The sequence below is a fragment of the Aquarana catesbeiana genome, linkage group LG02 (genome assembly GCF_042186555.1).
Source record: "Aquarana catesbeiana isolate 2022-GZ linkage group LG02, ASM4218655v1, whole genome shotgun sequence".
In the NCBI taxonomy this organism is placed as follows: domain Eukaryota; kingdom Metazoa; phylum Chordata; class Amphibia; order Anura; family Ranidae; genus Aquarana; species Aquarana catesbeiana.
Window position 1 is genome coordinate 548177205 of NC_133325.1, and position 72089 is coordinate 548249293.

Genomic DNA, 72089 nt, shown 5'->3' on the forward strand with positions numbered 1-72089 from the left:
TAATATCGGTAAGTTTCTGGCTGATACTGATTATTTGAAAATGTGCTAATATCGGCCCTAATAATCGTACCAATAAGATAAAATGCCATTGTCACCTGTTTTGCTGCGATTCTGGAATTGTGTGATTCCGTCAACGATTCCAGTACACTCAGGTGTGACCAGAGCCTAAAACCTCGTACACACATTGGCAGGGGATTGTATGTTCACAGACTGTTGTCCTAAAATCTTACTTGTAGTACGCTTCTTTTGACAATTGTCCAATTTTCGGCCAATAAATGTTGGACGACAGGCTGGTAAATTTTCGGCAGACAACGGCTTGACGTAAGATTTTCGTATGGTCAGTACACAAATCCGTCACACAAAAGTCGAAAATACAAACATGCATGCTCAGAATCAATGCTCGCCAAACACGAAATTAGCAGAAGGGGCCCAAAGGGTGGCGCTCAAGAGCTGAAATTCCTCGTAGTACGTCACTGCGTTTGTGTTTGTGGCACGACAATTATGTACCGTTAGTATGCAAGACAAGATCCTGGCACACGCCCTTTTGAATCAGAAGCTCGGTTTGCCAACAATCGTACCGTGTGTACGAGGCTTTAAACAACCCCTAGCGGTTTGAGAGTTACTAAGTTGAAGTGTTTCTTGGAAAAAAGATCAGGGAGTTTAATGGTTAAAGGCATTTACAAAATGTACTGTTGGGTTAATGGATTCAATCATGGAACAATGAAAGTGCGTGCTATCAATATGTGAGTTGGAAATATAGGAAATCATCTTACAACTAAATCACTTCAAAAACATATTAACTAAAGGCAAAACTTTTTTTTTTTTGTTAGTTTTGGATAGAGTGCAGAGTGGCTAGAATGCTTGTCAGTTTGTATTGCTGTCTGTGCCCCTGTTAATAAGATTTATCCTCTCTATTTGCCCTGTTTACTATTATCATTGAAAGTGAAAGTAAAAGAAAAAACAAAATTTGGGTTGTCCCCAGGAACGTAATAGAAGGGAAATCTTCCAATGGGGACACTAGTTCTGGTGACCTGGGGGTGCCCGAGAAATTCACTTAATTTGCAGAGATTTCATCTCACTTCCTGTTTGGCTATGGGACAGGAAGTGAAAGGAAATCTCTGCAATGGGACACAGAAGGCAGAAAAAAATCTAACAGGGGTTATAACCCTCTCTTGCTCTAGCCAAAATGAAGAAAAAAAGTTTTCCCTATAGTTCTATTTTAAGTTTGATGATCTTGAATGTGAAATAAAAAAAAAACACTTGTGGGATAGCGAGGATTAAATTATCAATAAAAAAATAAGAAATGTCTACAGATATTGACAGAATAAAGGTGAATAAAGCATCTGGACCAGATGGTATCCACCCATTGATCCTAATAGAATTGCGCTCTGTCATTTCAAAGCCATTGTCTCTAATTTCTAGGGACTCTTATGCCGTGTACACACGGGTGGACTTTTCGACCGGACTGATCCGACGGGACCAATTCGTCGGACGACCGTGTGTGGGCTTCATCAGATCTGCAGCTGACTTTTTCGGTCAAAAATCAGACAGACTTTAAATTTGGAACATGTTTCAAATCTTTCCAATGGACTCGAGTCCGGTCAAAATCAGCTCGTCTGTATGCTAGTCCGACGGACTAAAACCGACGCTAGGGCAGCTATTGGCTACTGGCTATCAACTTCCTTATTTTAGTCCGATCGTACGTCATCACGTACGAATCCGTCGGACTTTGGTGTGATCGTGTGTAGGCAAGTCCGTTCGTTCGAAAGTCCGACGGAAAGACCGTTGGACCTTTGATGCCGAAAACTCCGCCCGTGTGTACACGGCATTAGACCCATTTCACACTGAGGTGTTTTTCAGGCGCTACAGAGCTAAAAATAGTGCCTGCATAGCGCCTGAAAAAAGCCTCAGCTGCAAACACAGTGTGAAAGCCCGAGTGCTTTCACACTGGGGCGCTGCGCTGGCAGGGCTTCACAAAAAGTCCTGCCAGCAGCTTATTTGCAGCAGTGGAGGAGCGGTGAATACACTGCTCCTGCCCATTGAAAACAATAGGGCAGCGCTGCTATACTGCTGGCAAAGCGCCACAGCAGCCACGTTTTGCGGGCAGTTTTAACCCCTTTTCTGCCACTAGCGGGGGTTAAAACCGCCCGCTAGCGGCTGAATAGCGCCGCTAAAATGATGGTATAGTGCCATTTTACCGCTGACACCCGGGGCGGCTCAGTGTGAAAGGGGTCTAAATCCAGTGAATAGCACCATTGGATTGGCATAAGGCCATTGTGGTGCCCATATTTTAAAAGTGATCAAAGTCTTTACCAGATAACTATAGATCTGTTAGTTTAACTTCTATAGTCGGGAAGACACTGGAGAGTTTAATAAAAGACCACATAGACGAGTTCTTGCTGGAAAAAATATTTTAAGCAACAGACAGCATGGATTCATGAACGACAGAAGTTGTGTAACAAACTTGATTTCTTTTTATGAGGAGGTAATAAAAACCTTGGACAGAGGGGTGGCTGTGGATGTGGTATACTTGGATTTAGAAAAAGCGTTTGACACAGTTCTCCACACACGGCTAATGTGAAAGGTAAAGTCTACGGGCTTGGAAAGATCAGTTTGTAAATGGATAGAAAACTGGTTCAAGACTGAATTCAAAGAGTAGTGGTTAATGATTCTTACTCTCATTGGTATAAAGTTATTAGTGGTGTACCCCAAGGTTCAGTGTTGGGACCCCTACTTTTTAACGTATTTATAAATGATATAAGGTCTGGGATTAAAAGTACCATTTCATTCTTTTCAGATGACACTAAGCTATGCAGTGGAATAATGTCCACGGTCCTTACATTGTGTCGCCAACTTACAAGTCGTCCTCAATGCACGGTTTAATTGGGCAACTACAGTGAATCTGGAAAGCATTCACAGCACTTTACTTTTTTCCACATTTTGTTATTTTATAGCCTTATTTCAAAATTGAATAAATTCATTATTTTCCTCAAAATTCTACAAACAATTCCCCATAATGACAACGTGAAAGAAGTTTGTTTAAAACTTTTGAAAATGTATTAAAAACAAAAAAGGAAAAATTACATGTACAAAAGTATTCACAGTCTTTGCTCAATACTTTGTTGAAGCACCTTTGGCACCAATTACAGCCTTGAGTCTTTTTGAGTATGATGCTACAAGCTTGGCACACCTATTTTTAGGCAGTTTCTCTCTTTCTTCTTTGCAGGACCTCTCAAGCTCCATCAGGCTGAATGGGGAGAGTCAGTGTACAGCAATTTTCAGATCTCTCGAGAGATGTTCAATCGGGTTCAAGTCTGGGCTCTGGCTGGGCCACTTAAGGACATTCACAGAGTTGTCCTGTAGCCACCCCTTTGTTATCTTGGCTGTGTGCTTAGGGTCGTTGTCCTGTTGGAATATAAACCTTTGCCCCAGTCTGAGGTCCAGAGCGCTCTGGAGCAGATTTTTATCAAGGATGTCTCTGTACATCAATCCGTAAATGAACTCCGCGCTAAAGAGATAAAGCAATTTCACATTTTTTTGTGTGTCTTAAGAATTTTCCAATATGACTTAAAATAATTACTAATCACTACTGCTACTTTGTAACATAGCAGAAAAAAATTAAAAGATCAAAGTGTAAATATTATTCACTCTAACAGTAGTGCTGTGATATGAAAAATACGCGTGTACATTAAAGCAATCATAAATCAAAATAAATTGAACAAAATAACTCAAATGAAACCTCAAAATAAAATTAAAATAGCAATGACAAAGATGGCAAAAAAAAAGTCCACCCAGTGTCACTTGTGTAAAAACTTTTCTTTTGTTATCTTGGCTGTGTGCTTAGGGTTGTTGTCCTGTTTAAAGATGAACCTTCGTCCCAGTCTGAGGTCCAGAGCGCTCTGGAGCAGGTTATCATCAAGGATGTCTCTGCACATTGCTGCATTCATCTTTCCCTCGACCCTGACTAATCTCTCAGGTCCTGCCGCTGAAAAACATCCCCACAGCATGATGCTGCCACCACCATGCCTCACTGTAGGGATGGTATTGGCCAGGTGATGAACGGTAGCTGGTTTCCTCCAGACATGACACTTGCCATTCAGGCAAAGAGTTCAATCTTTGTTTCTCATGGTCTGAGAATCATTCAGGTTCCTTTTGGCAAACTCCAGGTGGGCTATCATGTGCCTTTTACTGAGAAGTGGCTTCCGTCTGGCCACTCTACCATGCAGGCCTGATTGGTAGAGTGCTGCAGAGATGGTTATTCTTCTGAAAGTTTCTCCTCTCTCCACAAAGAAATGCTGGAGTAAGTCAGAGTAACCATCGGGTTCCTGGTCACCTCCCTGACTAGAGCTTTTCTCCCCCGATCGCTCAGTTTGGCCGGGCGACCCACTCTAGGAAGAGTCCTGGTGGTTCCAAACGTCTTCCATTTATGGATGATGGAGGCCACTGTGCTCATTGGGGTCTTCTATGCGGCAAAAAATAATTTTTGTTCCCTTCCCCAGATCTGTGCCTCCATACAATCCTGTCTCAGGGGTCTACAGACAATTTCTTGGGCTTCATGGCTTGGTTTGTGCTCTGACATGCACTGTTAACTGTGGGACCTTATATAGACAGGTGTGTGTGCCTTTCCAAAACATGTCTAATTTTACCACAGATGGACTCCAGTCAATTTATAGAAACATTTCAAGGATGATCAGTGGAAACAGGATGCACCTGAGCTCAATTTTGAGTGTCATGGCAAAGGCTGTGACTACTTATGTACAGTAGATATAAAACGTCTATACCCCCCTGTTAAAATGTCAGGTTTCTGTGATGTAAAAAAAATGAGACAAAGATAAATAATTTCAGAACTTTTTCCACCTTTAATGTGACCTATAAACTGTACAACTCAGAACAGCAAACTAAATTTTTTTAGGTGGAGCAAAGTAAAAATAAAAAAACGAAAATAATATGGTTGCATAAGTGTGCACATCCTTAAAGTAATACTTTGTTGAAGCACATTTTTATTTTATTACAGCACTCAGTCTTTTTGGGCATGAGTCTATCAGCATGGCACATCTTGACTTGTCAATATTTGCCCATTCTTCTTTGCGAAAACACTGTGCACAGCGCTCTTCAGATTACCCCACAGATTTTCAATTGGATTCAGGTCTGGGCTCTGGCTGGGCCATTCCAAAACTTGAATCTTCTGGTGAAGCCATTCCTTTGTTGATTTGGATGTATGCTTTTGGTTGTTGTCATGCTGAAAGATGAAGTTCCTCTTCATGTTCAGCTTTCTAGCAGAAGCCTGAAGGTTTTGTGCCAATATTGACTGGTATTTGGAACTTTCATAATTCTCTCTACCTTGATTAATGCCCCTGTTCCAGCTGAAGAAAAACAGCCCCAAAGCATGATGCTGCCACCACCATGCTTCCCTGTGGGTATGGTTTTCTTTTGGTGATGTGCAGTGTTGTTTTTGCGCCAAACATTTCTTTTGGAATTATGGCCAAAAAGTTCAACCCTGGTTTCATCAGACCATAACACATTTTCCCACATGATTTTGGGAGACTTCAGATGCGTTTTTGCAAAATTTACTCGGGCTTGGATGTTTTTAAGAAAAGAAGAAAAGGCTTCTGTCTTGCCACTCTATCCCATAGCCCAGACACATGAAGAATACGGGAGATTGTTGTCACATGTACCACACAACCAGTACTTGTGAGCTATTCCTGCAGCTCCTTTAATGTTTCTGTTGGCCTCTTGGCAGCCTCCCTGACCAGTTTTCTTCTTGTCTTTTTATCAATTTTGGAGGGACATCCAGTTTTTGGTAATGTAACTGTTGTGCCATATTTTCTCCACTTGATGATGACTGTCTTCACTGTGTTCCATGGTATATCCAATTCCTTGGAAATTCTTTTGTACCCTTCTCCTAACTGATTTCTTTTAACAATGAGATCCCTCTGATGCGTTGGAAGCTCTCTGCGGACCATGGCTTTTGCTGTAGGATGCGGCTATGAAAATGTCAGGTAAGACCTACTAGAACAGCTGAACTTTATTTGGGGTTAATCAGAGGCAATTTAAATGATGGCAGGTGTGTACTGACTCTAATTTAAGGCCAGGTTCACACAGGTACGACATACGCTCTGACTTTGGGAGCACCTGTCGCATGACGTGTATAAATCAATGGTTCCCTGTGACAGCCATCTTAACTGGTCCAACACAAGTCGGTCCGACTTTGAAAAAGGTTCCTGTACTACTTTGGTCCTACTTAAACCCATTGAATATCATTGAAGTCAGATCAAAGTCGGATCATCATCTTAACTGATCCGACTTTGGCATGCGACTTGTGCTCTGAGTATCTTGAAGTGGAACCCCACACCAAAATAAAAAAAACAGCGTGCCCCCCCCAAAATTCATACCAGACTCTTATCCGAGCACACAGCCCAGCAGGTCGTGTAAGGGGGGGGGCGAGCAAGCGCCCCCGCCCCCTCCTGGACCATACCAGGCCACATGCACTCAACATGGGGTGGTGGGTGCTTTGGGGCAGGGGGGCTCTGTGCCCCCCACCCCAGAGCACCTTGTCCCAATGTTGATGGGGAAAAGTGCCTCTTCCCTACAACTCTGTGTGGTGGTTGTCGGGGTCTGCGGGCGGGGGGGTTTATCGACATCTGGAAGCCCCCTTTAACAAGGGGGCCCCCAGGGCTCGGCCCCCCACACCCTATGTGAATGAGTATGGGGTACATTGTACCCCTACCCATTCACCCAAAAAAAAGTGTCAAAAAAAAAAAAAGCACGTTCTTTATTAAAGCAGCTCCAGCGTCTGTTCATCCTCCGGTTCTTCTCACTGCACTGATGTCTTCTTCCTCTGGTCCTTCTCACTGTGATGATGTCTTCTTACTCTGGTCCTTACTTTGGTTCTTCTCGCTGCACTGATGTCTTCTTCTGCTGCTTATTCTTCTCTCTCTGCTGTCTTCTTCCTCTGCCAGTTCTTCTCCTGATGCTAGTTCCCACTGTAAATGTTAGCTGCGGCATGTGCCATTACATATAGCCATTGGGGGCCTGGTCACCCGTTGACGTCAATGGAGATCCCACCCCCTTGTGATGTCATCGTCTGGCGCATGATGGGGCATTGACGGAACAAGGGGGCAGGGTCTCCAGATGACATCACTGGGGTGGCCACACCCCTTGGCTATATAAGTAATGGCACATGCCACAGCTAACATTTACAGCGGGAGCTAGCATCGGGAGAATCTTGGAGGAAGGACCGGCAGAGGAAGACAGCGGAAAGAGAATAACCAGTAGAGGAAGAAGACATCAGCACAGCAAGAAGAACCGGAGGATGAAGACCTCACCGGAGGGAGAAGAGACACTGGAGCTGCTTTAATAAAGGACTTTGTCAAAAACCTGAGTGCTGGTTTTTTTTGGGGTGACAAGGTAGCGGTACAATGTACCCCATACTCTTTCACACAGGGTGGGGGGCTGGGATCTGGGGGCCCCCTTGTTAAATTGGGCTTCCAGATTTTGAAAAACTCCCCCCGCCCGCAGACTCGACAACCACCACCCAAGGTTGTTGGGAAAAGGCCCTCGTCCCCATCAACATAGGGACAAGGTGCTTTGGGGGGGCGCAGAACCTCCCCTGCCCCAAAGCACTCACACCCCCATGTTGAGGGCAAGTGGCCTGGTATGGTCCAGGAGGTCCTTTCCTGACCTCCTTCTGGGCTGCGTGCATGGATAAGGGTCTGGTATGGATTTTGGGGGGGACCCCACACGGTTTTTTATTTTTTTTTCTATTTGGCAAGGGGTTCCTCCTCAAGTTTCATACCAGACTCAAAGAGCCTGGTATTTGTTGGGATCAAAGTCGGATCCTGTTCATTGACGTCGGATAGAAGTCGGACATGAAGTCACAGGGCAAAGTCGGATCCACAGTCGTACGACTGTCATGTCGTACCAGTGTGAACCCTGCCTAACATGAGTTTGAGGCCCGGTTCACACTGAGCGCATGTCACAGGACTGTACAAATCAATGGTTCCCTATGAGAGCAGTCTTAACTGGTCCAACAGAAGTAGGTCCGTCCTTAGAAAAGGTTCCTACACTACTTTTGGTCCGAGTTTGGTCCGTTTTCAGCCCATTCAATTCTATTAAGTCGGATCAAAGTTGGATCCTTGTCTTAATCATCTTGCAATCAAAAAAACATCTTTTTTTTTTTTTTACCAAAAATATGTAGAAGAATACATATTGGCCTAAACTGATGAAGAAATTAGTTTTTTTTTTTTTTTTTATATTTATTATAGCAAAAGAGTAAAAAATTTTTTTTTTTTCAAAATTGACGACCTTTTTTTGTTTATAACGCAAATAAAAACCGCAGAGGTGATCAAATACCACCAAAAGAAAGCCCTATTTGTGGGAAAAAAAGGACATCAATTTTGTTTGGGTACAACAGCGCACAACCGCACAATTGTCAGTCAAAGCGACGCAGTGCTGTATTGCAAAAAATGGCCTGATCATTGAGGGGGTAAATCCTTCTGGGGCTGAAGTGGTTAAAGGTGGAAAAAGTTCTGAAATGATTTGTCTTTGTCTCATTTTTGTACATCACAGAAACCTGACATTTTAACATGGGTGTGTAGACTTTTTATATCCACTGTACATTTGATTTTTTGATTTTTATTAAATTTGAAAAGGTTTCAAACAAACTTCTTTCATGTTGTCATTATGGGGTATTGTTTGTAGAATTTGGGGGAAAATAATTAATTTAATCCATATTGGAATAAGGCTGTAACATAAAATGTGGAAAAAGTGATACGCTGTGAATACTTTACAGACGCACTGTATGTGGCAAATGAGGTTTAATGTTGAAAAAAGTAAAGTCATGCACTTGGGGCCTAAGAATATGCATGCATCATATATACTAGGAGGAGTATACAACTGGGGGAATGGTGAGGAAGGATCTTGGTGTTCTTGTAGATCATAAGAGTAATAATAGCATGCAATGCCAAACTGCTGTTCCCAAAGTGAGCAAAGTCCTTTCTTGTATTAAGAGAGGTATATATTCCATAGAAAGATATAATTTTGCCCCTGTACAAATCATTAGTAAGACCTCATCTGGAATATGCAGTTCAGTTTTGGACCGCAGTTCACAAAAATGATATTGAGAAACTGGAGAGTGCAGAGAAGGGCAACCAAACTGATAAGAGGCATGGAGGAGCTCAGATATGAGGAAAGATCAGAGGAACTAAATGTATTCTCCCTTGAGAAGAGGAGATTAAGGCCCCTTTCACACTGGGGCAGTGGGGGCGTCGGCGGTACAACAGCGCTATTTTTAGCGCTGCTGTACCGTTGTTCTTGCAGCGGTATTCGGCCGCTAGCGGTGCGGTTTTAACCCCCGCTGGCGGCCGAAAAAGGGTTAAAATCCCTCGTACAGCGTGGCTATAGCCGCGGTATTGCCGCGGTATAGCCGCGCTGTCCCATTGACCGCTCCTTCACCGCTCCAAAAAAGCGGTTTGCAGGACTTTTTTCACCGTCCTGCCTGCGCACCGCTTCAGTGTGAAAGCCCTCGGGCTTTCACACTGAACAAACAGCGGAGGCTGTTTAGGGGCGGTTTGCAGGCGGTATTTTTAGCGCAATACCGCCTGCAAACCGCCCCAGTGTGAAAGGGGTCTTAGGGGGCATATGATCAACATGTACAAATACATACGTGGTCCATATAGTGAACTTTGTTTTGAGTTATTCACTTTAAGGTCATCACAGAGGACAAGGGGGCACTCTTTGGGCTAGAGGAAAGAAATTGCACCCCAAAGTCCCCAAAAGTAGTACAGAAACTACTTTTGGGAATTGGTGCAGCGACGCAAAGTCGGCGTCGCACCGATACAGGAAAGTGCTATTTCAAATCGCATGCCAAATTGCATCAATGTGAACCTAGGCTTAATCTCCAAATACAGAAAGGTTTTGTCACAGTAAGAGCTGTGAAAATGTGGAATAGATTCCCTCAAGAGCTTGTTCTGGCCAGCTCAGTATATTTCTTTAAAAAAGGCCTGGATTATTTCCTAAATGTACATAATGTAACTGGCTACTAACATTTATAGGTAAAGTTGATCCAGGGAATATCTGATTGCCTCTCAGTGGATCAGGAAGGAATTGTTTCCCCTGCTGGAGCAAATTGGTTAGTGCTTTGCTGTTTGTTTGTTTTTTGCCTTCCTCTGGATCATCTGGGTATTGGGATTGTGTAAATAGGATTGTATGATTTTTTTTCTTCTTTTTTTTTTCTAGGATACTTTTTTTTTAATTTATTTTTTTTCCCTTTTATTGGTTGAGCTAGATGGACTTGTGTTTTTTTTTTAACCAGACTAACTATGTAACTATGATATTCTGGACTTTTATACAGGCAAAGTTTTCAGTTGGGCATTTCTGATTAGCCCAAATCGATTTTGTTCTGGGAGTGGGACAGAAAATTCCTATTCCACTGTTGGAACAAAGCGCTGTATATTGTATGTAGTTGATGGTACAAACCAGGGACGTGTGGTGAGGTCAGTGGCTGGTGATGCACTGGCTAGTATCTGAGCCAGATACACACAGGTTACATACGCTGCGATCGTTAGAGCGAGAGCAATAATTTTAGCACTAGACCTCCTCTGTAACTCTAAACATGTAATCTGTTAAAAAAATGTAAAGCGTCGCCTGTGGAGATTTTTAAGTACTGTAGTTTTGCGCCATTCCACGAGTGTGCGCAATTTTAAAGTGTGACATGTTAGGTATCTATTTACTCAGCATAACATCATATTTCACATTATACAAAAAAAATGGGTTATCTTTAGTGTTTTTTTTTTTTTTTTTTTTTTTTAATATATATTCATGAAACTATTTTTTTACCAATAAAATGCATTTGGAAATTGCTGCGCAAATACTGTGTAACATAAAAAGTTGCAACAACCACCATTTAATTCCCTAGGGTGTCTGCTAAAACAATATATATAATATTTGGGGATTATGAGTAATTTTCTATCAAAAAAAATAATTATTACATGTAGGAGAGAAGTGTCAGAATTGACCTGGGTGGCAAAGGGTTAATTACCATAAGTAATATACAAATAATTATTATATATTGTTTTTAAGATAATTTACTATATTTTCCAAAACTGTACTCAAGCAGGTGGCATAATGGACAAATTACTGAAGTTTGAAGTTATAACTTCAAACCAGTAATTTCACAGTAAATAGATAAATAATAAATGATCTACACCTCCTCCCTTGGTCACTTGATAACTGCCCGCGGCTTCCAATATCACTTATACGCCGATGACACCCAAATCTATCTGTCTACTCCTCACCTCACTCCCTCAGTCTCCTCTCGCATTACTAACTTACTAACTGACATATCAGCATGGATGTCGCACCACTTCCTTAAACTAAATCTCTCTAAAACTGAGCTATTAATATTCCCCCCTGCACATGCCCCCTTCCATGACTTTTCCATCAAAATCAACAATGCAACCATCAGGCCCTCCCCTCACGCCAGGGTACTGGGTGTAATCCTAGACTCTGACTTGTCATTTCAGCCCCAAGTCCAATCGTTGTCAAAAGTTTGTAGAATTCACCTCCATAACATCTCTAAAATTCATTTTCTTTTTAACAAATGAAACCACCAAGCTCCTCATTCACTCCCTTGTTATCTCTCGCCTTGACTATTGCAACTCCCTTCTCATTGGCCTGCCTCTCCATAGGCTATCCCCTCTTCAGTCTATCATGAATGCTGCTGCCAGACTTATCCACCTTACCAACCACTTAGTGTCTGCCAACCCTCTCCTCCAATCCCTGCACTGGCTCCCAATCACCCAGCGAATTAAATTCAAGATACTAACCACAACATACAAAGCCATTCACAACTCTGCCCCGAGCTACATCACCAATCTTGTTTCCAAATATCACCTAAATCGTCCCCTCCGCTCTTCTCAAGACCTCCTACTCTCAAGCTCTCTCGTCTCCTCCTCCCATGCTCGTCTCCAGGATTTCTCCAGAGCCTCTGCCATCCTCGAACTTGCTACCTCCACCAGTCCGGCTATCCCCTACTCTTGCTACCTTCAGGCGATCCCTGAAAACTCATCTCTTCAGGGAAGCCTATCATGTCTCTAATCTCCTACCACTTCCATCAGCTCATTCCCCACAGTTGCAACCTTTTGTACCACCTGCCCCACCCTATTAGATTGTAAGCTCTTTAGGGCCCTCTTAATCCTCTTGTATTTTATTGTATTGTAACTGTATTGTCTCCTTTTATATTGTAAAGCGCTGCGTAAACTGTTGGCGCTATATAAATCCTGTATAATAATAATAATAATAACATATAGCATATAATGTTATTTAGCTTGATTACAACAGTACCTTTTCAACAGCAGCAGATTCTCATTCTCCCTCTTAATTGTGTGAAAAAAACATGGGATTGTGGGTAAATCTTATACCCATAAACCTACTGTATGTTATTTCCTTCTAGTTTAGAGGGCTGGGCTGGAAGGGAGCATTTGTCTTTTAGACACATGCCCCTTCTATGACACTGCAGTGAGAGGCGTGCCTCCACTGCAGGATTTTTATTGGACAGCTGGGGCTAATGGTACTTTACCATTGGTTCAAGACTCCAAGCTGTTCATTGAGCTCAGTGCCTCTGACAAGAAGTCAGAGGCACTGTGAGCTCAACCTCTCAGTCTGCTGCAAACAGAGTGTGCCAGCTTGTATGTAAACTGGCCGCTCTGTATGTAGCTTCTGACATGCTGCGCAAGGAGCCCCGTATCTCCGGAACCATAGGTCATAGGAGCCTCAAATTTTACCAGTGGTGGGGTAGGACTTAGGCTACCTACCTCTGTCTTTTTTTTTAATGTTCGTGGCTCTTCCTCACCTCCCTCCCCTGACTGCATGCCCCTGCTTAAGCAATTTATAGAGCACGCACAGCTGCTGCATCTCTTAGTGAGGGAAATAGTTTGTTTGAACGAGGTTGGATCAAATGAATTATTTAAACTTCACAAAAAATGGAGATCAGCTTTAATATTGTATTTGTTATCAATTGAAAAATCTATAACCGTGTTTGCTTATGTGGTGCATTGAAATGCTGTTTATATGGATGGCCTTTTTCTGACATATTATACATCCACTTATAAGTTATTCAGGTTTGTTTTTATTCATTATTATTTTTTGATTGTGTTCTCACAAAAAGTTTCTAATGGTAAGAGTTAGTTTGTTGAGCAAGCTGATGAAGGGGAGGTCTTATCCCTGAAATATGTTCCTGCAATTCCATAAGATTTCTTGTTAGGGTTTGTCCAGTGTTCTAAAGGATTCCATCTCTGCTGTCTCTGCTGTACAGGTTCCATGTACTGATAAGATAACATAGAGGAGTGTTCAGGGGCAGCTGAAAAAATTGCCCAACTGCTCCTAAATGTCCGTTTACCAGCAGCAGTGTACATGAGGCCTTACCGTTCCCCTTTGATTTCACTTTATTGATAAAATAATAAAAGATTGTATTCACGAAACACTTTCAAACCTTCTACACTATGAATGTGCTCTATTTTGTTTTCTATTAGTCTACGGCTACTGCTGGAGCTCCCATTCCAGTCTCTCAAAATTGGCTGCATGCTTTATCTTTAGTTCTGTAGTGCTAATTGTTGCTTATTTATCTGGACTGTCTCTGTCAACTAAGGGTGTACATTACATATAATCTATCTCTGCTGACTATTATTATTATACAGGATTTAAATAGCTCCAACAGTGTGTGCAGCATTTTACATAAGTAATTTCCAGTTGTATTTTTGTTTTTAAATCTTGATCACCGTAGAATTAATTTGCTTCTGCATTGTGTCCTGTAATGATGGAGGAGTGGTGGGAATAACCACTGAGCTCTGCAAAGTGTTGGTTTCAGAAAACAGTTCAGTGGTGCAGGCAACAGTAGAAGTAAGTATTCACTTTGTTCTTTTACCTTTCTTCATATTTATTCTCTTGACTGCTGGCTTTTTTGTAGAAGCGATTCAGATCACTGCTAATTGTTGAGGAAGTTTCCCCTTGGGTAGGGTGAACCTGGAAGCTGAGCTCTGAGCACTTCTGGGTTCACAGCTGTCGGTTTCCTACCACTATGGCTATTATGATCTGTGCTCAATCAGCTTCATCAGCTTAAAAAGAATGTGAAGTTGACATTAGAGTGGACCTGTCACCACACTATGTTATCACATAAGAGGGCTTACCAAAACCTTGTGATAACAAAAATGTTAAAGCGGAGTTCCACCCAAAAATGGAACTTCTGCTGTTCGTACTCCTCCCCCCTCCGGTGTCACATTTGGCAAATTTCAGGGGGGAGGGGGGAGCAGATACCTGTCTAATACAGGTATTTGCTCCCACTTTTGGCAAAAAGCTTGTCGCAGTATCAGCTGCGATCTACGCCATGTCCGGCTCCTCCCCCCCCGCTGTCTTCTGGGAGACACACAGGTTCCAGAAGACAGCAGGGACAATTTAGAATGCGCAGCGCGACTCGCGCATGCGCAGTAGAGAACCAGGCTGTTCCCCTTACTAGCAATGCCTGCGCCTCGACCCGGAGCTGAGGGACGGGTCGGCTTCGGGTGAGGACATCATGGGTGCCCTGGACAGGTAAGTGTCCTTATTTTAAAAGTCAGCAGCTGCAGTATTTGTAGCTGCTGATTGTAATTTATTTTTTTAGGTGAAACTCCACTTTAAGGTAATGAAAAGAAAAAATGTTTAAAAAATAAGTTTAATGGAATAAAAAAAAAAAATTCAAAGAAATTTTAAAAGTTACATTATACACACATGCGAACACAAACACATACACTGTGTGCACACGTGTACGATAACCACAAATGCAAAACACACAATAGATTTCCAAATGCATACCGGAGTGAAAGCAATAATTCTAGGGCTGTCATTTACGCTTGACTTTGAACTGATGAGATGTAAAGGCTTTTCAAAGCATTGTCTAATGTACAATTTTGGGTGCCATTGTTTTTTGTTGTTTCACAAGCATGTGCACTTTTGAGGCTTGATGTAATTAACAGAATGCTTTCAGAGCCATGCATCAGTCCCGCACAGATGTACACTCAGGTGTGCAAGAAGATCCGTGAACATCTGCTCATCATTGATTTTAAGACTGGCTGCATGAACAACCTGTGCCTATGAGAGGAATATCACAGCCCTCTGGACAGTTGTATTAATCAGTGTGCCCATGTGAATGAGCCCTGAAGCTAATATCTTTTACTCCTGTATCTAAAAAAAATGAAAAATGTATTTTTTATCTGCTAATTTTTTACATCATACATTAATAGGTAACATCTATATATTCTGTATTTTAAAGTAATTAGTTCATATGCTATTTACATGGCATACCAGGTGACTGTTATGACATAGTCATGTGAAAAAGGAAGTACACCCAAGAAAACTTGTTGACTTTTTGAACAGGCAAACATTAGATCTTGATTTAATTAGTGTTTTGATATAAACAAATGACACACAAAATTGTCATGGCATATTCATTTTCATGCTCTTGATGCAGATTTGGCATATAGAAAATCTGTGCACATCCCTACATTTACCACCACTTTACCACCACCTCAATCCAATGGAAAATCTGTGGTCAGACTTAAAGATTGCTGCTCACAAGTGCAAACTATCCAACTTGAAGGAGCTGGAACAGTTTTGTAAGGTGGAATGGGCAAAAATTGCAGTGGTAAGATGTGGCAAGCTCATAGAGACTTATCCAAAGCCACTTGGATCTGTGATAGCCGTAAAAGGTGGCTCTACAAAGTATTGACTTTAGGGGGGTGAATAGGTATGCACATTGACTTTTTCTGTTATTTTGTCCTATTTTTTGTTTGCTTCACAATAAAAAAAACATCTTCAAAGTTGTGGGCATGTTCTGTAAATTAAATGATGCAAATCCTCAAACAATCCATGTTAATTCCAGGTTGTGAGGCAACAAAACACGAAAAATGCCAAAGGGGTGAATACTTTTGCAAGGCACTGTATGTTATTTAAAGTGTTACTAAAGCAATAATGCAATAATGCAAAAATGAAATGCAATAGTTTTAGTATATATAAACTACTAAATACCTTTTTTCATCAGCAGCTAAAGCAGTCTTGTGACTTGTATCAGTGTCTGGTTAAAGCTTGTAGGAGGAGTTTTCATTTTCTCCTGATTGTCCTATAAGGCTGCAGGACCCCTGACCCTCTGTCTAGACAGAGCTGATTGGCCCTGTGCTGATCACATGCACTCCCCCCCCCCAAAAAAAAAACCTCTTTAGCAATACACACCAAACTGAGCACATGAAGCTTGTCCCCTAATGCTCTGTTCTATCAGGAGATGGATTGGAGTCAGTGGAAAAAGAAGAGGATCAGAGGGACAGGATCACACAGCCTTTATACACAATGCAGAGGATTAGTCCCTTCCACAGTGAGTATAACAAATTTGCTTTACTACATATACAGACAGATTTAAATTTTGTGGGTTTAGTAACACTTTGAGATATCTAGGGTTTGGTGTTCTCTTTGCAATGGACATGTGGTGCCTACATGCCAGGAACAACAGAGCTCTCTCTAAGGCACTCAGAAAAATGTATAGTTGAGTCAACTATACATTCTGCATCGTATCCATGTGTGATTGATGAGACTGTGAGGCAATCTGTCTAATCAAAAGAAAGTGGAAATGGGTCTTTCACGAGGATACTGATCTAAAGCACAGAAGCAAAACCACATAGAAATTGTTCAAAAAGAAATAGGTTATAGACTCCCCTAGTCCAGGCCCTGATTTGATTCTCATAGAATGCCTACAAGAAATAATTTAGTCTAAAATGGGCAGTACTAGCTTCTAATGCCAAGGGAGTTCTTAGAGTTCTTACTTTTTTACAGTACACTATTACATCCGGGGCTTTTTTTCAGGGGGAACTTGGTGGAACTCAGTTCCACCACCTCTGGCTCAGACCCATTCGGTGCCTGCTCACCACAATCACTTGTAAACACAGAGGTCTGGTTTCTGTGTTTACAAGTGACATCTCTGCACTCTGTATGTAATGCAATCCTGGTATTTAATGCCCCTTTAAGACCCTCCTACTGTTCGTGAAATTTGACTGAACACACCCACTATTTGATGTGATTTGGAGGTTGTGTGTAGGGGGAGGGGTTTTGTGGGGCCGTGGTTAAGTTCCAGCACCTGTTGTTTTTTTTTAAAAATCCCTGATTACATCTATTGATATTTTTTTTAAATAAATGATTGAAAAGGCAAAATGTTCTTATATTTTTATTCAAGTGCATCACGTTTACCTGTAGGCACGGTTTGAGTAAAGATCTAAAGTCAACAATTTTCATGGGGTGCTTAAACTTTCACATGACTATTTCTTTTATTGCCCCATCATATCATGCTATTCAAATTTGTATAGCCTGGTAGGTCATTCCTGCCAGTGTGGTTGTTCAAGGTGTCCCCTGTAAACATAATTTATATAGTGTGGACCACTATCTGGCTCTTCATGTCTGTCTTCAGTGCGCAATAGTTGCTCAGCTGATAAAAAAGTAAAAGATTCATGTTTCACTCTGCAAGAAAACAGATTAAGTAATACATATCAGTAAAAACAGATTAAGTAATACATATCAGTACATGTGGCAGATATAGCACACTACAAAAATATATGATATGCAAATTGGTGTATTTTCATACTTAAAACACATTTTAATGCACCATTAAATATAGCTAGCTGGAACCTCTAAAACATTGCAAGAGCAGCATTTCTTCTTAATCAGAAGTATTTATTATTTATAACTTTTAATGAGCTGTAACCGCACCTGTAGCATTTACAGCGTGTTGGTGAAGCATTTATAAAGTGTTAGTTGGGCACTAGGGGAGAGACAGTGGAGGTTCCTTAATCCCAGAATTCACTGGAAAATAGAGAATAGAGTGAATAAATAGTCAAGTAATTTCAAGAAGGGAATTAAACATGGACATAATCAAGGAATGTTTGGAGGTATCCATGTACAGTAATTTGTGGTAAAGAGTATGGAAATGCTCCTTGGAAATTCTCTGTGAGACGATGGGATTCACCCAATACCAGCAAAACACCCTCCTCTTATTTTGCTGGGCCATTCTTTCCATGAGCATCTTGAGCTGGACCAAGCCATGTGTCAAAGAGATCAACTATATGAATTCATCTTGCAGAGAATTCACAAAAATGTCTGCTGTCACAACCTCAGCACTCCTCAAAGCAGATAATTTTCTCTACATCACTTCCCACTAGAAAAACAACACTTCCATTGGCATTTAACTACTTGCCGCCCACACTATAGCCGAAAAGACAACTTGCCACTGATTGCATCACACCAGATGGCCAGGCCTCGCTCCCATTCAAGAGAAAGGAAAGGAAGAAAAAAACTAACCTCGTTTGGAGATTGACATGGCCGCGATGTTGGCCATGTCAATCTCCAAACGAGGTTTGTTTTTTTACTAGTTTCTCTTTACTAGGAGTGAGGCTTGGCTGTCTGGTGTGGTGCAATCAGTGGCCATTTCCTTTTTCACAAAAGAGGCTTGGATTTTACACAGGCGGGCCACCCCCCTTTTTTTTATTCAAATAAGGTTGGTTTATCCACCTAATGCTATCGGCGGTTACAATTAGCAATAATTGCTGCACTAGATCAGCTGTGCTCTTTCCGCCCTGGACCCCATATTAAGCGTGGTTCTCGACATAGAATCCACACTCCCGATGACGTCATGTATGACAAAACTAGTAGCGTGGAGTCTATGCCCAACATACCACGCTAGTTTGTGATCTGCAGATCCTTTTAACCTGGGACATTTTTATCTTTGTTGGAGTTGCGGATTAATTCAATAAATACCACCATGCTTTCTCTGCAATCATCAGGGAGTAGCAGAATTTTTTTTGCAGTTTTTTTTTTGGTGGTGGGTTTTTGGTACTGCTATAACAATATATAGCTTAAACAATATTATTATACTATTTTGGACCCGTTTTCCTTCCAAAATAAAACAAAATCAGGAGATATCCATTAACATTTAACACCAGATGAAAGCCCAATCTTTCCTGACAAAACATGGTAAATCCACCTGTATACACTTACATAGTTGGTGAGGTAGAATAAAGACATCAGTCCACCCAGTTCAACCTGTGTGGGTGTGTGTATGCATTTATGTCTCTAACACTTCCCATATCCCTGTATATTGGTTACACTAAGATGCCTAGCTAAACGTTTTTACATTGTCAGCTCTTCTGACACCACCGATTTGTGGAAGAGAGTTCCACATCCCTACCTGTTCTAACAGCAAAGAACCCCTTACGCAGTGTAAGGTTAAACTGCCTCTCATCCAACTTCATTGAGTGACTATGTGTCCTCCTGAGCAACCTGAGACTGAACAGTTTTCTTCCTATACTAGAATCACCATTTAGACATTTATATATTGAGATCATATCTCCTCTAAAGCCTCTCGTCTCCAGGATCAAGCTAAATGTGTGTAGCTTTTCCTCATAACTGAGATCCTCCAGCCCCCTTTTTAGTTTAGTTGCCCTTCTCTGGACCTCCCTCCAATTCCAGCACATCCTTCCTGAGGACTGGCGACCAGAACTGGACAGCATACTCATGATGCAGCCAAACCAGAGTTTTGTAAAGTGGTAGAATTATTGATCTATCTCTTGAGTATATCCCCTTTTCAATGCATTCCAATAGTCTGCTGGCCTTGCTTGCTACAGCTTGGCATTGCATGCTATTGCTGAATCTGGCATCAACTAGGACCCCCATATTCTTTTCCATCCTTGATTCCCCCAGGGGTTCTCTTCCAGTGTGTAACCTGCATTCATATTTTAGCCCCAAGTGCATCACTTTACATTTCCCTACATCAAACCTCATTTGCAATGTAATTGCTCACCCCTCTATTTTATTGAGGTCTTCTTGTAAAGTTTCAATATCCTATATGAAGTTATTGCCCTGCTTAATTTTGTATCATCTGCAGATTCCGAACTATTTATACCAACCTCTATATTGTTTACGAACAAGTTAAACAGGACCTGGGGCACCCCACTCACAACTCCAGACCATTCATAAGCTACGCTATTTATCACTACCCTTTGGACGCGCCCCTGTAACTGATTCACTATTGGCGATGAAAACAGACCTCAACTTGTACATTAGGCATTTTTTGGGCTACCATGTCAAATCCTTTGGCGAAATCAAGCTACTCTACATCTACAGGCCATCCTCTATCCAGATTACAGCTCACTTCCTCATAGAATGTTAACAGGTTGGTTTAGCAAGAACAATCTTTCATACACCCGTACTGGTTACTACTAATAATACTATTTTCATCAGCAAATTCTTGGATGTGGTCCCTTGTCATCCCCTCCAATAGTTTACATACTATTGATGTAAGGCTGACTGGCCTGTAGTTTCCTGGTATGTATCTCAGCCCTTTTTTTGAATATTGGCACCATGTTAGCTCTCCCATCAGTCCGCTGGTACCATTCCGGTCAGTAAGCTGTCCTTAAAGATTGGGAATAACTGTCTAGCAGTGACCTGGCTAAGTTACTTGAGGACTCTTGGGTGTAATCCATCTGTCCCTGGTGATTTGTTCACATTAAGTTTTCAAGTCTTTTAAGAACACTAGCGTCTGTTAGCCACAAGGGTGCACTCCTTGCTGTGTTTCTAATTCTATTGTTTTGTCTATTATACCCCTTCTTTTCCATAGTGAATACAGAGGAAAAGAAAATATTTAATACATTTGCCTTCTCCCTGTCACTTGAAACCAACTGTCCATGGCTATCCTTTATGAGGCCAATATGTTCTGACTTTGCTTTTTTACTATTTATATATTTAGGACATTTTTGGGGATTCTTTTTACTCTCCTTCACTATGTGTCTTTCTTGAGCTATTTTCACTGCCCTGATCGCTCTCTTACATTTATTTCTTCACCTTCTATCTTCTTTGGAATATTAGAATGCTGAAGGTGTCCTCTCGGCCCTATATTTTGTTAAAGGACAGTTTTTTTTTTTCTCTGTAAAAAGTGCGTTTTTATGTTTAAATCTAGCCACTCAGCACTTAGTTCTTTTATATTTGTTGCCCATTGAAATACATTGGCTAATGCCATTAGTTAAAATGTTTTTAAAGCACTATCACTTTTCCTCCGTGTTTTTTGTTTCTAGAATATCTTCCCACTAAATGTCAACTACATATGTAGTTGCAATTATTTGTACAGTTTTACTAAAGCATGCAAACTTTGCAAAATTAGGTTGGAGCAATAAGGTTTGTGAAGGGGTTAAATTATTTTTCCACATTTGCAGTCAAATTTGAGAAAATCTAACGTGTTCCCATTTAAACAGTATACCTAAAAAAAAATGTAAAAAATAAAAAAGTTTAAATATTCCTTTCCTTTTTAGGTGTTTTTAAGTAGGGGTTTTCATGGCTGAACAGTCTCACAGTGGCTCTGTCCCCACACAGACTGAGCTATACTTCATTGCCATACAGTGCAGGGGGGCAGGTTCTACATTTTAAACACTTTGTTAGGGTAGACCGCGTTCAAATCTAGTTTACAGCCGGTAATGAAATAATAGTGAACAGATAGAGTTAATTATGTTAAGCATTACTGCATAGCCCCCTCCTAAAAATTACAAAGCTGAGGGAGCATGTAAGGATTTTTAAGCATGTGAAAAGCACCTAAAAAGGTTAACTATTTTCCAATCAGCCACTGCACATAAACGGCCGGGTGGTCCTTTCCTCGTTCTGAGTGGACGTTCAGGAATGTCCCTCAGAACGAGTGCTTGCAGCGTGGCCACGAGGCGCGCTGCGACTTGATCCTGTGATCATTCTGATCACATGATCCAGCTGAGCAGAGATCGGGATATGGGCGCTGTGATTGGCCCTCCCGATCACCTGACGGCTGTGTCCAATCACAGCCATCACAATGTAAACAGAGACGCGTGTCTCTGTGACAGGTCTCCCCGCCGAGCTCAGTGCAGGAGGGGGGGAAGAGGGTGAATCTGCAGATCTGTGACAGCTCTCTGTGTGAGGATGATTTTACACAGAGAGCTGTTACAGATCACCCCACAAAGTACACCAAGCACCACTGATATACCCCTGTCCCTATACACATTTCAGTGTCCCAATAAAAAATCTGTCTGTCCCCCATCACTGCCAACACCAAATAAACACTGATGTGGGTTATTTTTACCAAAGAAATGTAGCAGCTTCATCTTTGGTCAAAATTTATCAAGAGAAATTACTTATTTGCAAAATTTTATAACCGAAACTAAGAAAAATGCAATTTTTTGGAAAATTTTCTGTCTTTTTTTATTTGTAGCGTAAAAAATAAAAACCCCAGCGGTGATTAAATACCACCAAAAAAAGCTCTATTTGTGATAAAAATATCATTTGGGTACAGTGTTACTTGATCGCGCAATTGTCATTCAAAGTGTGACAGCGCTGAAAGTTGAAAATTGGTCTGGGAAGGAAGGGGGTGAAAGTGCCCAGTATTGAAGTGGTTAACAATTAAAAAAATTCTTTTTTTTCTAAGTTATGCTTTTTTAATGGGAACATGTAACAAATATAAAGTTGAACTTCACCCTTCTCTTTCGTCTTGAAAAGTTGTAGAAGCAGCAAGTCAGATAAAGCCTGCCTCCTTCTTTTTTTTTCTTTTGAATGGAAAACCTCTACCACCATCCAGTTCTTTCCTCCTATGCCTTACTTTCCCTGGCTGCCCCTTGCATTTATTAGGCTTAATTTTTTTTAAACCATGAAGACTCAGCATCACATGTGGCCATTACAGTACCCAGGACAGTCTGCATGCAAATGTAGCCTGCATAGAAAAGCAGACTTCTCCAAACTGACACCCATCCATGAGGCATTTTGATGTCATTCCACTCCCTGTATCGGAGCTGAGGGGTCTTGAGAGGAGTAAGATACAGTAAGGCAGGGTTTTTTTTTTTTGAGGCAGCAAACTTCTATTGGTTGTAGGGGATATCACTATGTCCAAATACTTAAATGATGTTACTACAGGTACCAGGCAGTAAACTCCTAATTGGGGGTGGACCCCTTGCTCAAGTGGCGTAAGCCCAAAAAATTGCCCAAAGTCCGTTGACCTGACATTTTTTAGTGAGGTGTCTGTTTGCTAGTAGCAGGAGCATGTCCTCTGCATAGAGCAGCATTTTCTCCTGTAATCTACCATACCTGAACCCCACTATATTGTTATGAGCCCTGATGCATGATGCCAGTGGCTCTATTGCTAGAGCAAATAAAAGAAGCAAAATGAGGCAGTCCTTCCTGGTTCCCCTTCCTAAATAGAAGCAGTCAGATATTTTGCCTCCCTCTCTGATGAATGCCTAGAGTGGATTGTATAATAGGCGCACCCAGGATATAAAAGTGGCACCAAATCCAAGCTTCTCCAAAACTGCCCATTGATATGTCATTAGATACCTTATTGTCATCTAATGACAGCAGGGCCCTATTGCCCTCATTGCCTGCTGGAATTTGTATATTAACGTACAACCTTCTACGGTTATTATCGACTTACTAGGCATGACTCCTACCTGGTCATCATGAATAATATCAGTTGTTACAGTGTTTAATCTCCTTGCAAGGACCTTTGCTAAGATTTTAATGTCAGATGGGAGAAGTGAGATGGGCCTATAGGAATTGGACTCTATGACTGGCTTTTCTGGTTTCAACAATGAGATTAAACTGGATCTCGACATGGAAAGAGGAAATTGTCTGGACCGTGCTTTACTAAAAACTTCTAATAACCCGGGTAGCAATAAATCTGAGTACGTATGATAGATTTCCATTGGCAGTGCATTGTCCCTGGGAGCTTTAGACGTGGGGAACAGACTTGACTGCCTCCTGTAACTCTTACAGAGTGAGGGGAGTATCCAGGCTAAGCCTTTGAGAATCCGAAAACTGTGATGGTTTCAAGAAGCCATTTACATCACCTTGCTAGACCCTGCCACCAGCCAAGATTTGGCTGAATTGCACAGAGAAGCACAAAGATCCATTGATGATGTTTCTAGGTCTAAAATGATGTATGTACTGAAAATGGAAAATTAAAATACCATTAGCATGTTGAGGGGGTTAGAGGAGGAACCAGGGAAGGCAAAATATAAGCAGGCTGAACTTCTCCTTTAACAATGCAGTATAAAACACAAGGGTGATACCATGGTCAGATGCCTTGCAATATGAAAAGCCCTAACCCTTTCATACGTAACATGCCTTGCCACTGTTCTTACCTTTCTGTCTGGATTTTCCACCAGCTGTAGACCAGTCCCATCACTAGTACTTTGCAAAGCAGAAGGCTGCTTCCAAGAATGAATATCATCAAATAGAGTTGATTGTCAGACTGTGACCTTTAAAATATGAAACACATATAATGACTTAGGTTACTAAATGCATTTTATTAATTAACTCAAAGGGGTTGTAAACCCTCGTGGTTTTTCTATAGTGCAGCACCCTCCCTTTTACTCACCTGAGCCTGGTCTTTTCAGTGCCGAGAACGATCACACCAGCTGCAGCTGGTGTCTCAGGTCCTGATTGGATAGATTGATAGCAGAGCAGCAATTGGCTCCCACTGCTGTCAATTCCAATGATGCGGGGGGCGGGGCTGAGTCTTGCTGTCTGTGTCAATAGACGCAGCAGCAGGACATGGGAGCATGCCCGCACGAGTGCCCCGAGGGAGAGAGCTTTTCCAACGGGGCACTCGAGAAGAGAAGGAACCAGGAGCACCGCTGAGGAACACCAAAAGAGGAGGATAGGGGCCACTCTGTGCAAAACCAATTGCACAGAGGAGGTAAGTATGACATTTTTTTTTGTTTTTGTTTTTTAAACAAAGGTTTAGTTATCCTTCAACTCACTTTTTGAGCTCTGTCCCACTCAAGAATAGTGATTACTTCAATACGCATGGTACCTGAGGGTATGTGCATTGCAGTGTGCTTTTTTTCATTTTACAAAGCCCCAATGCATATATTCAGTAAGTCAATAGAACATGACAATGCACAGATGTGAGTACTCTGTTGCTTGCAGTACACTACTTTTCCAAAAATAGTGCAGATATATTTTGTTTGTGCATGCCTTAAAGTTTTTTCACCTTAATGCATTCTATGCGTAAGGGGGAAAAACCTTCTGTGCTACAGCTCCCCTCAGACCCCCCCTTCTATTTACCTGAGCCTGATCCAATCCAGCTATGTACATGAGCACAGTGGCTGTAGCCGCTGTCTGTCTCCTCATTGGACAGATTGATAGCAGGGGGAGCCATTGGCTCCCCCTGCTGTCAATCAAATCAAGTGACATGGGAGTGGGGGGCAGGGCCGAGTCCAGCTTTCTGTGTCAATGGACGCAGCAGCGGGACTCAGACGCAAACCCGCACGGGTGCTCCCAGGGAAATCTGCTTTCCGTGGGGGCACCCGATGAAGAGGATGGGCCTGGAGCGCCGGCGCAGCATCTAAGAAGAAAAGATTGTGGCTGCTCTGTGTAATCGTAAGTATAAGTATAGACATGTTTGATATTTTTATTAAAAAAAAACAAAACAAGGGTTTGCAAACCCTTTGAGCCCTGGTTCACATAGAAGAGATTTGGCATGCGATTTGACATGTCAAATCGCATGCCAAATCGGCGGCTATTGCCGGCAATGGCACAGTCCAAATCACTGCGATGCCGACTTTGTGGCGCCACACCGATTCCCAAAAGTAGTTTCTGTATTACTTTTGGTGACTTCGGGGTGCGATTTCGATAGACATCTGTGCAGGAACCCACACAGATGTCTCTGATATCGGCCTCGAAGTCGGGACTGACATGTGGGTAAGAAATTGTGCGAGTTCAGCTGAACTCGCATGATTTCAATCCCGCATGTCAGTGTGAACCTAGGCTTAATGCAACATTGTTTAACACATGAAAGCGCATGGTTTGCCCATTAAGTAGATTTTCTTTCACTTCCTATTCTGTGTGTCCCTTGGAAAGGAAGAGAGAAATTTCCTTAATTGAGAGTGCACATAGCCATTAAAATCCTGATAGAGGCACTAAACATTCCTCACTCACAGAAAAAGGTTTTTTTTTTCTATGTCCCCATTGGGGGTATTTCCTCTACTTTCCTATTCTGTATGACCTCCCTAATAAATAGAAAGTGAGGAGAAATCTCCCAAACAAGGATGCAGATAAAATGTGTCAGCTGTTATAAGAAAATGCTGAAGTTGGTCTTTAAAATATATTTAACATTAAACCTAATATTTTTTGTTTTGTATAGAATGTGGAGGGGTTAAAACCTCTGTCTTTTTTGTATTTATTTTATGGGGTCTCTACTGGGGAGATTCACGTTCACTATTTGTCCTGTTGACTTTTGTCTCCAGTACAGTAAGTGATGGGAAATGCAAAATTTTGAGTTGCCACAGATACAAGAGATGAAGGGAAATCTTTCAATGGGTAAATCTGTTCTGGTGACAACTGTCTGAGGCACCCCTGGATGATGTCAAACGTATGGCGAAATGCATAGGAAGGAGCGACACGCTGACGTCATTGTTACACTAGTTTCCTGGAAATACAGGTTTTTGTATGTGTGCCAGCCTACGCATACGAATTAAGGCGTTTTTACATTACATATATTGTAAGTGCAACTTCTAAGTTAATTAAAGCTCTTAAGATTTTACACTATGCGGTGTCTTCTTTATTTTGGGGAACCGTTATGATCGTCCTATGAGGAGGATCGATGTCCCTTGTCTAAAGACTTACTGGATTTAAAAGGCCCTGGCAGGGTTTGGAGCCACAGGCGTTCCTGACCTTTTGTAATCAGAGGTCCATTTGATCTGGTAAGCAAGCCCTTTTTCAGCCTTTGGTGGTGGTGTTAATTCACAAGATCACTTTCCAATGTGTTGGATGGTGGTGAAGAATTACTGAGGCCTTTTATTGGATTATTTATGTTACTGGACTTATTTTCACTGGAGAGAAGAGAATCCTTTTTAGACAGTGTTAACACAGAAATGTTTTCCTTCACTGACATTTAAAAATTGTGAGTTCCACCTCACAATGGTCACCAGGACACTGAGAAGGTCAATCTCCCCAGCAGGGGCACTAACCATAATAACTAAGCTAAAACAGAAATAAATATGGCTATGCACTTTATGGAAGTCAGACTGACAAGCTTTGAATACTGAAATATGATAGCTGAATAGTTGTTTGGGACTTAAAGTATATTTGACCCTTATTTTGTAAAACAGCCCATTCAGTTTAAAGTGATTGTAAACTTTTTTTTTTTTGAATAACTGTGTCATACTTACCTCTGTGCAATGGTTCTGGGGTCCCCCAGGTGCTTCTGGCTCATCCCCCTTGCTGAATGCCTCTATATCAAGTTGCTTATTTTGGGGGCACTCTTGTGCGCTCTGATACACACAGTGAACTGGGCCCTGCTCTCTGCTCACTGGTTGGGATTGACATATCCAGTGAGGAGAGGGAGAAGCCACAGCTCTTAGTGCTGGATTGAGAATGGGCTCTGGTAAGTAAAAAGGGGGGCTGGGGGAGGAGCTGAAGACAAAATGTTTTTTACCTTAATGCAAAGATGGCCTTATGATAAAAAATCCTTCTACCTTAACACCACTTTATGAAAAAACATTATAAATTCCTTTTTTTTAACCACTTCCCAATGTCAAGGACTTTGAGTGGAGATATCTGGATGATGCCTGCAGCTACAGGCATCATCCAGATATCTTTTTTTTTTTCTTCAACCAGCGATTCTCTACAATGTAAAAACCATTCTAGTGGCTCTTATTAGCTGTTGGATTGCTTTTACAGGTAGCAGGAAGGGACGTCCCCCTCCCACCGGCACATCTCTGGGCTCTCCCATGTGACCGGGAAGCCAGAGATCTGATCCGACGATGGCATGGGGTTACCACAGGGCTGGCCGAGGACTGGATGGTCCCTGGTTGTCTCTATGACCCTGGGAGGCCGGAAGCGGCGTCGCTTCTGGCTCTGACAGATGTAAATACTTTTTTTCCCCTAGAAAGACGAGACCCCAGATCTCTATAAGAAGGACCCATCATGCCTTATTTCTATCACAAGGGATGTTTACATTTCTTGTGATTGGAATAAAACTGATAAAAAAAATAAAGGGACAGTGTAAAATAAAAAAAAAAAAATACACTTTAAAGCGCCCCCGTCCCCTCTTGCTCAAACGTAGAAGCGAACACATACTTAGGTCGCGCCTGCATATGTAAACGGTGTTCGCACCACACATGTGAGGTATTCCCGCGATCGCCAGAGTGAGAGCAATAATTCTAGTGCTAGACCTCCTCTGTAACTCTAAACTGGTAACCTGCAAAAAATGTAACAGCGTTGCCTATGGAGATTTTATAAGTACCATCGTTTGGTGCCATTCCACGAGTGTGCGCAATTTTAAAGCATGACATGTTAGGTATCTATTTACTTGTTATGTTACAAAAAAGCCACTTTCAGACACTTCTTATTCACATGCACTTACTCCACAGCTAGCTGCACATCATTGCTCAAGACCAGCTTCCTAAAATAGTGCCAACAGGGGCCTCTGGCTGTGCAATGTATATCAGCACAGTTGCTTGTAGTCTCCACCAAGTGAATGTGGAGTGGGTGACAATGCAGGAGCACAGTTGGGAGACAGTTGTCATCCCATAACTGTGCTTGCATAGGGACATTCATGACAGGATCACAAAGTAAATCATGGCAGGATCACTTTCACTTTTAATAAAAGCTGCCTATTTAAAAACACTGATAACATTTAAAATTACACTAAACATGTTACAGGTTAGAAATACTTGAAATCATGCTAAAAATGTGTACAAAAAATCATGTATGCTGTTTATTTCACACACACACTCTCTTATTTGCAGTTGTATTTCCACCATAATATGACTGGTCCGCGTTAATAATTCATTTGTATAAACTGTGTAGAATAATATGTACAGAAAAGCCAATAATGCAAATAACTCGAGCCCCTTTCTTACCCAGAAATACTATACTGGACTTTATCCAAAGGTGAAACATTGCCTGGTAGATTCTCTTCAAGCACTAGCACTCTGATCTTCTGTAGAATGGCAACGTCGCCAAAAATGGCTGTCCTGCACTGATATACACCAGCATCATCTTTTTGCAGATTAGTAATATTTACTGTAACCATGCTTTCATATGCATTATCAGAGATTGTGGTGCTCCCGCTTGTTTTGCTGCCAGACAGAGAATAGCGAGGAGCACTGACCACAGCCTGGCAAGAACCAACTTCATCCTCTTTGCACCATAACTTCCTTGCCCATCGATCTGCACGGTATCGGTATGGACAAACAATGGTCAGTGTTTCTCCTAGTTGTCCTGAATATACAGTGATATTGTTTGCCAGACACGGAACCGAAAAACCTGATAAATAAGCACAATGACAAATTCACTATGAAATGACTGCAACGACTGAAAGGAAAATAATTATTACTTGTAATAAAAAAAGTTATATACAGTATACACATACACACACACACACACACACACACACACACACACACACACACACACACACACACACACGCTGGACATATGCCATTGACTTGGACACTAGTTCAGTTACACAATTGCATACACATTAGGCTGACCAGACGTCCCCAGTTTCCGGGGACAGTCCCCGGTTTGGGGACGCTCTCCCCGGACCGAATATGTCCCCGGTTTTGTCCCCGTATTGGCCCTGCAGCAGCCATGACCCTATTTTTGGCTGCTCAGTCTCAGGTGCTTCTCTTTAGCTCCAGCCGTCCACCCGGGAGTCAGGCCTTACCGCCTGTTGCCTGTCCCATCAGCACTTCTTGGCTCCTCCCTCACTCCACCGCCTGTCCAATCAGACACTCCGCCTCAAATTGGTGTCTGCCCAACCCCGCCCACACTCCAGCCTCCTGCATGCAATGCATGCACTGTGCTCAGACTACCTGTGAGAACCAGCCTGAGAGGGAAGGCATAATTGGTGAGTGAGCCATCCGCTCCATGAACAGCTCTCCTCTCTCACCAGACCTCTTTGCTTTGCCTCTTTCCCTTCTCATTTCATTATCCCCCCTGTGCAGACTGGGGGGGGGGGGGTTGTGCAGACTTGGGGGGGATTGTGCTGACTGGTGGGGAATTGTGCAGACTGGGGGCCTACACAGTGCTTTGGACGATGGTCTGAGAGGAGGCCTGTAATGTACACAGTGCTCTGGACGGTGGTAAGAAGTAGCTTTCTTTTTTTTATTTCATGGATGAAATATGAGAAATAATTTACATATCATACAATCATTACATAAACACATACCACATACACTGCTTATATAATTTGAGGAAAATAAGATTATAAAATAGTTTACCATTTGCCAATTGAAAAAAAAAAAAAAAAAATATGTCCCCGGATTTCATTTTGAAAATCTGGTCACCTTAATATACATTCATGTTAACAATGTGTGTTTACTATAGTATGACTGGGTTTAAATGGCCTAAACTAATTCACATGGCAGCAAATGCATGTTACAGTCATTTCTATGTTCCATTTCCTTTTACAATCTGCTTGTATACAGTATAGGTTATTAACTTTCATGCTACTTACTATTTATAGTATCTGTGAATTTGGTGTATTTGTTTAGTATGGATATGGGGTTTCTTTAACATTTATTAGTTTTGTGTGTGTTTTTCTGTATGTTTCATGTACTAATGAAGGAAAAAAATGAAAAACAAAATGGAATTTGATTTTTTTTTTTTTTTGCCACTAAACGTTTCTATCTATTTTAGTAATCTTCTTTCTGATAATAACCTCCACCTAGTCCTAGCAGTAGCCCTAAGGCCTTGTTCATTTTTCTTTTCTTATAAAGTGGATTTTCACCCCCCCGCTCCAATTAGTTTTTTTAAAAGCACCTGCTTACCTGGTAGTGTGTTCTGCACATTTCAGATACTCACACACCCAGCAGATCAGCAATGTCCTGCTAAGATCCTCTTCTCTTCCCAAAAACTTTTGTTTAAAAAAAAAATGTACAATAAAAACACGTGCTATCTGAATAGAGGACTAGAGAAGGGGTGGAGAGGAGGGATGATGGTTTTGAGGGTAAAGATCCACTTTAAGCTATAGTTATTACATTAAAGCTAAGAACCAATGACTGACCTTACAGTTACAGGAAAATGGCTGCCTGCTTCAAGTAAATCCATAATCATAAATGTATAACGGGGCTTGTGGAAGTGAAAACACACCTACAGTGAGCAGTTTCACGTGCCAGGATTACGCAATTTTTTCACACAAAAAATGCTCCCTCAGTGATCAATCCTACATTTAATCCTAATGAAGTTTACCTATATTTAGACACTGCAGTTATTGGAGTTGATTTACTAAAGACTGAAAGTAAAAATCAGTATTTTTGCTAGAAAATTACATATATATATATATATATATATATATATATATATATATATATATATATATATATATATATATATATACACACACAGTGTCTCCCTCACATTTTTGTAAATATGTTATTCTATCTTTTCATGTGACAACACTGAAGAAATGACACTTTGCTAAAATGTAAAGTAGTGAGTGTACAGCTTGTATAACAGTGTAAATTTGCTGTCCCCTCAAAATAACTCAACACACAGCCATTAATGTCTAATTTACTGGCAACAAAAGTGAGTACACCCCTAAGTGAAAATGTCCAAATGTGTCAATATTTTGTGTGGCCACCATTATTTTCCAGCACTGCCTTAACCCTCTTGGGCATGGAGTTCACCAGAGATTCACAGGTTGTCACTGTAGTCCTCTTCCGCTCCTCCATGACGACATCACCGAGCTGATGGATGTTAGAGACCTTGCGCTCCTCCACCTTCCGTTTGAGGATGCTCAATAGGGTTTAGGTCTGGAGACATGCTAGGCCAGTCCATCACCTTTACCCTCAGCTTCTTTAGCAAGGCAGTGGTGGTCTTGGAGGTGTGTTTGGGGTCATTATCATGTTGGAATACTGCACTGCGACCCAGTCTCCGAAGGGAGGGGATCATGCTCTGCTTCAGTATGTCACAGTACATGTTGGCATTCATGGTTCCATCAATGAACTGTAGCTCCCCAGTGCCGGCAGCACTCATGCAGCCCCAGACCATGACATTCCCACCACCATTGTAGGCAAGACACCCAAATAAGTTTAACTTGGTCTCATCAGACCACAGGACATGATTCCAGTAATCCATGTCCTTAGTCTGCTTGTCTTCAGCAAACTGTTTGCAGGTTTTCTTGTGCATTATCTTTAGAAGAGGTTTCCTTCTGAGACGACAGCCATGCAGACCAATTTGATGCAGTGTGCGGCGTATGGTCTGAGCACTGACAGGCTGACCCCCCCACCCTTTCAACCTCTGCAGCAATGCTGGCAGCACTCATACGTCTATTTCCCAAAGACAACCTCTGGATATAACGCTGAGCATGTGCACTCAACTTCTTTGGTCGACCATGGTGAGGCCTGTTCTGAGTGGGACCTGTCCTGTTATACTGCTGTATGATCTTGGCCACCATGCTGCAGCTCAGTTTCAGGGTCTTGGCAATCTTCTTATAGCCTAGGCCATTTTTAATTAGAGAAACAATTCTTTTTTTCAGAGTTTTTGCCATGAGGTGCCATGTTAAACTTCCAGTGACCAGTATGAGAGAGTGAGAGCGATAACACCAAATTTAACACACCTGCTCCCCATTCACACCTGAGATCTTGTAACACTAACGAGTCACATGACACCGGGGAGGCAAAATGGCTAATTAGGCCCAATTTGGACATTTTCACTTAGGGGTGCACTCACTTTTGTTGCCAGTAGTTTAGACATTAATGGCTGTGTGTTGCGTTATTTTGAGGGGACAGCAAATTTACACTGTTATACAAGCTGTACACTCACTATTTTACATTGTAGCAAAGTGTCATTTCTTCAGTGTTGTCACATGAAAAGATATAATAAAATATTAAAAAAATGTGAGGGGTGTACTCACTTTTGTGAGATACTGTGTGTGTGTGTGTATATATATATATATATATATATATTTATATTTATTTATTTATTTTTTGCGGAGACCATAGGGAATTTAATGACGGTAGTTTCAATTTTTTATGTCACACTTTTTTTGTACAGCGGTTTTCAAACGCAATTTTTTAATAATAAAATACACTTTAATGAATTAAAAACCAAAACATAAGCCCCACATTTATTTGCATAATATGATGATGTTATGCCAAGTAAATAGATACCTAACATGTCATGCTTTAAAATTGTGCGCGTTTGTGGAATGGCGCCAAACTATGGTACTTAAAAAAGCATGACAGGTCCTCCTTTATGGGGAGATCTGGGGTCTAAAAGACCCAAAATCTTTCCTTTACCCTTTAAAAACAAAAGATAAAAAAAAAAAACAGGTTTACATGGCCTGGAAGTGATGTATCTTTAGAAAAACACTGCCGACGCTGGATGGTTCCTGGGCTCACCGATCGGTAACGTAAACCTGGGAACCACCAGGAAGCAGCGGAAGAGGGGGGGGACACCTCTCTCGACGCTTTTAAAAGTGATCCTGTGCACGAATCCTGCAGCTGGGATCCTTTTATTTAAAAAGCTGGCTGCCTGAGGGAAAAAAAAATACTGGGGTTATGGCATCTAGCTGCAGCCATAACCCTGTTATTTAACATCAAAATTGTGACGTAAATTCCCAGTTAGGTAATCGGCAGTGGTTAAGGGCTCATTCACAGAGGTACTCTGTGAATGAATGACTTGTTTGTGTGGCTAAAGACGTCTGTTACTCTATGGGGACACAACTGTGTGAACAGAGCTGCAGGTTCTAATTTGAATAGTGTGCGGGTGTGAAGCCCAAATGTGTTCAAAGCCATATACTTGCACCCACACGCCTGTTCAAATTAGGACCTGCAACTATGTTCTTACAGCTGCTGTATTCCCATGACATGACATAGGCTGCCTACACACAGCGCCAGATGGCTCCAGTCACATAAACTTCTGATTCACACTGTACCGGCCACAGCATCCATGTGAATGAGCCCCAAGACTTCATTCAAAACACAGAGCTTTATTTCAATACAGAGCTTTAACTTAACAGATGATTTTAATGTATTTTTAGTGAAAATATAATTTAGATTTTTTTTTTGTAGCGATCAAGCGGCTAAACAGCTGCCTGATCACATTTTTACAAGCAGCAGAAAAGTACCCAACCCCCCCTGGCATGCATCACTGTTTTCAGGCTCTCCCGTCCCACTAGGGAGCTTGGGGTCACTGTGGGCTGTCTCGATGGGTGACCATAGAGACGAAGATGGAACTTTCGTTCCCTATTCAGCTCTTTGGTGTATGAAACCGGAAGCAAGGAAGATTTTGTAATTTCCAGTTTCAGCTGTTTGTTTACTAGCCAATGCTGGCTAGTAAACCAACTGATCTCAGTTTGATCAGCAAAGGGCAAAGGAGAGATTCGGGGTCTAGGAGACCCCAGATCTCTCAGTAAGAGTAGCAGTCACTGCCCATGCTATCAATGTTATTCATCCCTTGTGATAGCAATAAAGCTAATCAGAAAAAAATTCAAGAGACCACATAAAACAAAAATGAAATAAAATACATTTTAAAAAAAGTTTAAAGCACTACCATGCTCCTGTGTTTTTGTGCAAATGGGAAAGCACATGTAGATCCCAGACACATATGTAAACCATGATTGTACGTACCACATATTTCTGAATGTCAAAATGAGAGAAATAATTCTACTGCCAGACCTCCTATTGAACTCTAAATTGGTAACCTGTAAAGGTAAGTGTAATCTATGCATAATTTTATGTACTGCGGTTTGTTGCCATTCCATGGGTGTGTGCAATTTGGCATTATACTGGTGTTTGTGTGCACTAAAATTCTATATTTTTTTTCCCTAGAAATCTGTGTTTTAAAAATGGCTGCGCAAATGTCGTGTTAGATAGAAAATATCAACAGCTACCATTTTATTCTTCGGGGCCCCTGCTTTAGAAAGTGTATATAATGTTTGGAAGTTTTTTTCTAGTAACATAAACGCTCATCTTTACTTGTGTATATGAGAAATGTCAGCACTGGCCTGGGCAGCAGGTGGTTCATTTATTATTAGTTTATTATTTAAATAGCTTAGCTTTATACCTGTAACAAACCAGAGCAGGTAACAACATTTTATGCACTGAACGCATTAATACATGGGGTAAAATTGGTGGATGACCCAAGCACACACTATATGTTGGTCTTGCTGTGTTAAACAATCCAATAAGTGGACCTTGGAAGATTGGCAGTACAAGGGATATGGCATTTTGGAAAATGTTCTCCCATGTTCTGGGCATGTGGGTTGTATAGTGATAACCAGATCTACCTCTTGAGGAGAAATTGGGAGATTGGACAAAACAAATCAGATTGGATAGATATGCATGACATTACTGTAAGATTCCTTAGTAAATTTGAATTTGTATTTTATTTCTGATGAGCTTTTTTTTTTTCTCAAACAAAAGGTTTTTTTTAAGGCAAAATAAACAGGGCATACAAATTCCAGAAGTACAGCTAGTATTAGTAAGTGTACTGTAAACACCAAAAACATCGCTATACATAAAACAGTTTTCATCTCATTCGCAAGTACAAAACCTATTTCTTTTTTTTTGGAATCCCCATAGGGTCACAGCATAATCCCCCCCACCAAGTCATCACCAATGGTGTTTGGTGGCCTCTTTATTATAAAAGTATACGGTCCATAACCATATCAACCAGGACTAAGTCCGGAAGACCCAGCCACAGTAACAGTGTTTAGGGTCCTCTGGGATCTGAGCTTGGAAGACCCGATTGAAAGTGTCTATTACCTTCTTCCAATATAGGTGCAGCTTCGGGCACTGCCATTGCAGGTGTATCAGATCCCCGTGGTCCCTGGAGCACCTAGTACAGGTCGTACCCCCATGCGAGCCAACTTGGCGTGTAGTGTACACGCAAAATTATGTATAATTGGGAAAGATGTTGAGCCACATTGAGGGAGCACTGTGTAACCGCTTGCAATGCGTCTTCCCATTGTTCCTACTCAAAAATTCCAACATCCCTCTCCCATTGAGCTACTGCTCTGAGATGACCCTGGTAGGAAGAGGTTCAGTAGCATTGCATAACTGCTTGATATAAACCCTTTATATGTGGTGACCTCAAACGTGTACTGTAATTAAATATGGAGGCAGGTTCCAGCACCCATTGATCTACCCCCTGTTGGGTCTTTACTGCATGCTTAAGTTGCAAATAGTAGAAGTGCATAGATCAGGGTTTGTCAACCAGGGTTCCATGGACTCCTAGGGTTCCTCTAGAGGTTGCTAGGTGTTCCTTGAGCAATGAGCAATTTCTGCCTCTCAGACAAGTTCCCACACACAACATTGAACATTTTAGCTATCTGTAAGGGGGTAATTCTTCCCAGTGACCACTAGTGTAAGTTGCATTCTTCCCACTGACCATCACACATAGAGTATCATGAGTTGTAGAGAGAGTAATTTTTAGCAGGGGTTCCCTGAGATCGGAAAGTTGTTCCAAGGGTTCCTCCGTGTTGAAAAGGTTGAGAAAGGCTGGCATAGATGAAGAGAGTCTGGTGAGCTTTTTAATATTACTTCTTCTTTTATTTTTACTCCAAAGCACAATATGAATCTGAATATGCATGATTAAATTACACCTATTGCCATAGGGGAACTGTAGACCAGAGCTCTTTCCTGCAGAATTATTACCCAGATTTAGACACTGCAGTTCATTGGGTTGATTTACTAAAGACAAATAGGCTGTTCACTTGGCAAGGTCATTTTTTGGCTTAGTGAATGTGGTGAAAATAAATTTTGCAAAGAATACCCAATCACATGCAAGGAAAAAAATAAATAAAAAAATGTTGCTTGCACGTGATTGGATGATGGCAAGCCTAACCTCTTTGACTAAGCTAAGGGGAATTCCCCTGCAAAGTGAAAGGCCTGCTACCATTTAATAGATCAGCACCATGTATCTACATGTCCACTCCAAGGCAGTGAGCAATGACCTTTCAAGAACTTGGACAGATATACAGGAACAAGACATATGGTTTATACATGGTTTACAAAATTTGTTTTTTTTCTTTCCTACTTATCAGCATTGACTCTTTTAAAAAGCAAGAGTTCTATAATCGTAAACAATTAGCTAAATATGCTTTACTAGTTGAATATAAGTCCTTGCTAGAGATATTAAACATCTAATATGAAAATATAGCATCTTACCCAAGAAAGTGAAGATACATATAAGCCAGGAGCAAACGTCCATTTCTGAAATATCTGGCACAGCAAATAAACCACAAGACTCCCTCTTTCTGACGCCACACCACAAATGAAGTAAAAGAGAGGAACCAGACAGTTTGTACAATGTTGATTGTGTAATGTGCTGAGCTAGACTTCATTAGGGCTAAAAGTAGGATTGATCACTGAAGAAACATGTGTGTGAAGAAAGTGCGTAATCGTGGCATGATGTGAAAGGAGACCAAAGGGGTACATAGTGATAGTTTGTACCTTTAGCTCTAAGGTGACATGAACACAATACTAAACTTTAAATAGAACTCTAGACCAAAATGAAAAAACATAGTGTAGTTATGTATTCATTAAAATCTTTATATGTATGTAGCGCTACCCCCGGAAGGGCCGATGTAATATACTGGTCTTCTGTCCCACACTAGTGATGGCTCGCCCTCACCTGGATCCAAGTAACACTGTTTAAACTTTTAGCTGGGCTTTATTAATACTAGCAATAAGCCCTGAAAAGAGATACACTGATTAACAGAATACCAATATTAAATGCAATGATATAATACAACTGCTCTGTAAATTAAAACAGGATTGATGTTCGTTCACTTTAACTGCCAGTGAGAGGCCTTGCCTGAAATGCACTGAGAGAGTGGTGAACGAAACTGTCAGTTGCACAATACAAAAATAATGTTCAACAATTTCCCAAAAGTGATATTACTGACTATAAGAGCCTATCTAGTTCTTGTAGGTTCTAGCTAACCACTGGCCAGTGGGAATTTTATTCACACACACACACACAGTCTGCCAGCGTTGGGGCCCTTTAAATCCTGTGTTTGAGTAATCAAACTTTTGTAAAGCAATATTTGTCATCCACAGAATGGAAAGGGGCATTTTTGCAACGTGTCACAGGGTAACAAAGATTCACTGATGTGATGATCAACCTTCAGATAGAGCTGCATTAGTGGTAAATAGGATCTAGCAGGATTAAGCAAGATCCACTTGCATAAGGATAGCAGAAGATCTCTCACCATTAGATGCGCTTGATATATCTTCCTTCCAGCAATTGGTAGATTGATCGCTGTCTCAGTCGACTGGATGGCGATGGGAGCAACACAGGCCGCAGAATTCTCCAAACAGGATGATGATGATGATTGTTGCAGTACTGAAATTCTCTAGATTTCACAGCACTGTTAGAACATCTTCGGTAATCAAGCGAAAGGGCAGAACACGCTGCAAACTCCCCTCACTGGCTCTGGAAGTGCTCAGGAGACAAACACATGGGACACTTTCCCTGTCTGGCTGCCACAATGCCAGTCCGTGTCTCTCCTCCTGTGTCTTCCTCTCTCCCCCCCAATCACAGCTCTCCTGCACTGCTATCCAATCCTGTCCTTCCTTGTTTTTGTTGTTAGGGGTGGGCTTCCTTCTTAGTTACAGCAGTAACCAATCTGCCTTCAATCCTGCAGCTGTACCCAATAGTCTCTCCTGGGCTGCTATCAGTTTAGCCAATAAATGCAATGTAATGTTTCAGAGAGCAATATTCTGCATATATTACAGAGGCAATACTAAGCCAATGCTACATCCACCCCCTTCCAAAAAATCTTTGGTCCTCCAAAGAGAAAAATGAGCGTGGTTAATAATAACATAGCATTTGTACAGTAACCTTACACATGGACCAACAACTTAGACCTGTGATCTTAGACTGATTTTATGACATTTCCTAACAAATGCATTAGGTAATGGGAACTGCCACCAAAGTGTGTTGAGAGATGGGTTGGGGACATCAGTCACTGGTACCACCATAGAATGTGCCTGAGAATCAGGAAGTCTGCGAACAGTGGGAATAGCTTCTTCTGAGCTTGTTCCAGGGGTGTCATATGTTAATCTGAGTGGGGGTCTCACTGTTCTCTTAACTCTCTGTTCTTTGGGCTCAAGATGAATCTCTTCACAGGATTCTCCATCAGGTTCAAGGTGGCTTTCCTCAAACAGTTCTTTTTCGAGTTCAGAGGAACTCCCATCCGGAAACCCTTCATTGGGTTTATGGACTAACTGGTAGGCTTGCTCTACTAGCTCTGAATTGCCTTGCATCTGAGGCACAAATTCAGATGCATCAGGCTGGAGCACACCCGAGGGCTGATTGCCTGGAAGAAGACGGTTTGGGTAATGAAGTCTCAGTTCTCACAGGTACCCTGATGGTTTCACTCAGAGGCAGTGGATGATTTCGATGCCAGGTCTTCAGGGGCTCTGTTTTCCCATCAGGCCGGATTTGGTATACAGGAAGACCAGGCAGTTGCTTCCAGACAATATATTGTTAAGAACTTCACCAGTCAGCTAACTTATGCTTTCCAGCGAGACCCAGATTCCTCAGCAACACCTTGTCCCCGGCTGTAAATCATGAATCCTAACTTTCAAATCATAATTCTTCTGGTTCCGCTGAACTCTAACACCATAAGCTTCTTGTGCCTTCTCATAGGCTGTCTTTAGGTTCTTTCTGAGCCTATCCATATAGCCCCTATAGGATGTAGTTGAAGTTCTGTATATTGAGACACCGAAGGCCATGTCCACTGGCAGACAAGCTTCTCTTCCAAACATCAGTCTATATGGTGAGTAACCTGTTGCGTCATTTTCAGTACTATTATAGGCATGAACCACAGCGGGAAATGTGCCTGCTCCAATGCTGTTTTCTGTCAGATGGAAGGGTTCCCAGCATGTCAAGTAGGGTGCAATTAAACCTCTCTGGTTGAGGATCCCCTTGAGGGTGGTAAGGTGTCGTTATTGATTTCTTGATGCTCAGAAGATCCAATAGCTGTTTAATGAGCTTGCTTTCAAAGTCTCTTCCTTGGTCAGAGTGAATTCTCTGAGATAATCCATAATGAATGAAGAATTTCTCCACTAACACTTTGGCGACTGTGGCAGCTCGTTGATCTCTTGTTGGATAAGGTTGGGCATAACGGGTGAAATGATCAGTCACTAAAAACACATTCCCTCGACTACTCGTGTTGGGTTCCAGACACAAGAAATCAATGCACACCAGATCCATGGGACTTTGACTCTGTAGATGGCCTATTGGGGCAGCTCTGGAAGACAAAGTCTTTCTCTGGATGCAGGAGTGACAGTAGCTTTTGATTTCAGTTTGCATATACGGTCAGTAGAAACAATCCCTAACTAATTTAAATGCTCTATCAGGTCCCAAGTGTCTATGTTTATCGAGTAATGCATTCAGCACGGTCCCCCTATGCTTCTCCGGGAGGAACAGCTGCCAACTCTCCTCTTGATCATACGAGAAGCCCCTACAGTAGACCAACCAGTCTGAGAGCTAAAGTCGATTCCACTCCTTGTGAACCAATCGAGCCTCCTTTGGGGGGTCTGCTATGAGTAGTAGTTCTGGGTGACCACTCTCCAAGGCTTTCAAAGTCAGAGAACAAAGAGGATCTTCTGCTTGATCCTTTCTTAAGTCTTTCTTGGAAAGGGTAGGCAGTTCCTCATCCCTCACTTGGGTCAAGTCACAGTAGAGTTTTGGGCCCCCGACAGTGGTGACTCCAATGGCTGCAGCCCCTGTCGCAGCTCTGACTCACTACTCAATCCCTTGATACAAAGCCTGAATGCCTTCTGTCATCAGTTGAGTCAACCCTTCCTTATCTCTCCATCATCTCCAGCCCGCAAAAGTTCAGTGAGAGGACTGGCTATCTTGACAAATCCCTCCACAAAACCCAAGAAAAAATCTCAGCTCTTGCACATTTCTGGGCCTGGGCCAAGTGGTAATGGCTTCCAATTTCTTGGGGTCAGTGGTTACTCCCTCGGCTGAGACAACATGCCCAAGGTAGGTGACTGATGACTGGTAGAACTGGCACTTCCCAAGGGACAGCCTCAACCCCTCTTCATAGAGTCGCTTCAGAACCTTCTCTAGACGCTCCTCATGTTCTTCCAAAGTCTTTCAAAGACAATTATGTCATCTAGGTACACTAACACTTCAATTAAGTTCATGTCACCAACAGTCCATTCCATAAAGCTTTGGAATGTAGCAGGCGCTCCAGACAGACCCTGTGGCATCCGTTCAAACTCCAAGAACCCCACTGGGCAGATGAAAGCTGTCTTCTCCCGGTCATCTGGATGCATGGGGATCTGATGGTACCCACTTCTCAGGTCCAACATGCTGAACCATTTGGCTCCTGAAAGGCATTGCAGGGCATCTTCTTTTCATGGAGTGGTGTACTGGTCTGGGATGGTTCTTTTTGTTGAGAGTGGGATAATCGATACACATCCTTAATGACCCATTTTTCTTCCTCACTACCACAATGGGAGAAGCATAGGGAATTCGGGACTCCCGAATAATTCCCATCCTCTTCAACTCCGCAATATGTTCTCTAAGGTCATCTAAATCAGCTAATGGGATTCATTGAGACCTTTCTCAAAATGGCCTATCTTCTTGTAGACAAGTATGATGCTGTGCGCTCTCTGCACATTCCATGTCAAACTAATTTTTAGAGAAAATTTTACTCCACTTTAAGAGTTGTGTTTTTGTCTGTTCTTTCCATTCAGATGTCATAGGAGAGCCTTTTGGATAGAAATACTCCTTCCCCCATTACACCATGTTGTGTGATGGGTGTGGCCGGATTTACCTGCCCTATCATCATTCGGGCCTGAAGCTTCACTGGAGAATCAGTAACATTATGAACACTGACAGGAACCTTTCCATGTGTTCTCTGTAAGGCCTTCAGAGAAATGACTTCTGGAATCAGTCCCAAACCCGAATCTGTCTTCTATGGGTCACCTTTAAGGATAACATAAGGACCAGGTTGGTCCCAATTCAGTTTGACTGAAGCCCGCAGACATGCTACTTCACCTGGCTGCAAGACCTTTTCCATTTTGTCCAACTTCCACAATTTTCCCACTCCCTCTTTTGGGCCTTTTGTTCCTTTTCCAATTGCTGGTACACGGAGCGCAACATCTGATGTACACTTTTAACTGCAGCCTCACCCTCTGAGGCCTGAGGAGTGAGTAACCTTCGAACCAATTCAGTGTTCGTCCCCACAATCATGGAACTCCGATTAGCCTCCAGGGGTGGGGACATACAATGGCCAATGTGTCGGATGTCTCTGTCTGCCCTACAACAGATGGGCCAAATTCAAGCTTGACTGGAAGATATTCATCATAGGGGAGCTTCTTAGTGTCTATACCCCAGATCTCTAGACTTTCTAACTTCTGCAAGGGCAGGTGTTTCAGGTGTTTGTCATAGAAATCACGGTAAATTAGTTACTTGGGTGCCAGAGTCTGGAAGGGCTTTTGTGTATACACCTTCCACCTGAACTGGCACTATAGGAGAAGGACCCACCAGCTTGTCAGGGAACTTGCTCGGCTGTTTTGGTGCAGCTTGCTCAGCTGTTTGGTCTTGAATCCCTCTTTTGGCCTGTGTCCATTCCCACTGTCATCTGGATTGACAGTTTTGGGTGTGGTGTGCACCGATCTCCCATGATCTAGGACCCGACTCTGAGAGTAGCTTGGGTGGGCTAACTGAGGCTTTGGGTGAGGCTTGGTACAAAGGTTTAGGCCTTAACCGTCCTTCATTTAAGACTTGGAAACTGGAGCAAATTAACTTAGATGGGCAACCGGCTGGCTCCCTCACCAGGGCCCTCTGGAGTTTCCCGCCGGCTTATGATGTTCTCTTCGTGGCTTTGGTGGGCTGGGACAGTCACGTTGATAGTGACCAATACCCCCCACAATTATAGCAGACCACTGAACCAGAGGGTTCACTAGCAGGAACATTCTGTATTGCCTCTGCCCTTGTTGGTTTCAATGTCTTTTCCCCCTCTGGTCCTGGCAGACAGCGATATTATCATCTCCATCATCTGTGACATCTGATTTTTCAAAGCCTTTACTTTGAACTGGACTTCCACTATGCCCATGGTTCCTACTTCTACAGTGAAATCTGCATGTGAAGCACTAGCAGTTTTTTTTAGCCTTAATTAAAGCTTCTTCTTCTAGGTTAGCTTTTACCAATTTGGAATAAGTCAATGGCTTGTTCTGGTCTCTAGTCCAAAATTTCAACATTATGGGATCCAGTGGCAGTGCTTTTTTAATAATTTGATCCAACAAAGCTTTGCTTGTATGACTCGGCTTCATGCCTCCTTTTAGAATGACCTGATGAAGGATTGTATCCAGCCGCCTTACATAAGTGGATAACTCTTCTCCTTCATTTTGATAGGTGTGTGAGAACATATAAATTAGCTCAGCACAGTCCTCCACCCCTCCAAAAATCTTTTGTAAAGCTTCTAGACACTCAGTGACTGTGCAGCCCAGCTTGTCCCTTTTTAGACATTTGATTACATCACAAGCGGGAGCTCTTAGGCTCTCGATTAACCTTTTGTCTTTTTACTGTGTCATCGACTTCCCATTGTTCCACAGCCTGTACTGCCTGATCTATATCCAGGTTTCAAAGTCCTGTTCCCGAGATGGCACAGGGACCTTCCTGGAATAGAACCGCAACTTTCAATATCTATAATTGGCAGATGCTGCTGAGTTTTTCGCCAATGTTTCCACCAACTTTCCCATATCGGTAAAAAATGTAGCATGAGGGAAGCCTGTAGTTGGGGTGGAAGTAGTAGCTGATACTCCTGGACCTGATGTTGTTGAGCTAGCATTTTCAGGATGATCATCCAGCATACTTGGCTGTATAAGCTGAGCTTCGAGGTCCCCTGGTAACTGTATGCTAACTCCCTGGAAACAGGTCGGGATCGATCTTTTCCAGTCTAGCAAAGTATAGGTGCGAGAGGCAGTCTGACCAACTTTCAGGTCCAATATGAATGTTTTCTGATCAGGCATCAAAGCTGACACTACTTGCTGGACCTGTTTCTCCGTCCAGGTGGCACCAGTGAGACTCAAAATTACACAGAGCCTCAACCTGCCATTTTGCTCTTCAAACCACTTGGCAGCAATGACAGGATCCATCATGGTGACTTGGCTGTTAGAGGTAGTTATCACTCTGTGACAGGGACCAGAAGGTATCCCGGACGAGAACCCCCACTTGTAGCGCTACCCCCGGAAGGGCCGCTGTAATATACGAGTCTTCTGTCCCACACCAGTGATGGCTCACCCTCACCTGGATCCAAGTAACACCAATACACCGTTTAAACTGTTAGCTGGGCTTTATTAAAACTAGCAGTAAGCTCTGAAAAGAGATAAACTGATTAACAGAATACCAATATTAAAAGCAATGATATAATATAACTGCTCAGTAGATTGAAACAGGATTGGTGTTCGTTCATTTTAACCGCCAGTGAGAGGCCTTGCCTAAAATGCATTAAGTGAGTGGTAAACGAAACTGTCAGTTGCACAATACAAAAATAATGTTCAAATTTAACAAAAGTGATATTGCTGATTATAAGAGCCTATCTAGGTCTTGTAGGTTCTAGCTAACCACTGGCCAGTGGGAATTCTATTCTCACACACACACACACACAGTCTGCCAGCGTTGGGGCCCTTTAAATCCTGTGTTTGAGTACTCAGACTATTGTGAAGCAATATTTGTAATCCACAGAATGGAAAGGGGTATCTTCGCAAAGTGTCACAGGGTAACAAAGATTAACTGATGTGATGATCCACCTTCAGATAGAGCTGCATTAGCGGTAAATAGGACCTAGCAGAATTAAGCAAGATCCACTTACATAAGGATGGCAGAAGATCTCTCACCATTAGATGCACTTGATATATATTCCTTCCTGCAATTGGTAGATTGAACGCTGTCTCAGTCAACTGGATGGCGATGGGAGCAACACAGGCCGCAGAATTCTCCAAACAGGATGATGATGATTGTTGCAGTACTGAAATTTGTCTTTAGATTTCATTGCACTGTTAGCACATCTTCGGTAATCAGGCAAAAGGGCAGAACACACTGCAAACTCCCTTTCACAGGCTCTGGAAGTGCTCAGGAGACAAACTCATGGGACACTTTCCCCTGTCTGGCTGCCACAATGCCAGGCCGTGTCTCTCCTGTGTCTTCCTCTCTCCCTCCTAATCACAGCTCTCCTGCGCTGCTATCCAATCCTGTCCTTCCTTGTTTTTATTGTTAGGGGTGGGCTTCCTTTTTAGTCACAGCAGTAACCATCTGCCTTCAATCCTGCAGCTGTACCCAATAGAGTCTCTCCTGGGCTGCTATCAGTTTAACCAGAAAATGCAATGCAATGTTTCAGAGAGCAATGATCTGCATATATTACAGAGGCAATACTAAGCCAGTGCTACATGTGTTTTAGAACATTCATTGTATAAGAGTCTGAGATCATTGGCTGCATTATCTCCCTTGTGCAGTGGCACAACAGAATTCAGATTTAGAGATTATGTGCCGAGAGCCATCTAGGGTTTGTTACATGGCACAATGCTGCCTATCCAATGTTTTCAGGCACTGGGAGTTGGTGGGTAAGGTGCTTAGGCAACTTAGAGAAGGCAGAACACAAAGGGGGTGATTTACTAAAACTATAGAGTGCAAAATCTGGTGCAGCTCTGCATAGAAACCCATCAGCTTCCAGGTTTTTCTTTTATCAAAGGTTAATTGAACAAGCTGAAGTTAGAAGCTGATTGGCTACCAGGCACAGCTGCACCAGATTTTGCACTCAAGTTTTAGTAAATCAACCACACAGCATTTCAGCACACTCCAAAACTCATTGATCAGAGAAGTGATACAGGAAGCTGCAAAGCAGCAGCAGTGAAAAACGGTGTCACCATAGTTGCTATGATATAGGCATGAGCCGAACATCCCCCCCGGTTTGGTTCGCAGCAGAACATGCAAACAGGCAAAAAATTAGTTCGAACACGCGAACACCATTAAAGTCTATGGGACACGAACATGAAAAATCAAAATGCTAATTTTAAAGGCTTATATGCAAGTTATTGTCATAAAAAGTGTTTGGGGACCTGGGTCCTGCCCCAGGGGTATCAATGCAAAAAAAAAGTTTTAAAAACAGCCGTTTTTTCGGGAGCAGTGATTTTAATAATGCTTAAAGTGAAACAATAAAAGTGAAATATTCCTTTAAATTTCGTACTTGGGGGATGTCTATAATATGCCTGTAAAGTGGCGCATGTTTCCCGTGTTTAGAACAGAGCAAAATGACTTTTCTAAAGGAAAAAAAGTAATTTAAAAGTACTCGCGGCTATAATGAATTGTCGGTCCCAAGAATACACTTAAAAGTCATTGAAAAAAACGGCATGGGATTCCTCCACAGTCCATTACCAGACCCCTCGGGTCTGGTATGATTATTAAGGGGAACCCCGATCCAAATTAAAAAAAAAAATTGCGTGGAGGATCCCCCCAAATTCCATACCAGGCCCTTCAGGTCTGGTATGGATATTAAGGGGAACCCCGCTCCAAAATTTAAAAAAAAAATAGCGTGGGTGTCCCCCTCAAAATCCATACCAGACCCTTCAGGTCTGGTATGGATTTTAAGGGGAACCCTGCACCTTAATTAAAGAAAAATGGCGTGGGGGTCCCCATAAAAATCCATACCAGACCCGTATCCGAGCATGCAACCTGGCAGGCCACAGGAAAAATGGGGGGGACGAGAGAGCACCCCCCCTCCTGAACTTAACCAGGCCACATGCCCTCAACATGGGGAGGGTGCTTTGGGGTAGTCCCCCAAAGCACCTTGTCCCCATGTTGATGGGGACAAGGGCTTCATCCCCACAACCCTTGCCCAGTGGTTGTGGGGGTCTGCGGGCAGGGGGCTTATCGGAATCTGGAAGCCCCCTTTAACAAGGGGACCCCCAGATCCCGGCCTCCCCCCCCGTGTGAAATGGTAATGGGGTACAAATGTACCCCTACCATTTCACAAAAAAAGTGTGAAAATGGTAAAAATGACATGACACGGCTTGGGACAAGTCCTTTATTAAAAAATAAAAAATCAAACTGTCCCATGAAGTCTTCTTCTTCTTCTCTTTCTCCGCCGATGGACTGAAAAAGAATAAAAACGCGACTGACCTGCCTCCATGGGAGGCACCCGCTGTAATGACCGTTCTCTCAGTTGACAGCTCTTTTATAACTGAGGGCGGGGCCACACGGTGATGTCACCGGGTGACCCCGCCCCCTCTGACGCACGGGGACATTCCTCAGTTATAAAAGAGCTGTCACCTGAGAGGATGGTCATTATGGCGGGTGCCTCCCATGGAGGCAGGTCGGTCGTGTTTTTTTTTTCCTTTTTCGGTCCATCGGTGGAGCAAGAGAAGAAGAAGACTTCGTGGGACAGTTTTATTTTTTATTTTTTAATAAAGGACTTGTCCCAAGCCGTGTCATGTCATTTTGACCATTTTCACACTTTTTTTGTGAAATGGTAGGGGTACATTTGTACCCCGTTACCATTTCACGGGGGGGGGGGCGGGATCTGGGGGTGCCCTTGTTAAAGGGGGCTTCCAGATTCTGTTAAGCCCCCCGTCTGCAGACCCCCACAACCACCGGGCAAAGGTTGTGGGGATGAGGCCCTTGTCTTCATCAACATCGGGACAAGGTGCTTTAGAAGGCTACCCCAAAGCACCCTCCCCATGTTGAGGGCGTGTGGCCTGGTACGGTTCAGGAGGGGGGGCGCTCTCTCGTCCCCCCTCTTTTCCTGCGGCTTGCCAAGTTGCGTACTCGGATACGCCATTTTTAAAAAAATTTTGGTGCGGGGTTCCCCTTAATATCCATACCAGACCTGAAGGGCCTGGTATGGAATTTGGGGGGACTGCCACGCATTTTTTTTTTTAAATTTTGGTTCGGGGTTCCCCTTAATATTCATACCAGACCCAAAGGGCCTGGTAATGGACTGTGGGGGAATCCCTGCCATTTTTTTCAATGACTTTTATCTGTATTGCCGAGACCCAACAATTCATTATAGCCGCAAGTAGTTTTAAATGACTTTTTTTCCTTTAGAAATGTAATTTTGCTCTTGGACTGTTCTAAACACGGGAAACATGCGCCACTTTACAGGCATACTATAGACACCCCCCAGGTACGAAATTTGAAGGAATATTTCACTTTTATTGTTTCACTTTAAGCATTATTAAAATCACTGCTCCCGAAAAAAAACGGCCATTTTTAAAACTTTTTTTTGCGTTGATACATGTCCCCTGGGGCAGGACTCAGGTCCCCAAACACTTTTTATGACAATACCATGCATATTAACCTTTAAAATTAGCACTTTTGATTTCTCCCATAGACTTTTAAAGGGTGTTCTGTGGCTTTCGAATTTGCCGCGAACACCTCAAATTGTTCGCTATTCGGGGAACGGACGAACAGCCAATGTTTGATGGTGTGTTATAGGGAACATCTAGAAATGTTAACTGTTGCAAGGGTGTACCGTGAAAAATGTGCTGTTTGCCTGAAAATCCTCCTGAAGCATAGCAGTAAACTTCTTTCTATGTGGGTGTGCCTAGGCACTTCTGTGCCTACAGCCTTAGATGTATATCTGCTGTGTGGAAGGCTGCCTTTGACTGCTAGTCTCAGAAGGTTTGGAGTGAGATTTTGCAATGCAGAACAAGGCATTGTGAGTCAGCTGCAGGTGGACCCCAGGTAACACTGTTGATTAAAGAGGAAGTATACCCTGATGGGTTTTACTTCCTCTTTTGCTCCCTGCAAAGCCTGCAAATTAAAAGCATAATGGGCTAGTATGCATTACATACTAGCCCATTATGTGACACTTACCTGCAAATGAAGCCTGCGCTGTCCCCTGTGCAGGCCGCGTCCATCTTCGCCCTTTTCCTTCCGGGGCCGCAGACTCCAGCTCTGTGACTGGCCGGAGCAGCGTGACATCACTCCCGCGCATGCACGCGGGAGCCATCAGTCACGGCACACGCTGGGGAAGAAACAGGGTGGAGGTTCCTTTCTTCACAGTGTATGCGCCGATGACGACTTTGGCGCACTACAACTGAAATATCTCCTAAACGGCGCACGTTTTAGAAGATATTTCCACTACCTATAGGTAAGCCTTAGTCTAGGCTTACCTATAGGTAGAAGTCACACACAAGCGTTTACAACTACTTTAATCCTTTGCCCTCTGCCTACCATTTTTTGGCCACAGCTTCCACAGTTCAGTTCCTCTTTAAAGTGCTCAGTGCATCCAAGGAATGAAGTTCTGTTTTAAGAAATATCTGTGACACTCACTGCCACTCAAGACAGGAATGGAACAGGGTTTAAAATTTGGTAATATGTCACCTGTGGTGCATCTGACATGAGAGTTTGCAGTGATTTGAGTGCATGGGGTTTGCCTTTTTTTTTTTTAATTCGCATTTCAATGTATTTAAGTTTTTAAAATTGTTAATCAAAGTAAACGGTACCATACCTACAGTAAACAGTGTCATGCCATTATTCAAAATTGTTTGAACAAAAGAACAGGAATGCCTCGTACACACGGTCGGATTTTCCGACGGAAAATGTTCGATAAAAGCTTTTTGTCGGAAATTCCGATTGTGTGTAGGCTCCAGCGGACATTTTTCATTGCAATTTCTGTTGCACAAAATTTGAGATCTGGATCTCAAATTTTTCCGACAACAAAATCAGTTGTCGGAAATTCCGATCGTGTGTACACAATTCCGACGCACAAAGTTTCACACATGCTCGGAATCAAGCAGAAGAGCAGCACTGGCTATTGAACTTCATCTCGGCTCGTCGTACGTGTTGTACGTCACCACATTCTTAAAGTTCGGAATTTCTGACCAACTTTGTGTGACCGTGTGTATGCAAGACAAGTTTGAGCAACATGGATTTTGTTGTCGGAATGTGTGATCGTGTGTACGCGGCAGAAGAGTTGCAGAAACTACCTTGTCAACTAAAGAAACTACCTTGTGCCCAACTCTGAGGACCATTCAAAAGGTCAAGGCACATACGTTGCCAACAGATGGTACAAGAAATGTTTTATGGAATGTACATAAGAGATAGAATAGATGGGATAAGAAAGGAGGAACACACAGGAAACACAGGAAAAAGGGGAAATAAGAGGATATGTGAAGGGATGGTGGAGGGAAAGGGCACGATGTAGGGGGATTTCACACATCATCAGTGGTTGATGTAATAGGAGCCCCATTTAGGTGGTAATATATGGATGGCGATATGTGATCCATGGGCCCCCGATTTTGCAGAACTAGGTAGGATTGTTAGTGAGGATGCTAGATAGCTGTTCATTCACGAAAAAGACATTGATTCGGGATTCAACTTCAGAGAAGTACTGTAGGTAAATTGTTTTTTCCACACTCTGGCTATGTTTTTTTCCTTTTTTTGTTTCTATAGGATACAGAGAAGTGCTGTGAAAAAAGCAGTTCACCAACAGGCCGTCTGCAGCAACTAACTACTGTACCTGATGTGCTGTAATCAGCCCAAGCTAAAATTTATAATCTAAAAAAGGCAAATGTTCACAAACAATAGAAAAAAAGCTAAGGTGTTAGAAATTGAAGAGCTAGCGAGCAATCAGTTTTGTAGACAGATATTAATCCATTTTTGGTGTACGAATCTGTGCACACAGGCACGGCACTAAAAAAAAAAAAGAAAATGTGCCCTAGCACTGCAAATCAAAGAACTCGAGCATAATTTGCTAAAGTAGGTGTAAAACCAACCACTAAAATCTCATATAAGCCATACAATACTATCGGGAATTAATCTAATGAAAGCTGCAAATTTTAAAACTTTTAAAAATGACTTTTGAAACAACTTTAAAATATTAAAGCTTTTATGAGATTTTAGTGATTGGGTTTAGATATACTTTAATGCGTTTGGAATAATGTTCCCAAGCTTTTAAGAAACTACAGTCATATTTTTTTTTATAAAAAAATGGCATTATATTTTTATTATAACTGGAGCAGATTCTCAATGTCTTCTTTTATTCCAGTGTTATTTTCAAGGGTCCATATATATCCACATATATATTGATGGGAAAGTTCACATTGAAAAACCCATACTTTTTTATTCAGTTATAGCTGACCTTGTATTAAGTGACTTAAGGCTCATACACACTGTACGAAAATCAGAAGGGAAAAGTCTGAAGACGAGCTGTCTGCGGATTTTCAGATCGTTAGTACGGTGCATTCGACAGACGATTTGACTTTTACATCAGACAAAAGCTGGATGTGCAGGCTATAAAACTTTTGTCTGATGTGAACTCAACATCTGATTTTCGGATGGTCAGTACAGAAATCCGTCACACAAAAGTCGAAAGTACAAACACACATGCTCGGCATCAAGGAACGACTGGGAAGAGTTTGGTCTTGTAAACTACTGTTCGTAATCTAGAATTAACATTCGTGATGCGGCAATTGATGAAATGTCAAAATTCTCATCTTCTTTAATGGGATAATAATGAAGCTGCATTGCATTGCATGTAGTTATGCCAAACGTATTTTAAAAGGCATTTGTTTTGTAGACATGCAAATCGCGAATCAATGCTCACCAAACTTCTACTAACATGAAATTAGTAGAAGGGACCCAAAGGGTGGCACTTGAGAAATTAACTTCCTCTTTATACTCTCATAGTATGTCACTACATTAATGTTTGTAAAACTACAATTTGCGGATAGTTAGTATGCTAGACAAAATCCTGCACACGCTCTTTTGACAAAAATCAGAGGTCATCCAACAATCAGACCGTGTGTACGAGGCTTTAGAGTCATAAATTGGAACAACCTACTCAAAAGGGGCTCTAGGAACTTTTAAAACTGCACATGTAATCAAATAATGGAAAACTTCAAACAATCCTAATAGCTCTGGGTGGCTCCCACATTGCAAGACTTCCCTTCATGGGGACCCGACAGTAGCTCTACCCATATACAGTGCCTTGCAAAAGTATTCACCCCCTTGGCATATTTCGTGTTTGGTTGCCTCACAACCTGGAATTAACATGGATCGTTTGAGGATTTGCATCATTTAATTTACAGAACATGCCCACAACTTTGAAGATGTTTTTTTTTTATTGTGAAGCAAACAACAAATAGGACAAAATAACAGAAAAAGTCAATGTACATAACTATTCACCCCCCTAAAGCCAATACTTTGTAGAGCCACCTTTTATGGCTATCACAGCTCCAAGTCGCTTTGGATAAGTCTCTATGAGCTTGCCACATCTAACCACTGGAATTTTTGCCCATTCCTCTGTCCAAAACTGCTCCAGCTCCTTCAAGTTGGATGGTTTGCGCTTGTGAACAGAAATCTTTAAGTATGACCACAGATTTCCTATTGGATTGAGGTCTGGGATTTGACTAGGCCATTCCAACACATTTACATGTTTCCCCTTAAACCACTCAAGTGTTGCTTTAGCAGTGTGCTTGGGGTCATTGTCCTGCTGGAAGGTGACCCTCCATCCTAGCCTCAAATCACACACAGAGTTGTACAGGTTTTGCTCAAGAATATCCCTGTATTATTTAGCACCATGCATCTTTCCCTCAACTCTGACCAGTTTCCCAGTCCCGACGGGATGGTGTTCTTTGGTTGATGTGATGTGTTGGGTTTTGCTCCAGACATAGTATTTTCTTTGATGGCCAAAAAGTTAAATTTTAGTCTCATCAGACCAGAGCACCTTCCTCCATACATTTTGGAAGTCTCCCACATGCCTTTTCGCAAACTCAAAATGTGCCATTTTTTGTTTTGCTGAAAGTAATGGCTTTCTTCTGGCCACTCTGCCATAAAGCCCAACTCTATGGAGCGTACAGCTTATTGTCGTCCTATGTATGGATACTCCAGTCTCTACTGTGGAACTCTGCAGCTCCTCCAGGGTTACCTTAGGTCTCTGTGCTGCCTCTCTAATTAATGTCCTCCTTGCCCGGTACGTGAGTTTTGGTGTGCGGCTGTCTCTTGGCAGGTTTGCTGTTGTGCCATGTTCTTTCCATTTGGTTATGATAGATTTGATGGTGCTTCTAGGGATTATCAAACATTTGGATATTTTTTTATAACATAACCCTGACTTGTACTTCTCAACAACATTGACCCTTACTTGTTTGGAGAGTTCCTTGGTCTTCATGGCAGTATTTGGTTAGTGGTTAGTGGTTCCTCTTGCTTAGGTGTTGTAGCCTCTGGGGCCTTTCAAAAAGGTGTGTATATGTAATGACAGATCATGTGACACTTAGGTGGCACACAGGTGGACATCATTTCACTAATTATGTGACTTATGTGACTTCTGAAGGTAATTCTAGATTGTAAGCTCTAACGAGCAGAGCCCTCTGATTCCTCCTGTATTGAATTGTATTGTAAGTTTACTGTGCCCTCGTGTTGTAAAGCGCTGCGTAAACTGTTGGTACTATATAAATCCTGTTTAATAATAATAATAATAATAATAATAATAATGATAATAATAATAATAATAATAATAATAATTGGTTGCACCAGAGCTTTTTATGGGCTTCATAACAAAGGGGGTGAATACATGTGCACATGCCAATTATCAGTTTTTTATTTCTGAAAAATAGTTTTATGTATATGTTTTTCTAATTTTACTTCACCAACTTAGACTATTGTGTTCTGATCCATCACATATAATTCAGATTAAAAAAACATTGAACTAAAGGCTGTAATGTAACAAAATAGGTAAAAAGCCAGGGGGGGGGTGAATACTTTTGCAAGGCACTGTAAATAAACTAAGAACTACAAGACCAAAACTGTATGAAAGAGTCAAAGATTTTATTTGTTGGTAAAAAAAGTAATATAAAAACATCCAATGCATTTTGGGGCAACACCACTTCCCCTTCATCAGGGCTCAACACAGGACAAAACTTGGATGGACTCAGAGAAAACAGTGACTTTACAGAACTATATGTAGCGCTACCCCACAGAAACCTCTTGAATATTGTTGGTTCTTTAATCTGCCTCCTTAACCCCAAGAACAGACTCAACCCCACTGGCACACCTGACAGTAGTGTAGTGTAAAGACACAGTAAAAGACACAGGTTATAGTGAAATCAGAAACTAACATTTACTGTGTGCTTGCTTAAAGCGGGGTTCCACCCAAATTTTGAACATTATCGCTATGCATTCTCTTCCTTGCCTAGATGCTGACATGCTGTGTAAAAAAATTTAAAATCGCCGTAATTACCTTTTTTTTCTAATCTTCTTTGCACTTCCTGGTTTTCCTCCCATGGGAGTAGGTGTGTTTCTAGCCTCTCCCAGACCTCCCACAGTCCCTGGGAGCTAGTCTCAGGCTTCCCAGCATGCATTGTGCAACAGCATCATCACAACATCTCTGCTCCCAGCATTCACCGCATCCAGGAAATACATGCTTGTGGGCTTCAAATGCCCACAATGAAGATGGAAACCGCCTTCAGTTAATTTTATAAGTTATTCTTTACAATGAAATCGGACACAGGCGGACTTATTACACAGAACATGTGAGTAGATAATCAAGAGAAGAAAAGTTTGTGAATGAACTCCAAAAAAAAAAAAACGATAGATAGGTGGACCCCCGCTTTAAAAGAGAACGAAACAAACAGTCACAGTAATATAAAGCAGGTATAAGGAGGTATAACAAGGCAAACGTTACAAGAAAAATCAACAAGGTCAAATTCGTCTGCTCCTAGAGGACTCCTTTAAGTGAAATGGCCCCAAGAGCAGAGGTAAACACATGAGAATAGCAAGTCAAGAAAATGTACTGTTAACTTCAATAGAGCATCTGACAACCCCAAATAAATTGGGCTATATTAGTTCAGGCAGAAGGAAGGTAAAGGAATGACCTTATCTTTGTCTGTCAGTCCTCTCCCTTCCTCACCCTAGCACCTGTAACCCCCTCTACCTTAGGTAGGTAGGTGCTAGAGTAGTGTTTTTATTAGTACAGCCAGTGCAGGTGAATTTAGGCAGGCCTCACAGCTAGGCCTATTTGTTTTTGGTATGGGTGCTGGGGAGTGGTTTAGTGTAGCAGCAGGTGACTGACATGTACTTTATCCCTCTGGCACCTCCTTTGTTTCCTGAGGGTTCTGGAAAAGAGGCAGGGCAGAGAGTGAGAGTGACATGGAGTGTATCTGGAATCCTTGACCAATCCCCAACTAGGATTGACAGGGGACAGGCCTCCTATATATACTCATGGTCAGCCTGCTGTGGGAGGAGTTGTCGGGTGGAGGAACTGAATAATGGAGTGTTAGACCGTCGTGGCCCTTGAGGGAACCCCCTTTCTGGGGGGGGGGGGTGAACTAGGGTCGGGAGCTGAGAGGGAGCCTCTCTCTACATGGTCATTGAGAGTAGTCCTGGAACAGGAGCAGGAGGAGGACAGTTGGGAGCACTGCCGGGCAAGTCATTTAGGGGGGATCCATGCCAGGGTCGGTGAGTGAGAAGCACAGTGAGAAGCTGTGGGAGAGACATGCCAGGATTGGATGTGGAGCCAGAGGGAGAGATTGTGGTGCCGTTGGAGTCAAGTCGCTGCAGCCAGGAGGGTTGGCAGGATTTGCAATGGACTTTCTGGGATCAGTAGTCCACCAAGTTTCAGTTAGCACATTGTCATTTTTTTCTCTTCAATAATGGTTGCTACCACTAGGGATGAGCTTCGAGTTCGAGTCGAACCCAAGTTCGACTCGAACAACGTGTGTTAGACCGTTCGCCGAATTGCGAACGTTATGGGCCGTTCGCGCCAAATTCGAGTGACGCGCCATGGCCCATAATTCACTGCGACATCGCAGTGCATTGCTGGCTGATAATTGGCCAAGCATGCACTGTGACCCGCATGTTAGGCCAATCACCGTCTGCACAGAGAGCCGTAATTGGCCAAAGCCAGGGTGGCTTTGGCCAATTATGGCTCAGGGGGTTTAGTACACGCCCCACACTATATAAGGCCACCTGCATGGTGGCCTTGTGTAGTGTGTTGCGACGGTGGAGAGAATTAGACAGAGAGAGAGACAGTGTCATTTGATTTAAGTTAGATAGAGTAGGCAGGCGAGTCAGCTGCACTTACAGTGTATTGCGTATATATATGCATCCCAGGTGTTGCATATATATATATATATATATATATATACACTGTATTCAGTTTAGCTAGATCCGTTCCTGTTATTCTCTTTCTAATATACTGACAGGCAGGCAGGTGTTTTTACAGTATTTACAGTTAGTGTACTGTGTACCCTGCGCAGTTGCACCTATAGCTACCTGAAGACAAGTGCTGTTGTTCTTCTTCTGATCCTATTAATACCACAGGCAGGCAGCTTGAAGTATTTACAGTTAGTGTTACTGTGTACCCTGCACAGTGTGCACCTATAGCTACCTGAAGACACGTGCTGGTGTTCTTCTTCTGATCCTATTAATACCACAGGCAGGCATTCTGCTAGCTGCAGTATAATCAGTATATATACATCCCAGTTTTGTGCAGCTACATCTCACTGCAGGCCATTAGTATGTCTGGAAGGCCAACAAGGAGAGGCAGACAGTCACAAGCCAATAAAAGAGGGCAAGCAGGCTCTGTGTCTTGAGGCAACAGTGCTGGTCGTGGACATGGTGCATCCTCATCAGCACGTAGCAGGCTTGTCTTTTTTTTCGGCAGCTGGCCGTGTTGAGCCGCAACATGCGGAAGACTTGGTAGAGTTGATGACCAAGCTGTCCTCATCCTCCTCATCCTCTTTCACCCAGGCTCAGGGTACTTTGTCTGGCAAAGCAGCTGCCAACGCGGCCTCTTCCCTAGGCTCAATGGCATCAGTCACTCCTTCCCTAGCTCCACCATGTCCTCCTGAGGTACATGCTCCAGGAGGATGCCCAGCATTTTGAAGGCTCCGATGATGGTACCCAGCTAGAGGAAGGCAGTAACGTGAGCCCAGAGAGAGGGGGTGCCCAAGAAGGAAAGCAATCTGGCAGTCATGTTCCCACAGCTGCAGCATACTGCCAGCTTTGCTCCAGTGATGAGGAGGGAGGGGATGATGAGGAAGTCACTGACTCCACGTGGGTACCTGATAGGAGAGAGGAGGAGGAGGCACATCACCAATGAGGCAGGATGCCCTCCAGGGGCCAGCTTATAGGCAGCTCACCGACTGCATCACACCGCAGAGCTCCACATGTGCAGGGCGCTGCTGTCTCTGCACGTTATTCCAAAAGTTCTTTGGTATGGGCCTTTTTTAAAATGAGTGCATCAGATCCCACTGCTGCTATTTGCAACATATGTCTCAAAGGTATCTCGCGTGGCCAAAACATTACCCGCTTGGGCACCACATGCTTGACCCGACATATGTTGACCTGCCATGCAGTTCGTTGGCAAGCGTACCTAAAAGACCCACACCAAAGAACAAAGAGGACCTCTCCTTGCTCCTCATCAGCTGGGATCTCCAACCCCACTATACCTTCAGTCCTCTCTGAGACCTGCACTGAGAGGAATGAAGGTGTAGAATTAGGTGTGTCACAGCCAAGTACTTGTGGGCAATCTGCTATCGGTACACCGACGTCAGATTGTACCAGGCAAATTTCCCTGCCCCAGCTGCTGCACTGCCAAAAGAAGTTCGCTCCCAGCCATCCACATGCCCAGTGGTTGAATGCTAGCTTGGCTAAATTGCTAGCACTTCAACTGCTGCCTTTTCAGTTGGTAGACTCTGCCCCCTTCCGTGAGTTTGTGGAATGTACGGTTCTTCAGTGGCAGGTTCCCAAACGCCTCTTTTTCTCACGGAAGGCGATTCCTGCTCTCTACCGGCATGTGGAAGGCAATGTCTTGGCCTCGCTGGACAGGGCGGTCAGCGGTAAGGTGCATATTACCGCTGACTCATGGTCCAGCAGGCATGGACAGGGACGTTACCTATCTTTCACGGCGCATTGGGTGACTCTGCTGGCAGCTGGGAAGGATGTAGGACAAGGTGCAGTAGTGTTGGAGGTTGTTCCACCACCACACCTCCTCGGAACCAGCGGTGCTCCGTAGGCGTTCAAGGGGCTATGCAAGTACGCAGGCCAAAAGATGCCATGCGGTGCTTGAGCTGGTGTGCTTGGGGGACAGGAGCCACACTGGGGCAGAGTTTCTGTTTGCTCTGCAGGGGCAGGCTCAGAGGGGTGGTTGATGCCACGCCAGCTTAAGGCAGGAATGGTGGTTTGCGACAATGGCGCCAACCTCCTCTCTGCCCTCTGACAGGGACAACTGACCCATGTGCCCTGTTTGGCTCACGTCCTTAACTTGGTGGGGCAGCGGTTCCTGGGCAGGTACCCGGGCTTACAGGATGTCCTGAGGCAGGCCAAGAAAGTCTGTGTGCATTTCCGCCGGTCATATGCCAGTGCTCGGCTGGCTGACCTCCAAAAGGAATTTAACCTGCCCAAGAACTGCCTAATCTGTGACATGCCCACCAGGTGGAACTCAACATTGGCCATGCTGCAGCGGCTGCACACGCAGCAGAGGGCCATCAATGAGTACCTGTGCGACTATGGCACCAGGACAGGGTCAGGGGAGCTTGGGTTTTTTTCCCCACGCCAGTGGGCCATGATCAGGGATGCATGCACTGTCCTGTCACCATTTGAGGAGGCCACGAGGATGGTGAGCAGTGACAGTGCATGCATCAGTGACACTGTCCCCCTTGTCCACCTGTTGGAGCACACGCTGCGTGGAATAATGGACAGGGCACTTGAGGCAGAACAGAGGCAGGAAGAGGAGGACTTCCTTAGCTCTCAAGGCCCCCTTTAGCCAGTGTTCCTGCGTGCCCGCCGATCACAAGAAGAGGATGAGGAGGAGGAGGATTGTGTCAGCGTGGAGGTGGAGCCTGGCACTCAGCATCAGCAGCAGTCTTTAAGGGATCATTTACAGTCCCAAGAAACCCATGGACTTGTACGTGGCTGGGAGGAGGTGGCTGCGGATCATGTTGTCCTTAGTGACCCAGAGGACTCCGGACCGAATGCCTCAGCAAACAACGCTGCATGGCCTCCCTGATCCTGCACAGCCTGCAGAAGGATCCTCGTATTCTTGGTTTTAAGGAGAGGGATCAATACTGGCTGGCAACCCTCCTTGATCCACGTTACAAGGGTAAGGTTGCGGACCTTATCTTCCATCGCAGAGGGAGCAGAGGATGAAACATCTTCGGGAGGCCTTGCAGAAAGGTCTGTGCAACGCGTTCCCAGAGACTGGGAGGTTACAAACTCCTGTTCCTGGACAACGTGTTGCTGAGGCTTCGGTCAGTCAAAGAAGGAGCGGTGGAGAAGGTGGCCGTCTGACCGATGCGTTCAGACAATTTTTTAGTCGCAGCCCCAAGCTATGATCGGTTCCAGCAACCATCGCCAGCTTCTGTTTTACATGGAGCAGGAATACCTAGGGGAAACATCTGACTTCAACACCTTTCCCACTGAAAATCCTCTGGGTTACTGGGTCTTTAGGATGGATCACTGGCCAGAGCTTGCACAGTATGCAATTGAGCTAATGGCCTGTCCTGCATCCAGCGTTCTTTTGGAATGCACATTCAGTGCTGCTGGAGGCTTTGTAACCGATCACAGGGTGCGCCTGTCCACCGACTCGGTTGATCGACTGACGTTCATAATAATGAATCAGTCTTGGATCACCACCAGATACCAAGCACCTGATGCTGATGTAACCGAATAATTATTTTTTTGAAATGTCAGATTCCTTCAAGACTGCCTATGCTGATGCTGAGTGACTATCCTGTTATGCTAAGTGACTATCCTCTTCCTCCTCAATGATCATGCTGATAGCTTGTAAGAATATTTTTGGTTTGGCCCAATTTTTCAGCCCCTGTTTGACAGGGGCGTGTAATTACAATTTTTGATGCAATATTTTGCGGGAGGGCTCATTCCTGTGCTCCAAATAGAGTATCTGTGAAGGGTTGCAGTGTTGTGGCACCAGTGCCTAAGGCCTAATTTTTCTGCCCCTGTTCAACAGGGACATGTAATTACAATTCTTGATCTAATATTTCACAGCAGGGCACGTTTCTGCACCCACCAAGAGTAACTGTGAGGGCTTACAGTGTTGTGGCAACACCAACACCTAAGGCCCCAATTTCTGCAGAGTATATAGGGCAGGCCCCTACTTTCAAACATCCAACTTGCAAACGACTCCTACTTGCAAACGGAAGGAGACAACAGGAAGTAAAATGAAATCTACCCCTAGGAAGGGAAATTCTCTCCTGTGAGAGTTAATATGGGGAAAAACGTTTCTCCTCTCCACTGATGCTTTATCACCAATTTTTGTTTCACTGAAAACCCCAAATTGTAAAAAAACATTTGTCATTGGGACAGAAAGTGAGGTGAAATCTTCTGAAGAGGTGCACAGACAGCAAAATAAATGTCACAGGGGTGATAACCCTTCCCTATGTTTTCCAAAAAGCTTAAAATCGATTTTTTGGCTGGAGCTACACTTTAAAAATGTACCAGTTAAAAATTACAAACAGATTCTACTTAACAACAAACCTACATTCCCTGTCTTGTTTGCACTGCCTGTATACTGCTGCTCAGAGTATATAGGGCCTGGGGGCCCCACGCCTTTTCTTTTTTTAATTTGGGTGCAGGGTTCCCCTTCATAACCATACAGTACCCATGCCGTTTGTCTCACTGATTTTAATCCATATTGCCGGGACCCGACATTACATTAAAGCCGCAAGCAGTTTTAAATGGCTTTTATTCCTTTAAAAAGGAACTGCAGGGACTGTTCTAAGCACGGGAAACACGCGCCACTTTACAGGCATATTATAGACACCCTCCCAGGTACGATATTTAAAGGAATATTTCACTTTTTTTTCACTTTAAGCATCGTTAACCACTTAATAACTGGCGCCGGTTCCTCTCCTCCCCTCCCCTCTGTGTACCGATCGGTACACTGTGAACGGAGAGGGGGAGGGATCGAATGACAGCAGTGCTGTGGGCCCACAGCGCTGTTCAGTGACATCCAGCCATCCATCCATCCATGCACAGCCATCCCTCAATGCTCTGCAATGCCCTGCAGTACTCTGCAATGCCCTGCAATACTGTGCAATACCCCGCAATACTGTGCAATACTCTGCAATACCCCGCAATACTCTGCAATACCCCGCAATACTGTGCACTACTCTGCAATACCCCGCAATACTGTGCAATACCCCCCAATACTCTGCAATACCCCCCAATACTGTGCAATACTCTGCAATACCCCGCAATACTGTGCAATGCCCCACAATACCCTGCAATACCCCGCAATACTCTGCAATACCCCGCAATACTCTGCAATACACCGCAATACTGTGCAATACTCTGCAATACCCCGTAATACTCTGCAATACCCCACAATACTCTGCCATACCCAGCCATACTCTGCAATACTTGGTGATACCCAGCCATACCCAGCCATACCCAGTCATACTCGGCGATACCCAGCCATGCTCAGCCATACTCAGGGATACCCTGCAATACCCCGCAATACCCTGCCATACCCCGCAATACTCTGCCATACCCTGCCATACCCAGCCATACTCTGCAATACTTGGTGATACCCAGCCATACTCTGCCATACCCAGCCATAACCAGTCATACTCGGCGATACCCTGCAATACCCAGCCATACCCGACCATGCTCAGCCATACTCCGCCATACTCAGCTGTACTCGGCCTCTGTATGTGGCCCGGTTGTGGAAGTCTCACACATGTGGTATCGCCGTACTCAGGAGGAGTAGGAGAATCTATTTTGGGGTGTCATTTTTGGTACGTACATGCTATGTGAAATATTGTATAAATGGACAACTTTGTGTTAAAAAAAAAAAGCGTTTTAACCACTTCCCGCCCGCCGGCCGTCATACGACGTCCTTGACTTTGTGTGGGGATATCTGAATGATGCCTGCAGCTACAGGCATCATTCAGATATCAGCTTTTTCAACCGGCGATTCCCTACACCATAAGTATGATCATAGCGGCTGTTCCACTGCTTGATTGTTCTTATGGGAGGCGAGAGGGGATGTCCCCCCACCCGCCGCCCTCCGGTGCTTCTACCGACTCACCGCTACGATTGAAGCCAGGATCTTTTTTTTTTATTTCAGGCTTCCCAGCCTAGAGGTGAGATGTGGGGTCTTATTGACCCCATATCTCACTGTAAAGAGGACCTGTCATGCCATATTCCTATTACAAGGGATGTTTACATTCCTTGTAATAGGAATAAAAGTGATCAAAAAAAATTTGGGGGGGAAAAAAGCGTCCAACTAAAATAAAGTAAAATGAACAATAAAAAAAAAAAAAATTAAAGAGCCCCTGTCCCCATGTGCTCACATGCAGAAGCGAACGCATACGCAAGTCCAGCCCACATATGAAAACAGTGTTCAAACCACACATGTGAGGTATCGCTGCGATCGGTAGAGTGAGAGCAATAATTTTGGCCCTAGACCTCCTCTGTAACTCAAAACATGTAACCAGTAAAAAATTTGAAAGCGTCGCCTATGGTGATTTTTAAGTAGCGAAGTTTGGCGCCATTCCACAAATGTGTGCAATTTTGAAAGGCTAACTAAACTGTTTTGGTTTTTTTAAAGCACAAAACAGTTTTTTTTCCAAAAAAAACGCATTCGAAAAATTGCTGCACAAATACCGTGCAAGATAAAAAGTTGCAATGACCGCCATCATATTCTCTAGGGTCTTTGCTAAAAAAAACATATATAATGTTTTGGGGTTCTATGTAATTTTCTAGCAAATGATGATTTTTACATGTAGGAGAGAAATGTCAGAATTGGCCTGGGTGCTCCAGAACACCTGAAGGTGCTCAATGCATGTTGGGCCTCTGTATGTGGCAAAGCTGTGTAAAAGTCTCACACATGTGGTATTGCCATACTCGGGAGTAATAGCAGAATGTGTTTTGGGGTGTAATTTGTGGTATGCATATGCGGTGTGTAAGAAATAACCTGCTAATATGACAATTTTGTGAAAAAAAAAAGAAAAAAAACTTGATTTTGCAAAGAATTGTGGGAAAAAATGACAACTTCAAAAAACTCACCGTGCATCTTTCTAAATACCTTGGAATGTCTTCTTTCCAAAAAGGGGTCATTTGGGGGGTATTTGTACTTTTCTGGCATGTTAGGGTCTCAAGAAATTAGATATATATTGGCACCATAGCTTGTGGACGCTATAACTTTCACAAAGACCAAATAATATCCACCGATTTGGGTTATTTTTACCAAAGATATGTAGTGGTATACATTTTGGCCAAAATATATGAAGACAAATTACTAATTTGCAAAATTTTATAACAGAAACAAAGAAAAATGCATTTTTTTTTACAGATTTTTTGTTTTTTTTTCTTTTATAGCGCAAAAAATAAAGAACCCAGCGGTGATTAAATACCACCAAAACAAAGCTCTATTTGTGTGAAAAAAAGGACAAAAATTTCATATAGATACAGTGTTGCATGACTGAGTAATTGTCATTCAAAATGTGAGAGCACCAAAAGCTGAATATTGGTCTGGTTATTAAGGGGGTTTAAGTGCCCAGTGGTCAAGTGGTTAAAATCACTGCTCCCGAAAAAACTGACTTTTTATAACTTTTTTTTGCATTGATACATGTCCCCTGGGGCAGGACCCGGGTCCCCAAACCCTTTTTAGGACAATACCATGCAAATTAGCCTTTAAAATTAGCACTTTGATTTCGAACATTCGAGTCTCATAGACTTCAATGGGGTTCTAAAGGTTGCGTAAATGCTCGGTCCGTTCGCTGGTTCTGGTGCAAAACGAACCGGGGGTGTTCTGCTCATCCCTGCCAGTAAATGGCTACTAGTAAGATGTTGGGACATGGAGCCTTGAATTCACCCCGGGGGACTGATATGTTCACCCTATGTGATTCACCGGTAGGTATTTTACCATCATGGGGATTGAGAGTTTTTTTGGGGTTATCCGTTGGGTTGGGAGATGTTCCCTCGGGGGGTGTCTATTGGGGCGATCGCTCGCCCTCAGCAATTTCTCTTGGTCATGTCCGGCAGCCCCTCAATTAATATATATTTATTTTACTTTATTCTGTTTGTTTTTGTCTGAGATACATACTTTTATACTTTCTCTGACTACTTATTTCTTTATTTAGAATTCAGGAAATTAATACAGGTATAACCAACTGTCCCTGAGGAAGCCAATGTTGGTGAAACATGTAGGATCTTAATACCTGTTAACAAGTCCTGCCACTATTCTACAGGCTGGGTCTTGTAATATTGCTGCATAAGTTGGTTTTGTATTTTTCCTTCATTGTATGTTCACACCCTTGTCGTGTATATTTATTGTATACTCCTTTTAATCTGTTTGTTAATAAAACATTATATTTTGTAATTAATGTGTCAGTATATAGTATTTCAATAATTGTCTGGCACTGTTATAATCCCCTTACTCTCCTCCTACCATTGTCTCTAGAAAAGTCTCTAAATGGGGGCTGTAAAGGGAGGGAGGCTGCTTCAGGCATGGGCTGGGGAACCCAATCACTGTGAACAAAAGGAAAATAAAAGGAGGAGAGAGAAGCACCAAGCCAATTCTTTAAACAGCTTAGGAATTTATTCAGTATATAAGTATAAAACAACACTAAAAACTTGCATGAAAAATGTTGGAGCACTTGCAGAGTGCTAGAGCGGGTGGGAGCTTCCATGTGCACTGTCACAGGAGCACAGGAGGACCACGGGGAAGTCTCTATTGAGGGATCTACGGGCGCCGTGTGTTAGCCGCAGCTGGAGCCTCGATAAGCCTCATGAAGACGTCGGCTGTGTGTCTCTCGGTTGGAGTGGCCTAGGGCCATCAAACTGAGGAGCCACCCACACGCTGTCTGGCCAATCAGAACATGTTTCGAAGGCATGGCCTCGCCTTTTCATCAGCTGATCCTCTAACAGTCACATCACATTTATATAGAGGATACAATTAACCCACTCTGACCCGCAATTAGCGGTGTCAGCTGGGAAGATAATGATTTAAAAAGCTTTATTGTCAGAAACCACAAATCAGACTGAAACAGAAGTACAGTTAACCACCAGGCGCCCGAGCTATAGCCGAAAGATGGCTACAGCGCGGCCTTCAATTGCCGGGAGGGCATCCCTGGACGTCCTCCTCTTTACAACCCCACCTGCACGCCGCTGCGGGCGCGCATCAGGGGAAATCTGTGTTGAGCACAGATCGTGCTAAATGGCCAATCACAGCGGCCATTTAGCACTCGATCGGAGTGTCCAATGAGAGATGATCTCATATGTAAACATATGAGATCATCTCTCATTGCTGGCTCTCCCTCTTCACACAGAGACTGTGTGTGAGGAGAGAGAGTGACCTGCAGCTGCAGCATGAGCCGTTAATGTGTGAACACACACACATGCCCACAGTGCCATCTGTCCCCAGTGCCATCTGTCCTCAGTGTCACCTGCCCCCAGTGCCACCTGTCTCCAGGGCCACCTGTCCCCAGTGCCACCTATCAGTGTCACGTGCCATCTGTTTTCAGTGTCACGTGTCATCAGTGCCACGTATCAGTGCCATCTGTCATCAGTGCCACCTGTCAGTGTCACGTGCCATCTGTTATCAGTGTCACGTGTCATCAGTGCCACGTATTAGTGCCATCTGTCATCAGTGCCACATCAGTGTCATGTGTCATCAGTGCCACATATTGGTGCCATCTATCATCAGTGTCACGTGTCATCAGTGCCATGTATCAGTGCCACATCAGTGTCACGTGCCATCAGTGCCACGTATCAGTGCCATCTGTCATCAGTGCCACATCAGTGTAACGTGTCATTTACCTGGTGCTCCAGAGCCTTTAAAAGTGTAATAGGTAGTCAACAAGTTAGATGTGTAATTTATGCTCCTAGAACACCTGAAGGTACTCCCTGCATATTTGGCCTCTCTATGTGGTTAAGCTGTGAAAAAGTCCCACACATGTGGTATCGTAATACTCAGGAGGAGTAGCAGAATGTATTTTGGGGCGTCATTTGTGGTCTACACATGCCTTGTGAGAGAAATAACCTATTACAATGACAATTTTGTGGGGAAAAAAAATCTTAATTTTGCAAAGAATTGTGGGAAAAAATGACAACATCAAAAACCTCACCATGCATCTTACTAAATACCTTGGAATGTCTACTTTCAAAAAAGGGGTCATTAGGGGGGGGTATTTGTACTTTCCTGGCTTGTTAGGGTCGCAAGAAATGAGATGGTGAGGCCACCAGTACATCAGGTGTGATCAATTGTTTATGATTTGCACCACAGCTTGTAGACTCTCTAACTTTCACAAAGACCAAATAATATCCACTAATTTGGGTTATTTTTACCAAAGATATGTAGCAGTATAAATTGTGGGCAAAATTTATGAAAAAAAATTAATAATTTGCTAAATTTTATCACAGAAACAAAGAAAAGTGCGTTTTTTTTTTTTTTAATTTTCGGTCTTTTCATTTATAGCGCAGAAAATAAAAAACCCAGAGGTGATCAAATACCAACAAAAGAAAGCTCTATTTGTATGAAAAAAAGGACAAAAATTCATTTGGGTACAGTTTTACATGACTGAGTAATTGTCATTCAAAGTGTGAGAGCACTGAAAGCTGAAAATTGGTCTGGTCAGGAGAGGGGAGTTTAAGTGCCCAGTAGGCAAGTGGTTAAATCACACTTGTTTAATAATAATAAAAAAAGGTAAACAGAGTAAACAAGCCAAAACGTCAGGGAGCCAGAGATGAGCGTAGTAGAACAGCAAAGCAAGTCTTTAATAGGAACACAGGAGAGCGTCTCTAGAGATGTGACCAAGGCGAAGACAGAGATCATCTGGACTGGACGGCTTAAGTAGGCAGGACTGACAAGCAGGATATCATCAACAGGTGAGTCACTGTGGAGAGATAGGAGCCGTAGGATTTGCAGATGAAACCTCGAGAAAATGCATCTGCAACATACTCCTCCATGGCCTTATTCTCCAAGACTGACAAAAGGTAAACCCGGCCACAAGGGGGTATGGCACCAGGTTGAAGGTCAATTGCGCAATCATATGACCAGTGTGGAGGCAAACTACCGGCTTGACCTTTGTCAAAGACATTGCTAAAATCGCGGTACTCCTCCAGCAGAACCTTGTCTACCTTCTGGAAGCAGGTCTTACTGCATTGTGGCGACCAGGAGAGAACCTCAGCACGGAGCCAATCAAGAGAGGGGTTGGGTGTCTGTAACCAAAGATAACCAATAACCAGCAGAAACTTAGGTGAGGTAACTTGGAATTGCATTATCTCATGGTGAAGAGCCCCTACGGCCATGGACAATGGAACAGTCTCATGAGTCACATGGGAAGGCTGTAGAGGTCTTCCATCAAGAGCCTTAATGGCAAGTGGAGTGTCAGGCAGCTGCAGTAGAATCAAGTGCTTCAATACAAATGCAGCATCAATGAACAGGCCTGCATCCCCAGAGTCAATTAGAGCCCGTATCTCGACAGACGACTCAGCCCAAGATAGGGTAACCGAAACCAGGGGCTTATTCTTCAGGATAACTGGGGGCGAAACAACGCCACCAAAGGTCTGTCCTTGACAAGACCTCAAGGTTCAGGCATTCCCTGGACGAGTAGGACAAGACTTCAAAAAGTGACCTGCCTGGCCACAATAAAGGCACAATCTCTCCCTCCTCCTAAGGGTTCTCTCATCCACAGAGAGACACGTGAAACCCAAGAGCATGGGTTCATCTTCACAGACCGACTTGGTACCAGGAGGCATGGGAGGTGAGGGAGGCAAGGGTGGCATGCTCTCTTTAAAAGGGAGTCTTTCTCTGAGTCTGGAGTTAATGAGGATGGCAAACAAGATCAACCTCTCCAGCTCAGTGGGTATATCTCAGGCTGCTATCTCATCCTTGATAGTATCTGAGAGACCATGAGAAAAAGCAGCCACAAGGGCCTCATTGTTCCAAGCAACCTCTGCTGCCAGAGTACAGAATTCAATGGTGTAATCGGCAACAGTTCTCGTACTCTGTTTGATGGACATGAGGCACTTGGCAGCAGAAGCGGAGCATGCGACAAAGTCAAAAACCCTTTTAAAAGAAGTCACAAACTCAGGGTAACTCAAGACAACAGGTTTTTGCATCTCCCATAGAGGGTTTGCCCAGGCCAAGGCTCTCTCGGAAAGCAAAGATATCACAAAATCTACTTTGTGTCTGTCCGTGGGAAATGCCTGGGGAAGCATCTCAAAGTATATCCCATCCTGGTTGAGAAACCCTCTGCATTGAACTGGATCACCCCCAAATCGCTGGGGAAGCAAAGCGGAACCAGACATACCTCTTACAGAGGTAATACTCAAGGCGGGTGCCTGCACAGAGACTGGAGCAGCAGAAAGGACGGCCTGCAACACAGGTTGTACCAGAGCAGCCACAGTGGGAGATCCCAGGTGAGCCGTGTGACTCAGGAGCGTTTGTAACACCATGGCAAACTGATCCATGCAGTGATCCTGCTCATCCAATCTGGAAAAATATTACCAACAAGTGGATTCACTGCATCTTCTGAATTCATGGCCTTCGCCTAATATCAGAAACCTTGAATCAGACTGAGACAGAAGTACAGTTAAATCACACTGCTTAATAATAATAAAAAAAGGTAAACAGAGTAAACGTGTTCAACACATAGCCAGAGTTCAGGAACCAGAACGGATAATCAGACAAGCCAAAATATCAAGGAGCCAGAGATGAGCGTAGTAGAACAGCAAGCAGGATCTGGACCCAGAAGGAATGTCAGCCAAGCAAATTTTTAACAGAAACACAGAAGAGCGTCTCTAGAGATGTGACCAAGGCGAAGGCAGAGATCATCTGGACTGGACGGCTTAAGTAGGCAGGACTGACGAGCAGGATTTCATCAACAGGTGAGTCATTGTGGAGAGATAGGAGCTGGCAATTAGTTGACAGCTGAGCGGCCAGCTTTGAGAAGGAAGGGCTGACCCCAGCCCTGACATATATGCTGTATTTGTTAAAAAGCAAGTGTACGAGACATTATTTAAAATGGGTAATATACATGTGAAAAATATGTGAGAATCATATATATAAAATAAATATGTAAAAAAAAAATATAAGATGAAAATGAGAAATAAAGTTACCAGTCGGTTTGGATAAAAGGAACATTTGATGGAATAGGTCTTAGGTGGGTAAATGCCTGAGTGTGTACCTTGTAAAGTAGTGAAAAGGATGCATAAAATGAACTAGATGCAACAGCGATACATGTGTATACATATAAATACACATGCACATGCACACGTTGCCGCTGGGGGATAACTATACCAATAGGTAGAAGGTTACAGCAATGAGTATACATGAGTTGTGACTGTAATTCAAATAAAGGTTGGCTTGTTATTCGAATGGGAAGATAATAATGGTTTTGGAGAATTCATTAGGGTCTATAGTCTAAAAGTACTAACTTTTTTTCTTGTTTGAATCCACAGTTTCCTTCCAACCCACAGGAATGGCAGATTGGGGCCTCCCAGTTCGATGAGCAGTGGGACTTTCCCAACTGCGATGGTGCGATAGATGGGAAGCATGTCTGGATCATCCCACCTCCCAACTTGGGGTCATACTACTTAAATTACAAGGGGTACATTAGTATTGTGATGTGGTGTTGGCGACTTATGAGTTCCTCTTTCTGGACGTGGGGAAGAATGGCCGTATGTCTGATGGAGGAGTCATCACCCAGACAGAATTTTACAGGCGTCTCCAGAATGGCAGATTGGGGTTGCCACCTCCAGCGGATAACGTGGCGCGCCTCCTGTTTGTTTATGTGGCGGATGAGGCCTTTGCGCTGGGGGAGCATTTGATTAGGCCGTTCCCCATGAGGACCCTGACCCCAGAACAGAGGGTTTTTAATTACCAGCTGGCCCATGCGAGAAGAGTGTCGAAAATGCCTTTGGCATAATGGCCAGCCGGTTCCGGCTTTTCCAAACGGCCATCAATATGGCCGAATACAAACTCAACCATATCATTATGAGCTGCTGCATTCTTCATATTTTCCTAAGGAAGAATGGAGCCAACTATCTGGACTCAGTTGCGACTGAGGCTGACTCACAGGCACAAACAATGACGGCGCTTGAAACTGGCCGTCCTGGCTTGCCCCCCCAAAGCACCCACAAAGTACGGCAAAGCTATGTGGAGTACTTCGTGGGTAGGGGGGCAATTGATTTACCAGAGAATCTGGAAGCTCTTTAAAATAAATTTGTTTTGAAAAACTAAACTCATATTTCATTTGATTTACTGCTTGTGTTTCTTATCTGTCTCCTAGTTTCTCCAATGGCCTTTTATTTTTGTCCATTTTCTTCAGTAGTGCAAACGTAACGTATTTGATATTTGATGAGGTGACAATCTCTTCTTCAGCTAACTATTATGTTATGTTGCGCTATGGGTCTGCTACACACACACAATGTTTTTGTTGTTAATGTATGTAATCCATTAATGATAAAAATAATCTTCCTTTTCAACTCCATGAATTCATTGCTTGTAGTCCCTAAAATGGCATGATTTTGGCCAATTTTACAGCACAGTGGGGGTTATTTATTAAAGGCTAATCTACTTTGCACTACAAGTGCACTGCAAGGATTTGCCTTTAGTAAATACCCCCCCATTGTCACTGTAACTACACCAACTTCCTAAAAAACTGATATTGAGCATTGATTTTGCCTTCATCAGATGGGGTGATCTCACCCCTGTAAAAGCCAAACTTTGAAGATGCACACACATTGGGACTCAAAATTTACATTTCCCTCATGATCCCATGCCTAAAATGTGTGTCTTTTCCCTACATCTATTTTAAAAAAGCCACAAAACACAGTGTGTCAACATATGCTATCTGACATCATGGGATATCAATGTACGCGTTTTGTGGGTACAACCCCTTCCTCCAAACTAAAGTAGGTGAGAGGAAGGGGTTGCACCCCCGAAACACGTCCATTGATCCCCCATGATGTGAGCTAGCACATGTTGACACACTGGGCCTTATTTCAGAAAGGATAATCCACTTTGCCCTACAAGTGCACTTTCAAGTCCACTTGTAGTTCAAAGTGGTTTTGCTTTTATGAAATAAGCCACAGTGTGTCAACATGTGCTAGCTCCCATCATGGGGGATCAATGGACGTGTTTTGGGGGTGCAAACCCTTCCTCTCACCTACTTTAGTTTTGAGGAAGGGGTTGCACCCACAAAACACGTACATTGATATCCCATGATGGCAGATAGCACATGTTGACATACTGTGAACATTTTCAAAATTTGGCTTTGCAATAACCTTAAAACTTTTAAAAAACATACAACAATAACAACAACATTTACATTTTTTGGGGGTTTTAGATTTTGCCTAAAACATCAATGATGTTGGTCAATCTTTTTTGAACATCATTGATATTTTGCTTGACCTTTTCTAAATCCCGATTGCACACCATTATCTCACTGATGAGTACTTGTGCACTTGCACTGTTGAAGTAAGTTTCTTCTTCCACAACATCCACATCACCTAAAAATAAAAAAACACACCATGTATTATAAATATGCAGGCATACATCTATTACCTGAAGCTGTGGTCTCAGACACTGACCTGTTGTGGACACCATTTCAACCACTTCCTGAACCTCTGCATCCACATCCTCAGGTTGTGTGCTGAGTTCCCCTTCTTCAGGAGGTGTGGGGTTCCTGGTGTCCTCAGTAGGGATAAGCTGAACACCCCCCGGTTCAGTTCGCACCAGAACCTGCCAACGGACCGAAAGTTCGCGCAAACTTTAGAACCCCATTAAAGTCCATGGGACTCGAACGTTCAAAATCAAAAGTGCTAATTTTAAAGGCTAAGTTATTGTCCTAAAAAGGGTTTGGGGACCCGGGTCCTGCTTAAGGGGACATGTATCAATGCAAAAAAAAGTTTTAAAAATGGCCATTTTTTTTGGGAGCAGTGATTTTAATGATGCTTAAAGTGAAAAAAAAAGTGAAATATTCCTTGAAATATCCTACCTGGGGGGTGTCTATAGTATGCCTGTAAAGTGGCGTGTGTTTCACCCGTGTTTAGAAAAGTCCCTGCACAAAATGACATTTGTAAAGGAATAAAAGTTATTTAAAACTGCTTGCGGCTTTAATGTA

The 72089-nt window shown here is 43.0% G+C and overlaps 1 protein-coding gene across 1 annotated transcript; it reads right to left on the reverse strand.

Moving 5' to 3' along the window:
• Positions 1 to 14688: 14688 nt before the first annotated feature.
• On the reverse strand, positions 14689 to 37341 carry LOC141128556 (uncharacterized). The gene is made up of 4 exons (XM_073615912.1): positions 37194 to 37341; positions 28935 to 29340; positions 24207 to 24323; positions 14689 to 17529 (listed from the first exon to the last, which is right to left on the reverse strand). Exons 1-4 carry the CDS (start codon positions 37234 to 37236, stop codon positions 17388 to 17390), a joined length of 708 nt encoding a protein of 235 aa, XP_073472013.1. The 5' UTR covers positions 37237 to 37341; the 3' UTR covers positions 14689 to 17387.
• Positions 37342 to 72089: the final 34748 nt, after the last annotated feature.

Coding starts and splice junctions, on each gene's coding strand:
- LOC141128556 (XM_073615912.1), bottom strand. CDS start 37,236: ATGGACGTTTGCTCCTGGCTTATATGTATCTTCACTTTCTTGG. Junction 29,341..37,193: donor ATGTATCTTCACTTTCTTGG/GTAAGATGCTAT, acceptor CTTATTTATCAG/GTTTTTCGGTTCCGTGTCTG. Junction 24,324..28,934: donor GTCCAGTATAGTATTTCTGG/GTAAGAAAGGGG, acceptor CATATTTTAAAG/GTCACAGTCTGACAATCAAC.